General features: G+C 41.6%; 1 long non-coding RNA gene across 1 annotated transcript; it reads right to left on the bottom strand.

Annotated features, from left to right (window-relative positions):
• Positions 1–28,402: 28,402 nt before the first annotated feature.
• On the bottom strand, positions 28,403–55,975 carry LOC142826944 (uncharacterized). Its single transcript, XR_012901228.1, has 4 exons — positions 55,784–55,975; positions 41,936–41,989; positions 36,477–36,580; positions 28,403–29,647 (listed from the first exon to the last, which is right to left on the bottom strand). It is a non-coding gene; the product is annotated as an uncharacterized LOC142826944 (long non-coding RNA).
• Between the last annotated feature and the right edge of the window lie 4,973 nt (positions 55,976–60,948).

A 60,948-nucleotide genomic window follows, 5' to 3' on the forward strand; every position in this document is an offset into this window, starting at 1 on the left:
CTCTTCTCACCAGTGGCATAGCCAAAAGAAGACTGTTAGGGTTTGGGTGGGTAGGCAATGATGTGGGAGGGAGGCAGGAGGGATGGACATGTTGGCCATGGGCTCCTGAACCTAGAGATGCCCTCGCAGAGCAAGGTCCACATGCAAAGTCTTGCCTTGTTCCACCCACCTGGCCTGTACTCTAGCTTAGGAGTGGGGGTCTAAGTATGGGTTCTAGCTGTGCTCCTCCTCAGTTATAATTCTGGAATATGATCATAACACTTAATCTGCATCATGTGCATATACAATATTAATGATTAATTTGCCAATGATAGCTCATAAATAAGGCATATTTTCTACTTTTACAGAAGTGTATAGGGTGTGAATATGGGGTGCTTAGTCTCACAATTGTTCTTTTGGATGTACATAGAAGGACTTCCAGGAGTTGTGTGATAAGTTAGCTAACATGCTTCCATTCAGGACAAGATTACGATGTCATGTTGTGAAGCATCTTATTCCATGAGTAGTCCCGTTCCTTTTAGTGGGACTATTTGAGGACTAAGATACTACTCAATCTGAGCAAGGATATCAGAATCAGGCCCTTGTAGAATTAGTGGGCCAGATTCTTATTTCATACTAGTATAAAGTTGAGGTAATGATAGTGAAGTTAAGTATTACTCTGAACAGACAGCCTAAATTTAGAATCAGAGCCTAGTTTAAATCAGAGAATGAACATTTTCTTTGCTTTTCTATAAAACACTGTATTTTTAAGCAAAAAATATACACAATATGTGTACATACAAATATACAGGGATACATACATTAAAACATAGTAGTATCTGTATAAAGTTTACCAAATGTGAGCCTTTCATATTGCAAAGTAAATATAGGGAAGAACTAAGAAAGAAAGTTCAAGTAAGGTGTGGAATCTGTAGTTTCTTTATTTTTGACAATAAAGGTCACTGTTGAATACAGTGTTAATGTACCTGATCCTGTATTTCCTGCACACTCAAACCTCCCATTGATATTACCATTGCAATTGGCCCTTGAAATTAGGCCTCTTTTCCTTTAACATCAAAGCTTCAAAGGGCTTTACAGAGAAGAGGGAAAGCTTATGATCATATTTTGACATTTCTAACACTAATACTGGACAGTTTCCCTATTTGCCTAAGTATTTTTATGGTTCCATGTCCCCATAGTATCTGAGCACCTCAAAATCTCCAATATATGTATTCTTCCAATACCTCTCTCCAATACCCACCATGGTCAAGTGGAGTCACTCTGGTGCTGGGTCATTCCACTCCTCATGGCTCCCAGTACCACAATGAGTGCAGGGGACCCCTATCCCTGCTACTGCCCCATGCCAGAACCCCAGTAATCCCCTGAGTTGCATCACCCGAGGGTGGGGGTTTTGAGGGAGGAGTATAATGTGGGCAGATGGAGGTGGAGCACAGGCATGAAGAGATGAGGCAGGGGCAGGGCCTGGGAGAAGGGGGGAATGGGGCGGGGAAAGGCCAAAGGAGGTGGGGGAAAGAGGCAGGGTAGGACTGGGGCCTGGGTTGGAGGGAGGGTTTGGCCCTGAGTGGAAATACTGTTTATCTAAAAATCAGTACCTCCTAGTTCCACTGATGTGAATAAAAATATCCACCCTGGATGTCACCAAAATCTGCATTTGTATTTGCATTGTCTTTGGCCCTGATTCTGCCCTTTTAAAGGGAAGCTCGCAGGAACTGATAAGCAATATGATCATTAATATTACAGATATAGATGATGGTGACTTCTTCCTTTTCTGAGGTGTTGTGATGGCTCTGCTAAGCAGGAGACCGTAATGAATGTCAACCCCCTCTGTCTGGATAGGAAGGAGAAGGGATAGAGACTTAATGCAAAGGCCCTAGACAAGGAAGGAACTGGATAAAGACAATTTCTGGAAGCAGCAACTTATCTAGAAAGGAGCTGAAGATAAGAGACATGGAGAGAAAAATACAGAAGGAGCTTGGTTGCAGCAGAAGCTGGAGAACTGCTAAGGGAGGGTATGAAATCCAACAGGCAGACAGAATCAGGTCTGTGTGGACCTTATGGGGAGTGGCAGAGCACCAGCAAGGAGCCTGAATAGAAGGAACCTTGTGACCCAGTGAGGCTGTATCTACACTGCTGGGGGTTGGAGGGGTGGGAGATTTGGAAAATGGTACACAAATTGCAAACTGCAATTTGCATATCTTTTTCCGATTCTTTTTTCGGAAGAAGCTTTTCCAACATTTGGCCCATCTACCCTGGGCCAAATGTCAGAGAAAAACCCTTTTTCTGTACATTCCTTCTTCCTCGTAAAACAAGGTTTACAATGATGCCAAAAAAAGTGTCTGCTTTTCCAAAATTTTTATTCCTTGTCCGGGACACCTCTGGTCTTCCAGAAAAACTCTGCAGTCTAGACGTAGCCTAACTGATCTTGGCCTGGAAACCTAGGTACTATGAAAAACCCCTGTAGTTGCCTATCTGCAACTCTAGGTGCCTAAGTTCCCATTTAAATATCCCGCCCTTTGCAACTAAATACAAAAAGTATTTTGCACCTGCATCTCAGTGTTCTTGTGAATCCCACGGACACCCATCAATGGGATGAATCCAAATAGTTCTCTGAGTCAGTGGGAACAAAGGACATTTAACACCATAGAGAAGTGCTTAGCCTTTTAAAAAATAAAGCCCCATGTCATATTTTTCTAATCCTCATACTGAAGCCTGTTGACATATTACATCAGGCATATACATTCTTGTAGCTAAATGATGAATGCAGTTAAGAGAGCTAAGGCCTTAAGCCAACAAATGAAATCAAGTTAATTCTTTAATGGACATCTGTGATGATAACACCTGGATTCCTGAGCCTGCCAGAGGATGCATATGGGTGAATTTCTGCACTCACACAGAGCCCTTTTCATTTCATTGTCATTCCATGTGTTTGGATCAGCACATGTTGATCTGGATCATAGCCTGGGTCATATGCAAATGGATGTTACTGGATGGCTGGTCCAGGCATTTCTGACAGCAATTCTGGACCCAGAGCAGACCACTTGAAGGGTCCCCATGCACACAGAAGCTGGTGTCCAGCTGGTGTTGGCTGGTGTCCAGCGAGCTGCCAGCTGCACTGCTAGACATGCTCTTCTGGAAGCATGGCTAGGGCTCCCACATGCCTGCCCATGAGGGTTGCCAACTGTCTAATTGTGCAAGCCCGAAGACCCTTTCCCTTCCCCTTGTACCACCCCTACCTCTTCCCTTACCGGAGATCAACACACCCCTATCTTCCCTCCCTCCATCATTTGCTCTCCCCTGAGCTCACTCACTTTCACTGGGCAAGGGGTTGGGGTGCAGGATGCAGTTCAGAGTGCGGGCTCTAGGAAGGAGTTTGAGTGCAGGAGGGGATGCTGGCTCTGGGAATCAGTTTGAGTACTGGGTCTAGTCTGGAGCAGGGGGTTGGGGTGCAGGAGGGGGACAGGTAGTCAGCATTTACCTTGGGCAGCTCCCTTTGCCAGCAGCTCCTATGAGCAGGGGCGGGGATCCCCTTGTGTTACTGCACATAGGCCACTGCACTCCACACCCTAGCTCCTATTGGCTGCAGTTCTGATCAATGGGAGCTGTGGAGTCATAGCTCAGGGGAGGGGAAGCACATGGGCTTTAGGGATGTGTTAGCCATTTCTGGTAGTGGCAGGAGGATGGGCAGGAATATTGCCTTAATCCCGCTGTGTTGCTGGTGGCTATGGCCTAAGGCCCCTGGCCCTTTGAAATTGTCTGGGCCCTTGTGCAATTGCTCCCTCTACTCCCCCTGTTGGCAAACCTGCTGGAAGTCCCTTGTATGGCTCAGCTGCTGGGGAAAAAAAAGAAACCAAAGTTAGGGTTACCGTTTTCTCCTCTTTCTTTTGTTTCACTGTATGCTATGTCATTTAATATCCAATATATCAACTGTATTATATAGAAATGTAAGATTACTCCCTACTGCCAACATAGTTATAATAAAGTCATATTGATAAGTCAGTCATTTTCCATAAGCAATTTCTAAACAATATTCAAGTCTCTAGATAAGGCTGACTTCAGTCTTATTACGACTACCACTGAACAAGCAGTTTATTTGAGGGAAGTAATGGGAACTCTTGAGAAAGTGAAGAAATTCTAAAATCATCACACAAGCCCTAGAAGAAGGATATAGAATGCCAAATTTAGGGGAATCCAATCTGGTACTGAACAAAGGAAGCCATAGGCTATAGCCAATGCAAGAAACAGGTACCAGCTGTGTGTTTTCATCTAAGCAGCTTGTGACAGTCCATATTTAGTGATATATATGCAAAAAGTATTTAAAAAACCAGTCTGTCCACTGGAAAGATAAATTCACTACCCATTCACAGTAAGGTGTCCCCTTCTTCCATAGCCACATATTCCATAACAGGAGTGGAATTAGCCAAAATAATAACTTACAAAACGATGTTCTGACAAATTCAACAGTTTGCAATGAAAGCAAGAGCACATATATTATATAATCATGCTCATTTCTCTCTGTGAGAGAAGCAAATAATTCTTCCTTAAAAACCAGCCAGCAGGGAATAATTACAAAAATTTGAAAAAAAATTAGTCTGCCAATAACAATAAAATGCTTTGGAAAATAAAAAGTGTAATAAATGTCAAGTCTTTAGCAATGATAGTGAGAGGGGCCTGCTTTTCTTCTCAACACTAATGAGAAAGAGGGATGAATTTGCACAGAACTACTTCTGTGAATGTGTCTTGTCTTGTTTTCTGAGGATCTCCTGGGATTTACATAGGGATGAAAATTCAGGCTGTCTTCTGCAGAAAGGCAGACCACATTCCCCAAAGAAATGGGAAAGTCAATGAGTTGAAACTTGTTGTGTTATATAAGGGAGGGTGCATGTGATGCTTAGTGCATGTGAAAGGGCTAACTTTGAAAATGGATCCATGACATCAATTTGGCCCTACTATGCAGATAGGGCTGAATTGTTTTCTCGCTTATATACACTGTGCAGATATGTTAAAGATGCTGGCTTGAAATGGGGCCATAGGAGTTTTTGGTGTGTCAGAATAACTAAATATTATAATCTCATTCTCATTATAAAGTGTAAGTGTGAGACATTTCAGTAATGTTTGTATAAGCAGCCATGCAGCATTTTCTCTATCCCATGCCAATGACCTTTTAGTCTGCTCCTCCAGCCTACATTTGTCTGGCCAAATGCATATCTGAAGACACCAGCATCTGATGCTACTTTAGTACAGCCGAACATTGTTCTTTAAAGCCTCATGTTGCAGAAGACACTAAGCAATATCTCAAACAATTTAATTCCAGAAATAATTAAGCTCTTTGCTGATGTACCATTTTATTAGTTCAACTTCACAGTGCAGCAGCAAAACAAGGTATGTGAAATCTCATCCTCTCAGGTATTAGTTAGCAGTCAGTTATTTTGCTGGGGTTCCCAGAGCAAACCTATGAAAGTGGCCAGGGCTCTGCTGGTCAATAAGAGCTTCTTTTCAGAGCAACAACATGAAGAGCTTCATCACTATTCCTCAAAGGTGTGCTAATGTTTATACTGGCATAGCTATCTATGACCAAAACTGCTGTTTCAGCTATGCTATGAAAAGGGAATTCAGAGTGTGGGGTCTTTGTGTATTCTGTTTGTAGGCCTGTGTGTTAGCCATAACTAATGGAAAATCAAGATTTTCAGATTGGGCCTCTACTGTGATGTCAGAGCAATGTTAGTTACAATGAATCATTTTATTTTAAGTGTGGCCTGGTAAATTCTTGTGGAAGCTCCCCTTTCATTCAAATGCCAACATTTGCTTTCAAATAAACTCTGGAGTAGGGTAGTTCAAGGCAGAGTGACATGCTTTGCAGCATGTGTCATAGTTTTGCACATTCATGCATTCTTTCCATTCTGACAGGATCATGTTTTAGAAGAATCACACTTTCCTCTTGCCTTTCATGGGGTCATAGCACAGACACTAGCAGGACTGGACACTTTGTGGCGGTGTAAAGTTACATGGCTTCTTTTAGCAACACTGTGAAAATTATCTATGTATCTTTGAAGGTGAAATTTGAAAAAATCCTGAGTGCATAGCCTTCAGAACTAGTATGCTTGTAGCCCTGCAATTTCGTTACTCTTTAGACATTGAACACATAGCCAATCTTGTTCACGTGTTGTTTTCTTTCACTATATGGAAACCAGAAAAAGATGGGGAGACACATTGTCACTACATGTACCGCCTTTTTAGATCCGCAACCAGGAATAACACTAATAGGTTTTCAGCTCCCATCTTTCAAACTATAGACATCCGTAAAAATATAAAAAAGCTAGTGTGTGATTTTTCGTTTGTTTGAGGTAATGTTTTCATAACTCTTTTTGATTCCTTCATCAAAGTTCACTAGCATTTTGGAACCCTATCCTATAAAAAACATGTGCATGTGCTTATCTTAGACACTGGGAGTAGTGCCATTAAAGAAGAGTTAGCTGTTGATTGTTAGGGCTCATCAATGTTTACAATTATACATCATGGACTATAGTAAATTGAAATTTTAGAAAATTCTTTTTTTTTAAGTTTTCTGGCTTTATTTTATTCCCTTCTGTCCCCTTCCCCTTCCGCTGCTCTCTTTTTTCCAGTGGAAAAAAATGAATTCTATGAGCTAGTGTTATCTGGGGAAATTAAAAGTATATGTCAAATGTAGTTTAAACATGACAGTGCTATAAATGTTCCTACAACAGATAACTGAAATTAGAGAATTATTGCATATTTTATTACGCAGGATCTTGTTAAAAAAAGAAAAGATTTAAAAAATAAATTCTGACTGGATTTTAAGATTGAAGACCTCGTACCTTCAGGGTGTTTGCACATGCTTTTCTACTATCTTTAATGTCTCTGTCTGAAGATAATTCATTTATCCTTTACCTTCAGGATTATTTCTAGAGTCCAGAGTGACTCAAGTTTTTGTTATCATGAATGATTTAATTTGGAATAAGGAAGCCAAACAATATATCTGAAATCTCCATGAAGAAAGAAAACTTTACACATAATAGGAAGCACCTCATAATGCAGGTGGTTCCATTTAAATAAATTTGGGGCTAGGGAAGGGGATTTTCAAGTGATTTAGAATCACAATTCACCAGCCTATATTTTACTTCAATGGTTTTGAAAATCCTGCCACTGATGAGTAATGCACTACTCATTGTGAGTAAGGGTTGGCAAATGGCAGTATCTAGCCCTGGGGATTCATGCTGCAACATTCTGCATTTGAACAGAAAACATAGGATGTCAATTGCCCCACAGCTGCCTCTGTATCAGGTGAGGTCTCCTCTGCGTTTATAGGAACAGTAGACAGAAAACAGAATGAGATCATCTCATTCCACTTACCCTGTGGTGTACTTAGCTACATAACCCATGTGTTTCTCCATGTGTACTGCATTAACACAGTGACATAATGTAACAGTGATTGTATATTACACAGCATAATTCTGGATTAAGAATTCAGTAAGTTTTTCTTTTCAATAAAATATTTTTATTTGATTTGTCAAAAAAGCAGTGGAAACTATTTATTTGGAAATATCTTTATTAAGTAGACTCAAAGCCTCAGCAGATCACGATATTCCTTTAATTCTTTTAGTCTATTTCAGATAATATTTAATAGTTGTTATTTTGCAACAGTTTGTGAAGACATGTGCTAACCCACTGGGAGGCAATGGCTATGTCTAGACTGCAGAGTTTTTCCGGGATAGCTCTGGTATCCCAGAAAAGCTCTTCTGCATCCAAGGAATGTATCCATTTTTTCAGAATAGTTTCTGAAAAAGGAGGTGAGTTCTTTCGGCATCCCTGTATACCTCTCATTGAGAGGAATAAGGGATGTTCTGAAAGAGGAGGTTTTTCCAAAATTTGGCCCAGTGTAGACAGGCCAAATTTTGGAAAAGCCTCTTCCAAAAAAAAGTGGAAAAATACATGCAGATTGCAGTTCGCAATTTGCTTATCTTTTTCTGATAAAACTCTGAAGTCTAGATGTAGCCAATTTGAACAGTTAGCAGGTGGTTCTACTTTCAGCCAAACTGTAGCATGATGTGTTTGTCACCAATTGTATAATATCAGCCACTAAGTAGAAAATGTCTGAGTGGTTTTAGACACTCACAAGTGAGTGCATCAATTTCCTTTCTAACTAAATGTTGCCACTGCTTTCACAAAATTCTTCATCTATCCCCTGTACTAAATACAGGTATAGGGGGTTTAAGGACTAGCATGTCAAAACCATAATCCTGTTTTCATTTTGACCCAAAATGATTTCCTCCTTCTCCCCTTCCTCCCCCCCAAACTAGCAGCAAACCAAAAAGTCAATTATTCACCCAGATCCACATAGGACTGAAAGGGACTTCCTCAGTCATCGAGTCCCTAGTTCCATTCTAACATGGGCAAAATTTCTCATATAATTCTATTTCTAAACTTATCATCCATCATTATAATCCTCAACAGGCCAAGTGAACAGGGGGAGTACATTACCTATATTCCTTCTAATTATCAGGAAAGACTGCTCAGAAAAAAAGACAAACTAAAAGGTCTCTAGTGAGGTAGACAAGTAAACCTACTCTTTCCTCTACAAATCAAGAAAAATAATCGGTAACTATTAGACTCTAAAATCTTGGGTATTTGTACTATAGCAGGCACAATGGGATTCCACTCAATGCCTGTAGCTGAACAGTGCTACTGCAATACAAATAAATAATAACAAAACCTCTGATTTTGTATTTACTATGTCTTTAATCTACTATCCATTATCCAGTGGCAATTTTAAATGTATTCACTTGTAGAGAGATATGCCTAAATATTCTATGCTGCAGTATATGAAAATGAAATTAATGGGTAGCAGGTTTAAAACTAATAAAAGAAAGTTCTTCTTCACACAGCGTGTTGTCAACCTGTGGAACTCCTTGCCAGAGGAGGCGGTGAAGGCTAGGACTATAATAGAGTTTAAAGAGAAGCTGGATAAATTCATGGAGGTTAGGTCCATAAAAGGCTATTAGCCAGGGGATAAAATGGTGTCCTTGGCCTCTGTTTGTCAGAGGCTGGAGGGGGATGGCAGGAGACAAATCACTTGATCATTGTCTTCAGTCAACCCTCTCTGGGGTACCTGGTGCTGGCCACTGTCGGTAGACAGGATACTGGGCTAGATGGACCTTTGGTCTGACCCGGTACGGCCGTTCTTATGTTCTTATATATATTCAACATTAGTCCTTTGTGTTTAATGTATTTACAGTAGTATATGAAGTACTAAAGTGTCTGCAGACTAACCAGGTGAGAAGTACCTTACCAATGAAAAACTCATGATCTTTGTTTATTTTAATATTCAAAACAGGAATGAACATTGTAAAGACCACGGTTTAACCAGATGAAGCAAGTTTTAAAAAACAAATAAAAAAGTTTGTGTCCATGATGAAAATGCCATCTGCAAGCATCAGGATAAATAAGATTGTCTTATGTTGTTAATTATGTTTCATGTAATTAATAAATAAAAGGATTGCTATTCAGCTCTTATTTATTTGGTGCTAGCACACCAGTTGAAGGCAAAATTAAGACTTGTTAGACACCAGTAAAGCATGGCAAATCACTAGTGTGAATTATCCCATTCTTAATCTTTTAACCTTTTTCCCTTTGGAATGTAATAATATTAGTTCCCACAGAAAACACTATTTTGTTACCCCTTTAACTACCCTGTAAATGGGGAGGAAAGAGAGAGGGAAGGGAGTTCAACATCAATTAATAGCTAGGGAGAGAACTTTAACCTTTGAAAACCACAGTCTTACAACTAAGTGAGATTTAATTCACAGTCATTGTTATGTTTTCATGTCATGCAGCTTGAATGGCTCTGTCACAAGCTATAAAGATATTTGCTTTGGAAGACCATACCCAGGGACCACACATTAAAAAAGAATGTTATAATCAAATACCTGTGAAAACTGTAATGCAATTAAGAGAAAAGAGACTGTGGAATCACCGCTCAAAACATTAAGCCTGTGGAATGTTGGAACACTTGATTGTGACAAAATAAGCACTAGACAAGACCTTTTTTTCTTTTTTTAATAAATAAAGAGTTTAATCCCAAAAGGCACTTTTCAGAATAAGACTTTCAATTGTTATGCATTATCACTCCTCTGTTACAAGTTAAGTGATGCCAGTAACATTTTGTTCTGCCAGGTGAAGGTGCAATTGTGTAATGACAGTACTGTAAATTATCTTGCATGAAAGCTGTTATTGTAACATTGCCTATAGTTCTCTCTTTACTGTTTCATTCATTAATAAGCAAGATAATCATATTTTGATGTTGTTACCCTTTTCTTAGTCCAAGTTTAAGGCTCTGGGAATGTTCTAGTTGGGGACAGAAACTGATGATGAAATCTGGTAATTTCTTTTATGCCATTTTATTTACAGCCAAAGTACAAGGCCTTGCTTATCCCAATGCACCAGAAATCAGAAACAAAGTATAGTTTTCACTTTCAGCCCCAAGTCTCTTCAGACAACACCAGACCCAACAAAATTATCTCTCTAATTTTGCTTTCTTGCTTTTTGCCTGGTTCTCTCTCAGTATCTTTTCTCTTTTCTCCCTTCCCTCACATATACTTTTAGCCAAAACAATTCTAAGTGATAGTCCTTTCTCCCACCCAGTCTAGAATTCCTTGGCAGATTCACATAACTCTTTAGTATTAGGTAGGGGGTTGTGATTTACTTGTCCTTTGTGAGATGCTACCTGAAAGCCTATAGCACTTTTTCACCCAAAGCCCCGCACCTCAAATTTGGTTTAACATCATGCCTAACAAAGGAGCACCTACTAATCTATGTGAAACTAAAGGAAAATAAATAATTTAATACATTGCAAAAAATACAAATGTAATTATTTACATATATACTGACTCTATTTGTCAGGATAATTTCGCATTACTGGCACACAAGAATTTTATTCCCACCCAAATTTCTGTAGACTTTTCTCTCCAAGGGTATCCTGGCAATGTGCTCTTAAGGTGTATCTGTTGTTTTTGTACAACTTGATGGTTGTGACAATCCCCAACCATTCTGTTTGAGATTCTACTACACATCCATTACTGTCACAACTTTCCCAGCTTCTTCAGCCTCCACAGTTACATTCTCAGTTTGTGGGAGAGAAGGGGCAGGTAAACTGGCATTCTGTCCCCCTAGTATCTTCTGAAATGATCCTTGTGGGTATCTTTGGGTTTCATTCTGGGACCCAATCGTATTCTGTGCCCGATTTCATTTATTCAAGTCCATATTGCATAGGGTACTTCCCAAAGTTTATGCATCTTAGGGCCTCTAAACCAATGGAACCAGTCCAGGTCCTCACTTTTAAACATTTCTTCATATGACCTTACATCATACAGCCTTTTCATTTTATCAGAAACTATTCTCAAGTTTTCCTTAGTGAAGAGGTGAGCTTCTTCAATTTGGGATTGCAGCCGTCAGCTTGCCCGGATCTAGCCCCTGATGCTGTGTGTAGACTACAAAGTCGGAAAAAGATACATAATTGCGATTCACTATTGATGTATCTTTTTCCACTTTTCTTCCAAGAGAGGCTTTTGTGACATTTGGCCTGTCTGCACTAGGCCAAATGTCAAGTAAAAAAGCCTCTTTCGGAACATCCCTCCTTCCTAGTAGAACGAGATTATAGGGAGGCCGAAAAAACACATCTGCTTTTCTGAATTTTTTTTCAGAAAAGCAGACATGTTCTTTGGACACAGCAGAGCTTTTCTGGGATATCTCCAGTATCCTGGAAAAAAAACTGTAGCCTAGATGTACCCTGAGGCTCAGGGCTCAGAGCACCCATGCTGGTGCTCCAGAATCCCCACCACCCTACCACATAGCTGGAGCACACAAAATCTACTAGCCTAGCCCCCCTAGGCTCTGGTGAGTGAGGGAAATGTAGGGAGTGACTTTCTGCTTCTTAGTTGGGAGACATGTCGGAATAAGAGATCCTCCGGAAAAAGGCTTATGTTCCGGAGAAACACGTCTAGACTGGCGCTTTTCTCCGGCTTATCCCCAAGCCGGAAAAAAGCGGCAGCCATGTAAATGCAAATGCCGTGGGGGATATTTAAATCCCCTGCGGATTTGCATTTGCGATGTGTCTCATTAGCATCCCTTTTGCAGAAAGGGATGCCAATATAGACACAGCCTTACAGCTAAGCACAAGAATCATTTTTCAATGTCCGATTGCACTGCTATTTATCTAAGCAGATGTATGTCTATCACAATGAAAAGGAGGTAGGGTAAGCTGTGATACTAGTTAAGCTTCCAAGACACAGCCATAGCACTCATACAGTTAACAACGCATTTTCCTCAGAAAGGGGGTTTCACCAAATGTACACTGATATCTGGTATCAGATAAGCAAAACAGCTACTGAAAGTTATGACATTTGCCTTGTGCTAACCATTTAACTGGTGCCTAATCATGCTTGATTTGCAACTGCCATAACCGGAGAATAGTAGGCATTAGGAGCAGTAATTGAAAAACTTGAAACTGGACATTTTATTTGCAAGAAATACGGTGGTATCAAAGTTCATTTAGCTGCAGGAGATTAAGTCATTAATGAGAATTATAGTACTAGGTTCTAGGAGGCGATAATGTATATTTTCACTTGTGGCAGGTCAGGTTCTGCCAACCTTGAGAACGGTAGCAGTTACTCTTTGCAAAGGAAACTATTCCTGCTAGCATTTATTACGGTGTTTATTGTTGTGTAGTAGCGCAGCCAGCTCTTTAAGAAAAACAGCCTATTGTTCAAACTTTCCTGGTATGTGTGTGTTTGTGGTGGTGGAGGGGTGATGTCTTTTTACCTTATCTGTAACTGATGCCATGATACAGCACATTAGCGCTTAGGGTCAGCCATAATAATAAGGTGGTTTGGGTGAAAGTTCTGATTTAACAGCTCTTTTTATTCTTTGTGACTGGGAAAGGGCTGTTTTAGTATTCTTTCTTCCATAACATATTGTGTGTGTGTGTGTGTGTGTGTGTTAGTAACTGGTGGGTGGTGGCACACATCTGATTGAGCACATATGACCTCAATATTGGTGCACAAGACAAAACTCTCTCCACTCATTTAGGCTTTGTCTACGCTGCAAGTTTTTGCGGTAGAAAATATGCTTTGAGGAGAGGCATAAGAATCTTGCGCAAAACTGAAGAGGCTACACTGCTTCTTTTTGCGCAAAAAGAAATGTCAGAAAATATGGTAATGATAACGTGACTTATGCTAATGAGTTCCTCATTAGCATATTTTCTGCCTCAAAAACTCGCAGTGTAGACAAAGCCAGATGGAAAATCTTAGAGAGAACACTGTTCCCCACCTCAGCAATAAGCCATCAGAAAGAATGAGGTATGTTAAGCCCCCGTCCCTATATGCTAGTCTACAAGGGGAGTCAGCTGGATCCCCAAAGTCCTACTGAACTTTTATACCATTGAATTGTACATGTGCAGAGGTGATATAAATATTGTGGATACTTGGAAGCTCACAAATGTGTTCAAATGCTTTAGTTTTAAAATTTCTTCCTTAATCTTTGTGTAAACTCATTTGGGACCTCAAACATCTCAAATGATCCCAAGTAATTCACTGGAGTCTCTGCTACTGTCACCATCTCTGGATTTCTTATTGGATAAATCTCAGGCCATTTTGTAAAGTAGCCCAGAACAACCAGCAAATATGAATTGCCAGTCTCTATCTCAGGACACAAATGACAAAGTGCTCCATCGGTGTGCCCACAAAAAACTGCCGAAAAGGTCAGCTACTGGTTTCTCCCATCTATACAAAATATTTCATCTTTAAATGGCGAGCTTTCCTGGTGTGGTATTGTGAGGAGACACTATTTTACAGGAAGGCCATGGTTAACATTCCTGACACACTATCCTGATATCTCTCATTAGCCAGTTTTCATTTGGTCTGGGGACCACTCCTGCAACCCCCATTGTTGCAGATGATGCATAAAACACAAGGCTTATGTGAATTAGAGGAAGGGAAATATTCCTAACCTGATAGCAACCAACTTCTTGATATCCTGCCTATGGCAGTGTTGGCAATGAGCCTCCCACCAAGGAATCGGTATTAGCATGCATATGGCTGCATATAACTGTGAAATCATAACACTAAGGCTGTGTCCAGACTCCATGCCTCCGTCGACGGAGGCATGTAGATTAGCCAGCTCGGAAGAGGGAAATGAAGCCGCGATTAAAATAATCGCGGCTTCATTTAAATTTAAATGGCTGCCCCGATCTGCCGATCAGCTGTTTGTCGGCAGATCGGGAGAGTCTGGACGCGATGCCCCGACAAAGAAGCCTTTCTTCATCGACACAGGTAAACCTGGTTTCACGAGGCTTACCTGTGTCGATGAAGAAAGGCTTCTTTGTCGGGGCATCGCGTCCAGACTCTCCCGATCTGCCGACAAACAGCTGATCGGCAGATCGGGGCAGCCATTTAAATTTAAATGAAGCCGCGATTATTTTAATCGCGGCTTCATTTCCCTCTTCCGAGCTGGCTAATCTACATGCCTCCGTCGACGGAGGCATGGAGTCTGGACACAGCCTGAGGTTGCTCCTCAGGATTCCTGAGTGTAAAGTCCCATTGCAGGGAAGCATAGTTTGTCTTCACCATAAAACTTCCTCCCACACAACTAGTGATGAAAATGTTTATAGTTTTAACCACTGATAGGATTTCCATTTGGGTTGTGCAATAATTTATCTCAGGAAAACAGACTTTTGCTATAAAAAGTGACCACCCTAATGACCCTTGTGCTACCCAAACCATAAGCACTAACATTTGTGTCAAATATGAAAGCAGTTATGATTGGGCAGCACCAAGACTATTTTTCTGTTCTGAAAATGCTACATCCCACTCTGTTGATCACTGTAACGGTTTCCCTTTCTCAAGGTACATCTACACTGTGGAGCTATTTTGGGATACCAGAAGTATCCCGAAATAGCTATTCCACATCTATTGCAGCAGCCCATTATTTCAAAATAGATTTTGAAATAACGGGCAGCATATTCTGACATCCCGGTAACCCTTGTTCCTCGAGGGTTATGAGGAATTTTGGAATAGTGAGTTATTTTGTCTACACAGTGCCGAATTATGAAATAAGCTATTTTGAAATAGCTTCGAAATAAGCTAAGTAGTTTGCGTTGTGCAAGTTGAGTAGTTTATTTCGAGCTAAGGGTGCTGTGTAGATACATCCTTACACAAACTATGTTATGACTTTGCAATATTGGCAAACCCCCAAATGAACCTTCTGTATTAGGAGCAGAGCTCTATGCATTTCTATGCATCTGTGACTATCTGAGAAGTTGGCCAATTCTGCACAACTTCTATTTTCTCAGTCAGTGGAACCCTCTTTGTATGCCTTCCTCTTGATTTCCTGCTCTTGATCCCTGCTGTGTTGTATCAAGCATTAAAGCAACTAGCAAGCAGAGCAATAGGAGCAGAGGAAAAGCTAACTGAAAAATAAAAAAAAAATGTTCCGGGTCAGCCCAAATGACATTTCTGACTAAAATGTAAAATTCTAAAAACCTGTTTTGGGTTGATTAAAACATTTCATGTGAACCAGATTTGATGGTTTGGGGGGGCTGGGGAAGGGAGGGAGGTTATTTGATTTTATCTGTTTTTTTAATTTTGTTTTGTTCTATCCTTTTAAAAATAAATCAATATATGTCTAGCTAAATTCTAAATTAAACCCCTTTCTGAAATGAAGTCCAAATGTTTCATTTTGAAAATATCCAAATGAAATGCTTTGGTTTGGTTTCTTTGGATGGAACTATTTCCTACATTCACAGATAGTTTCAGTGAATCCAAAACTGCATTTTCCAGCAAAAACTATTCATCCAAAAAAAAGTCACACAGCTCTGTGTGTGTGATGATAAATGTAAAAGGATGGAGAATTGCTCCACTGCTCTCTCACTTCCACTGCTTTCATCATAGTTAGCCCCAGGATAATATGGGCAAGCATTATCATTAGCAGTAGCCGAGATTCTCAAAAATAGCAACCTAAGTTCATATTTATGTAGCTATGAGTTTATTTTTTATTTTTTCATTAAATGGGATTCTGAGCCTTTCTGACTCAAACCCAGAACCACATTTTCTAGCAGAAGCCTATATCTCACTGTGATGAACTGAACTGAAATTGAAAATATAAACGCTCCTTAACTTAAAGTAGTTTGGAAAGCAAAATGCAGGATCTGAATGTGTCCACCTCAACTGTTTTATAAACTACTTCTGCCTCTCCCTTCCCTCTCCCACACCCACTTTATTTCACATTCTCTTTTGAGAAACTTTGGTTGACTACTAGGGAAAAGCATTATAGCCCAGGTTGTAGTAATTAAAGTATTAAAGACAGGGAATAGGATTTAGACAGTGGCCTAGTGAGCGGGGCAGGGGGGCAGTTGCCCTTGGGTGTCACGTTAGGGGGACACCAATTTAGTCCCCCTCTGCTCCCCCTGTCATCCCTCAGCTCATTTGCTCCTCCTCTGCTCGCCACTGCCAGCTGGAGCCTCCCCTTCCCCAATCCGACCCTCCTCCATCTCCACTGGTGGGTTAGTGTGTGCAGGGGGGCCCGACTCCAAAATGTAAGGGGCAGGGGAACATGCGGTACAAACTCCCCCCCTCCTCCCAGGATTGGGACTAAAAGTCAGGGAGTGTAGCTGTTGTCACTCATTGATAGTGTAAGTATTTTGTCAACAAAAGAGCTGACAGACATTTGCTTTGTTGGCAGGAGAGAGCTCCTGCCGAAAAAGTGCTGTTCACATTGGCATTTTTCATGGCAAAACTTTTCCTTCAGGAGGTGGGAGGTTAGCATTTGTCAATATAGTCATTCATTTGTCAATATAGACATAACCTTTGAATTTGAAATGAACTTTACTTTAAGTTGTGCCTGTTTCAGTCAACTGACCATGGTTTGCATCAATGTCTTATCCTCACCCAAGCTATTTTGTTGTATCTAGATATACATAGTTAGTCTCTCTCTAACCTGTTTAGACACATTTGTAAACCCCACTGGATCCTTATCTACATTTTGAGACCCCTGGCTCTTTCACACATTTAGGTCCATGTAGGTTGATAATTACACAGTAAACTAGTGAGAATCTGTTCAAATGGGCATCAATCAATTGTACCTGAAGCTTGCATATGGGGACTGCAATACTATTCAGCCCTTGGAGAACAGTTTGTTTTACAAAAAAAGCAAAATATTTTGGGGGTTTTTCAGCTTCAAGACCTGCCCATCTGTTTGAACTGATTTTCTCACAAAAGTTTCCAAGATGAGAAGACTTTCCATAGCTGAAATATTTATTCACCTTTGTAAAGCACTTCAAATTTCCAAGATGAAAGACAATAGGTAAGTACAAGTTACTATTGTTACTAGGTTCAGCTTAGTAGTTTCAATTTTCACTATGATTCAGATATTATTTTCCTAAATATTGGGTGATTCTATTTTCCTACTAGCTCTACTAAGAAGAAATTTTTAAAAGGCTAAAGCAACATTTTAAAGGCCAAAATTAGCATTAACTGAAACTAATTAAGATTAGTTATGCTTTATCGCTTTAAATTAACATTATATAAAATAAAACATTAGCTAAGATGCATTTTGGTCCTTTGTTATACATCTTGGAATTTCCTGCTCACAAGTATCCCATCTGTTTGGGTGTGCCTACACACCACCCTTACCTCAAAATAAGCTACAAAATTTGTGCAAATTGCATAGCTTATTTCGAAATTTGGTGCTGTCTACACAGTACCCAATTTTGAAATAAAGCACTATTCTGAAATGTCCCTTAACCCTCATGCAATGAGGTTTACCGGGACATCGGAATAGCGAGCCTGTTATATTTTGATATAATGGACTTGCTCTTAAGACAGAGTAGCTGTTTTGGCATACTGGAGATATCCTGAAATAGCTCCACAATGTAGATGTAACCTCAGATACATACCAATTCTATTGAAGTTAGCAGGAGTTACATGAGTTCAATTGATCAAATTACTGAACCTTTCCAGAGCTAGAGAAATATGTCCTTCAATTTGGATGAAGTTTGGATCCAAGTGCTAAATCTATATCAGTCAGAACTTTGTGACAGTCCCCATAAAGACACAGGGTGGATGAGGTTATATCATACGTTGGCCCAACTACTGTTGATGAAAGACAAGCCTTTGATTTCAAAAGCTCAAAGACTTGTCTCTCTCGCTGATAGCAGGTTGTCCAAGACAAGTTTTACGTAACCTACATTATTTCTGCTATATCTTGGGTCCAACACAGCTATAATTATGCAAATAATATATTCCATGCACTTTATTTAAAAGGGATTAAGGTTTAAACCCTAGTCCAAACCTTAAAAAATAAGTAATTGCTGATTGATGGGATACCCTCTACCCATATCTAACGCTCGTACATTTTGTTTCCGGTAACAGATTTCACCAGTTCAGCTCACCATGTAACACAAAAATCTTAATTACAATCTAAGCAAATATTCAGCACAAGAAAAATAAGTTTGTGAATCCCTCCCTCCTATTTGTCAATCCCTCCCCCTATTTCACCAGCCCTAGCTGACATTACACACCATGCAGAGAGTATCCCATGTAATTAACCCCATTTTAGCTGAGTCAAAAACAGAAAGAGAGAGAGAGAGAGAGATTGAGACTCAAATGTTAACACTGTCACCTCCATGGTTGCAAAGTCATCATGGAAAACCTTGGATTTTGACATAGATCCCAGGCCCCTAATATAGCAGACCTAAGTCTCATCCAATTTCCCTTCAATATAAAGAAGGTTCTAAATACATGTGCTTGGCTATCCTGTCTAAAACCACTGCTTTAACTTCTAGAAAACTACAAACCTTTCCAAGACCTAGGGAAAGAACCCAGGAATTTAGATTCCCCCAAGATTCTATAGCTGTCTAGAAAACTGTCTAGTAGCAGTTCCCCATAGGCTAGTGTGGTTGCTCAAATGATAAAGAGCTGTCTGGAGAACCTGAAATTCTTAGGGTCAAATCCTCCTGCCAACATATGTGGGATATTTTTATGGTTACATGTGATGACATTTCTATTGTTCTTCTATTGTGTTTTGAAATAAACATGAGAAAATATTTTAAGGCTGGTTTTATTAGAAACCATTATAATCTGATAATTATTAGTCTCTCAAGTACCAGCACACAGGTCCCACATTGCAGTCATTTGTCACTTAGTCTTGAATCCTTGTAGCACTCAGTATTGGGTATGAAGTTTCAGAGCCTAAAGCTTTAGGGGAACAGTTGTCGTGTTCTTAGAAGGGAATATGTGGCTTCAGTTCCTTTGGAAATTATGGGAGATTACAGGTATATTTACTCAGAGCATCCTCACTTTTACATGACAAGACTAGAGTAAAATGGCAGGTAGCTTAACAAAGTGTAGACTATTGTACCCAGGAAATGGTAATGAACATCTTCACTGAAAATATAAAAAACTTCAATCATATGCGGTAGCATCAGTCTCTGGCAGGAGGTGCTTGGGGGACAGCAGCAAGAAGCAAGAGAGGGGTTTTGGGAGAGGGAGCAGAACAGGGTTGGAAGAGGCAAAATAAAGGCAGGAACTTGGGGAGGGATGAAGTGGAGGCAGGAAAAGGCAGAGGAGGGTGGAGGAGGGGACCTCCACTTGAGACCCTGCCTTCTAGCAGGAGGGGTAGAGACAGGGCCTCGAATGGAGTAGGAGTGCAGCACCCACAGTTTCAGATTTCCCTCAGCCCCAACAATTTTACCTAGGTCTTTTTGTGGGTACAGGCATAAATGTTTTGTTGCTATACAGCCTCAGTAAGCAAATAAACTGCAAAAAATTTACCCATGATGTAACTCCGCGGATTTCAGAGGTGTAACCCAATAAGTATATTTTGCAGGCTTGGGGCTAAACCAGACAAATAATTCCTGCCAGGCATGAAACTACACCCTTAAGGAGTTTCTCATAACCCTCTGCAGGACAATGGCTCTAGTGTTTGTTCTATCAGTGGAATGATACTTAAGCATTGCTTCAGTTCCTGACCCTTACACATGTAGCCCTTCTGCCGGTTAGGCCTGGCAGGAACCAGGGCTGGGTTCAATATCTTGGGGTCAATCTCACAAAGAACCGGCTCGAGCCCCCACCCAGTGATCTGGGAAATTCACGCACCCCTGGGTGCCTCTCAGAGGCAATGCTTCCCCACTCGCAAGCACTGAGTCTGAGTGTAGGGAAAGAACATTTAATGAAACAGAGGAAGAATTCATACGTCATTAGCTTGGAGAAAACACCACAAACAGAGTTCATAACCCAAACATGAGCCCCCACCCCGGCCAAGATTCGCCCGAAGTCCACCGACTCCCCAAAAGTCTCTGTGCCACCCAGAGTCCCAAAGTTCACCCACAGGGTTTCACCTCCCAACCTGGGTAGAAATGGGGGTGGGGAGATAGATAGGGGGCACCTTATACGAAACTCTGCTACGCTTCACCAGCTGTCTCGTCCCACACCTCTGGACGCTCCGCTGGGCACCTGTCGCCGCTTCTCGCCTGCTGCCGCTCCACGCCACGCCACTGGTCGCCGCTCCTCGCCTGCCGCCGCTCCATGCCACGCCGCTAATGGCCGCTCCTCGCCTGCCGCCGCTCCATGCCACGCCGCTAATGGCCGCTCCTCGCCTGCCGCCGCTCCACGCCACGCCGCTAATGGCCGCCCCTCGCCTGCCGCCGCTCCATGCCACGCCGCTAATGGCCGCTCCTCGCCTGCCACTGCTCCACGCCACGCCGCTAATGGCCGCTCCTCACCTGCCGCCGCTCCACGTCACGGATGGCTGCTCTTCGCCTGCTGCCGCACCACGCCACACCGCTAGTCGCCGCTCCTCGCCTGCTGCCACTCTACTGGCTGCAGTAGGTCTGGCTCTCAGCCAAACCAGTGATTTCAGCTTAGTGATTTCAACTCTCAGCCAAACCAGTGATTTCAGCTCTCAAATGAATCCAGCTTTCACTGGACTAGCAAACAAAAAGACTCCTCAGGGAGTCTGCTTTAGGTCTGTCCTTATAACAAAGGGGGAAAGGTGCAGGCTGGGCCAGTCTTATAGCTCACACCTGGTAGGTGTGAAGCAGGCTGACTCAAGTCCTTTAACCCTTTCCCCCAGCTCTGTTCACTCAACTCTGGAAGGGGGGAGGCTTGTTCTTCCGAGACCTCTTACCATGATGGTGGTGTCTCTCCTGCAAGCACTGGTGGCATGTTTGACAGTTCCCACATTTAGGGGTAGCATGATTAGTGACCCCCACAACAGTCCCAAATTATATACAATTCTCCACATTCCATTCCAACACTGACCCTCCATCAGCCCTGGCTGAATGGGATTTACATAGCCACACCTTGGATTCTCTCCTGAGCAGTGTTTACATGTCAACAGTTAACAGTTAATTACCTTGTAGAGCTAAACAACTGTAGTGGGCACACCCACCCCTCCTTTCAGCTGGCTGACAGCAAGCAGCAGTTCAGCCCCTGCTTACATCCTCCCCCCAGTCAAAAATTTGCCGTCCCGGCAAAATATGTTCCTGATTATACCAGCAACGTGAGTTCTCTTCAAAGGGTCTAAGGAACCCCACTATGGCCTCTACCAGCCTGTGTGCCAGGTGTATCACATCCTCACTAACCACTCCTGGTGCATTGTAAGTTAGCCTGTTCACTGGTTTTACAACCCTATCACGCCTATCGAGCACAGGCACAGCAGGAACTGTGGGGACTTCTTCTGGGGGTAGGGCTGACAAGGGGTTATGTGTAGGTACCCTCTCTTCAGATACATGCCGTTGCACCTCTTGTTGAGATGCTGGGATGTCCAGGGCACTGGGGACACCTTCCCCTGGAACATACTCTCTGTCCACTGACACAGGTGTGTCATCACAAGCCTGTTCCTCTCCCAGAAGTTCTGAAGATGTAGATGGGACAAACTCATCCTCCGAGGTTTGTCTAGGTGAGGACACCGAACCTCCTTCCACAGGCCTAAATGCCTCAGCCATAGGATTCAGAGCCAAAGAAGTGGAGCTCTCTCCATGTCTCATTGATGGAGTCCGGAATCTGGTCTGCATCCCAGTATACTCAATGGGATCATCTTCCTCTTCAGATTCACTCTCAAAGGTGCTGGGTAGAGGGAGATTAGCTTCACAGGACTCACCACACATGATGGGTGGTTGACTTGGCCGGACACTTCTTTTTCGCTGAGGCCCCATGTCATGGTCCATTTCGTAAGGAGCGCCTACCAATTCTCCCACAGGCAGCAGAAGGTTCCGATGTACTGTTTTTACTTGCCCTGGCCCAGTTTCTGGTTTAATCTTGTAGACCGGTAGATCTCTAAGTTTTTCCACCACCCGGTAAGGCATTGCCTTCCATCTGTCGGCAATCTTGTGTTTGCCAGCAATACCCATATTTCGTAGCAGAACTCTGTCCCCAGGTTGGAGCTCTTGTGGGCGCACTCGCGCATCATATCGGTGTTTATTACGGTCTGCATTTTTCCGGGCAGCTGCAGTAGCCAAGCGATAGGCATTCTGCAGTTTTTCTCGTAATCGGGAGACATATTGCAAGTGTGTCTCATAACTCTCGCCATCTCCTGATACTCCAAAGCATATGTCTATAGGCAGCATCGGCTCTCGTCCAAACATCATGAAGAATGGGGTGACCCCTATAGCATCATTTCTTGTAGCATTGTAGGCATGCACCAAAAATGCGACATGCTGGCTCCAGGATGCTTTCTGGTCTGGGCGTAAAGTCCCCAGCATATTTAGTAGAGTCCGATTGAACCGCTCAGGCTGAGGGTCACCTTGGGGGTGGTAAGGTGTTGTTCTGGACTTCTTAACTCCGGACAATTGTAGCACCTCCTTCAAGAGGTGACTCTCAAAGTCCCTCCCCTGGTCAGAATGTATCCGAGTTGGGAGACCATACACTGAAAAATATCTTTCCCACAAAACTCGTGCCACAGTAGTGGCTCGCTGGTCACGTGTGGGATATGCCTGTGCATATCGGGTATAATGGTCAGTCACTACTAAAATGTTCCCCATATTTTTCCTGTCCACTTCTAAAGACAAGAAATCAATACACACCAGCTCCAAAGGCCTGCTGGTGGTGATATTCTCCAGATAAGCAGCTCTGATAGGCAGAGTTTTCCTATGAACACATCGGGCGCAGGTCTCACATTTTTTTCGGACATCTTCAGCCATTCGGGGCCAGTAAAACCTACTACGGATAAGTTCCAGGGTTTTCTCCATTCCCAAATGCCCAAAATCATCATGCAGGGCTCTCATGGCCAAGGCTCTGTACTCTTTTGGTAGCACTAGTTGCGTTCGTCGATTTTGCAAAGGATCTACGGTGATCCGGTGCAGCACCCCCTGTATTAGTTCCAGTTTGCACCACTCCCGCAACAGTAGCTTACCCTCAGGGGTGGATGTGGCAACTGCACTAGGGCTTTTCCCTTCTCTTTTTGCAAGTAGTGTGTTACGGATGTCGACATCTTGCAGCTGTGCTCTCTGCCAGTCAGAAGCATTGAGCCTGGGCAAGGGGGACTGGTCCAACATAATGTAGTTCACGGAGACAGAGGGTACACTCTCAGGGGGTAGGCCCAGTGCTTCTGCAACACACCCATGAGGACTCTCATGTGCCTTGGATTTCTGATAACTACCGTTGCAGATAGCTCTCACTCCGTCTACAGGAATCTCACCAATTTCTGTTGGCTGTGGACGCCGAGACAACGCATCTGCATCTACATTGTTTCTCCCTGATCGGTACTGTATGCTGAACTCATAGCTGGCCAGGGCGGCCACCCATCGTTGTCCAGTAGCATCCAGCTTAGCACTTGTCAGTACATAAGTCAGTGGGTTGTTGTCTGTCCATACCTGGAAATTAGCACCGTACAAATAGTCCCGAAATTTCTCAGTGATGGCCCACTTCAAGGCCAGGAACTCCAACTTGTGGATGGGGTAACGACTTTCACTGTCAGACAGCCCTCGGCTGGCAAAGGCCACAGGTTTACGGTTGCCGTTCACATCTTGGTACAAGACTGCTCCCAAACCATCCAAACTGGCGTCTGTATGTAGGAGGAATGGCTTGTTTGGGTCAGCAAAAACTAAGACTGGAGCATGAGTTAGACAGCTAATGATCTCTCGGAAAGCCCTTTCACATCCCTCCTCCCATCGTGGTCCAAAAGGCTCTAGAGGGCCATATTGTCTTGGATCGGGAGGTCGTGGGGGTCTCCCCTTATTCTTGGTCTTAGCTTTCCTCTTGATGGCCGGGTATCCCCTGGTAAGATCATTCAGAGGCTTTACAATGGTGGCATAATTCTTCACGAACCTCCGATAGTAGCCACTAAACCCAAGGAAAGTCTTAAGCTCTCTGTAGTTTCTGGGGCGCGGCCAGGTAGTGAGTGCTTCTACTTTATCCGGATCGGTACTCACACCTTCTTGGGACACAATATGACCAACATACTTCACTGATGTTCGGCAGAATTGACACTTATCAATGGAAAGTTTCAGCCCATGGGCCTCCAACCTGTCAAGTACTTTAAGAAGTCTCTCTTCATGCTCTTCCAAGGTCCTTCCAAATACAATCAGATCATCCAAATAGACCAAGACTTGCAGTAAGTTCATATCCCCTACAACTTTCTCCATGAGGCGCTGGAATGTGGCGGGGGCCCCAGAGATCCCTTGAGGCATGCGTTCAAACTGATAAAACCCCAATGGGCAGATGAAGGCGGTCTTCTCCTTGTCCTCTGCTCCCAAGGGGATCTGGTAGTATCCACTTCGAAGATCCAATACTGAGAACCACTGGCTTCCCAATAAACAATCTAATGCATCTTCTACTCGGGGCATTGTGTACTGGTCAACCACAGTACGGCGGTTCAGGGTGCGGTAGTCAATACACATCCGAATTTTCCCATTCTTTTTCCGGACTACCACAATGGGTGAAGCATAGGGGCTGTGGGACTCGGAAATGATGCCAGTTGCAGCCAGTTCCTGAAGGTGATGTCGCACATCATCCATCTCTGAAAGTGCAATTTTTCTAGATCTCTCCCTGAAAGGTCGGGGATCATGTAGTCTGATGTTATGCTCAACCCCTTTGGCACACCCCACATCCCACTCATGCAGTGAGAATACGTTGGGTCTTTGAGAGAGCTTCTTCCTCAGGCGATCCTTCCACTCTTCGTCCAAGGGTGAATCTCCAAAGTCAAACCTTGATGGATCTATAGTCTGAACGTGCGGTTCACACTGGGGACTCACAATCGATTCAGTCTCAAAAAGATCTGCTATCTTTTGCCCTTGATTCACAATAATATCACGACTTGTTTCATTCGCAATCAGTACTGTGACTGTGTCCTGGGATGCTGCTGGTAAAGTTATAACTCCACAGGGGACCAGGACCCCATCAGGAAGCTCTCCCTCAGTTGGTTGTTCTACCATGGCGAACACTCGTTTATTGCCTTTCAGCCAGGTGCTCATGACGAGCACTTCCTGCTCTGTCCTTGCAGGCACTACTAAAGGGTTTGCACCTGCATACCTTAGAGTACCCATTGGTAGCTCAGACATCTCCTGTTTAGCATCTTCAATCTTCCTATAGGCTTCAGCACAAAGGGTATGGATCATCAGGGTATCCAGATATTGGTCCCCAGCCCGTCGTCTGCAGTATTCTGCGAGCACCTTGAAGAGACTGGAGTTGGTCCCTATCAGTACTGACACATCAGGGACCCCTTTAGGGTCAGGGCATATCAAGGCTACTGTGTCCACCTCTTCTCTTACCCCTGCCACCTCCTCAGGGAATTCCAAATGCACTATGACATACCCTTTGTAGGGATATTCGTTCATGCTGAGACCACACAGGCCAAGGCCAGTCAATGGCTGGATAGGCAGGTGCCTGAGCACCTGTTGGTAGAATGACTGGAATATAATTGTCACCTGAGATCCGGTATCAAGCACTGCTTTGCACTCCACCCCTTCAATCCTTACAGTGACCTCTGCTCGAGGCCCTATCAGTCCTGAAGGGATCCTAGCTGAGTGGTCTTTTCTGGGGAATCCGTCAAATCCTGGGGGCCTGGGTGGTCCCTGTTCCCCGACCGTCTCATGACTGATTCTCAGCTTTCCATAAACTAAACTGGGGTTTTCCTCATTTGGGCAATGTGCAGCCCTGTGCCCATCTTGACCACACCGGTAGCAGAAGAATGATCCTCTCCTCTTTTGGCTGGGTGGGATGGCAGCTCCAGGCGCTGACTTATCCATCAACACAGCCTGAGGTTCCTCATCCCTGCAAATCCGCGCTTGGTCAATGGCTCTCTGCAACTCAGCAATCCGTTCTGTCAGGACCTGAACTTGCTGGGCAATGTCTCCTCTGGTGTTCACCATGAGCACACCGGCTGTTTGTCGGGGTGCAGCGCTGGTTGGCTTAGGCCTCTGGGCCTCCCAAAACCCACTGGTAGCCTGCCTTTCTTCCTCCTCTCTGACCTCCTTTATCAGTTGAGAGTACGCAGGGGGGTGTTCCAGTCGTTCTCTTAGCCGGAGGTGTAGTAGAATCGGGCTGTAATATGGAGTTCCTCTTACAATTTGAGCCAATCTGGTCTGGTCCATCTGCTCAGCAGTCACGGCTCCCCTAATGACAGCTCTCTGCAGCAACTTCTCCAACCTCTGTACATAGGCTGAGAGCTTCTCTCCTCGGTGCTGCTTAGCATTGAGAAAGTTACAAAAACTGTCTTCAGGACCCTCCATGCTCCCAAAGGTGTGAGTGAGGGCCTCTAGGCAGTCCTTTACACTGACCTCAGGGTTAGTGAGCTTCAAGGTGCGAATCACATCTAAAGCTGGGCCCCGGAGACTGTCTACTAAACATCTTCGTTTTTCTCTGTCTGGCACAGCCCAATGCTCTAGCATTTCAGTGGTGTGTTCCAGCCAGGGTTCAAACTCCTCTTCCCCAGGGAATAATCTTAACTTACAATAGGAGCTTGCCATAGCATGGGATAGCACACATTTCTCCAAGATTTGCCCCAGGGCTTTTGCCCAATCATCTGCTGAGGTTGCTGCCTCTGAGCTAGAGGCTTCTGGGCCAGGGCCCAACAAACCTGACAGACAAGCCATGATACAAACAGTAATGCCCTCAAATACAAATCACAATTATTTCCCACAACAGCAACTCACTCAACATGTGCTTGCGAGGGGTACTGACCCAGTAAATCCCGGACGAGCCCCCAACCCCGGCCAAGATTCGCCCGAAGTCCACCGACTCCCCAAAAGTCTCTGTGCCACCCAGAGTCCCAAAGTTCACCCACAGGGTTTCACCTCCCAACCTGGGTAGAAATGGGGGTGGGGAGATAGATAGGGGGCACCTTATACGAAACTCTGCTACGCTTCACCAGCTGTCTCGTCCCACACCTCTGGACGCTCCGCTGGGCACCTGTCGCCGCTTCTCGCCTGCTGCCGCTCCACGCCACGCCACTGGTCGCCGCTCCTCGCCTGCCGCCGCTCCATGCCACGCCGCTAATGGCCGCTCCTCGCCTGCCGCCGCTCCATGCCACGCCGCTAATGGCCGCTCCTCGCCTGCCGCCGCTCCACGCCACGCCGCTAATGGCCGCCCCTCGCCTGCCGCCGCTCCATGCCACGCCGCTAATGGCCGCTCCTCGCCTGCCACTGCTCCACGCCACGCCGCTAATGGCCGCTCCTCACCTGCCGCCGCTCCACGTCACGGATGGCTGCTCTTCGCCTGCTGCCGCACCACGCCACACCGCTAGTCGCCGCTCCTCGCCTGCTGCCACTCTACTGGCTGCAGTAGGTCTGGCTCTCAGCCAAACCAGTGATTTCAGCTTAGTGATTTCAACTCTCAGCCAAACCAGTGATTTCAGCTCTCAAATGAATCCAGCTTTCACGGGACTAGCAAACAAAAAGACTCCTCAGGGAGTCTGCTTTAGGTCTGTCCTTATAACAAAGGGGGAAAGGTGCAGGCTGGGCCAGTCTTATAGCTCACACCTGGTAGGTGTGAAGCAGGCTGACTCAAGTCCTTTAACCCTTTCCCCCAGCTCTGTTCACTCAACTCTGGAAGGGGGGAGGCTTGTTCTTCCGAGACCTCTTACCATGATGGTGGTGTCTCTCCTGCAAGCACTGGTGGCATGTTTGACAGTTCCCACATTTAGGGGTAGCATGATTAGTGACCCCCACAACAGTCCCAAATTATATACAATTCTCCACATTCCATTCCAACACTGACCCTCCATCAGCCCTGGCTGAATGGGATTTACATAGCCACACCTTGGATTCTCTCCTGAGCAGTGTTTACATGTCAACAGTTAACAGTTAATTACCTTGTAGAGCTAAACAACTGTAGTGGGCACACCCACCCCTCCTTTCAGCTGGCTGACAGCAAGCAGCAGTTCAGCCCCTGCTTACACACATAATAATACTTTTTTCCTATTTAGTTTTAAACCCTAGAACTGAATGTGCATTTTAGCAGCGTTATACCAAAGTGACTTTTGTTCTTAACAATAGTTTCAAAAGAGAACAATTTAAAGATTATCTACATCTTCCTACTTATCTTATATGAACATGCTCATATCTTTGTAAACTATTTGAAAAATAAAGTAGGCCTTCGTCTTATTTCCTGTACATATCAAATTATTTGATCTTGTTGCAACACCAAAGGTTTCAATTGGAATTTGCGTGTTTGTTAGCATCACAAAAAGCTACTTGGCAGTTTTCCTTAAGAAAGGAACAACATTTCTGTCCTAGTCTTTACATAGAGTAGTAAGATATGAATATGAAAAACCAGGAAGGAATAGAAATCTAAGTAAAGTATGCAATTCTCATTTGCTTTCCAACAATAGCAAGTTTTGGCACAACTCTTCAAACAAGGCATGGATATAGCTAAATGCATCAAGTTACACTTCATTGTGAATTCTCCTATAGTTGACATGTATACAAATTAGATTTTAAATATATCTTACATTAGTATTACAGACACCAACATTATAAGATAGAGAGTCTGGGTCCTTCAGTTGCAGCCAGGTGAGAATCCAATTGCAGGATCAGAGCTAATATGAAGACTATTTAATCCATTGATGTACAATTTGTTACAATTCTGCTATACTAAAACAGAAATTTAAATTGTGGTATTTTTGTTAAAATAATTAAAGGAGAAGTCAAAACTCAGTTTGTCTCCTTTTTAAGCTCTTAGGATACATCTACACTACAGAGAAGATTGAAGCTGCCACTATCGATCTTCCAGAGTTCAAATTAGCAGGTCTAGTGAGGACACGCTAATTATAACTGAGAGAGGTGCTCCAATCGATGCTGGTAGACCTACTTCCACCAGGAGTAAGAGTATGCAAAGGAAGCGTGCACTTCCTTCAACTTCTTGCAGTATGGACAGCACCAAAATTCAAGTAAGGTACTTCAACTTCAGCTACACATTTAAAGTAGATGAAGTTGCACATCTTAATTCAACCTTATCCATAGTGTAGACATACCCTCAGTCTTTAACTTTGTTCTCATAACACTTGAACTTCTGGGGTTAAGTTAAAGTACTCTATATTTTACTTCAACAACACTCAGGTTCTTGTTCTTTTTGCCAAATTCTGCTTTTTGTCAATGCAGTTTACAGTCACTGATCATAATTCCTCTTCTGGCTTTAAAGTTATGAACCTATGAAAAAAATTTCAGCAGAGTGAGGATAAAATATCATGACTTGAAAATCATAGCATGCATAACAGTATGTTAAACTGCTGTTGAATTATGTACCTTCGTTTATTCAGTAAAAGTATTACAAGCAACTTCTGTTATTCATGACATATGATTAGAATATTTGGGTCACATCACCAGTGCTGAAATATTGTATTGTTAAAAGACTTTAAATATAGTATAAAATACATAATTGTAATTTTACAAAAAATGTTAGACATATATTAAGGATTTCTCATGTGGAGTCAAATAATTGTTATTGAATACATGGGAGTTTTAATTAGTAAATCATGTATTTGAAAACATATTTAGTTGTGAGTTAACTATGGTATGGCTATATTGCAGTGCTATTTTGGGATAACGGAGGTATCCTGAAATAGCTATTGCCTGTCTTTGGAACACACCTGTTATTTCAAAATACAACGGGCTTGCTATTCTGATGTCCCTGTAAACCTCATTCCCCAAGAAATAAGGTACATTTCAGAACAGCAATTTATTTAGAAATAAGTGCTTTGTAGACAGCACCAAATTTCAAAATAAGCTATTTTGAAATAACATTGAAATAAGATACTCAATTTGTGTAGCTCAAATTGTGTATCTTATTTCGACCTCTGGGGCAGTGTAGACTCACCTTATGAGAAAAAAAATTCTCTCTCTGTCTGCTGGAACTTGCTGATTTTTCAATGTCATAGTATTAGCATATTCTGATATTTAACAGCTAAAGCAGACCAACACTGCTGATATCTGTCACTCTACTCGGCAAAACATTTTGGATAAAATTGAATTAAACATATGTAAGATCTCTAATTTCTAATTCAACCCTTTATGAAGTAATCTCAAGGAAGTATATAAATCCTCTTAGTCAATCTACAAGTTTCTTGTTTGAACATGATTTTTCAGTCTGGCACAAGAATTCCAAGTGGTTTTTCAGATGCCAGATTTTGGGTGCAATATGATAGATACTTTGCAGAATGCTCACTTTACTGCCAAATAACTCAAAAGAGAAAATGTTTTTTAAGTTGCTCCCTATTAATGGGGTGAATGAGTTAATTGTTGTGTCTACCTTCTTTTCAGTAACCTATAGGGAAATTATGGCCTCTGAGGATACATTTTAGATTGCTCTTATACTAATATGTGCTGGATTTCTGCTCAGAATTGTAAGAGATTAATTTTAAAAGAATTAAGTAAGAACAACCTGTAATTAGTTTAGATATTTGTAGGTCATGGTTTTTCATGGAAGATGAAATAAAGTACTGTACTCACATTTGTGGATCTATTTAAATGATTATCAAATCAAATTTGTTAGCACTTAGTGTTGCATTATCAATAATTGTCAATCACCATGTAGGAGTGGATAATGACACAACTAATTCAGACAGTATTAAAAAGACGTTTGTGGGATTTCAAACACTGAAGTCTCCAAGGCAGAAAAAATATACATGTATACTTGAACATCCTACTGTCCAGACCCCAATTCTACAAATACACACATGCTTCCCTTGAAGCACACAAACACTTGCATTCACTTCACTAGGCTACACCAACATGTGAAGTGGTGCAGCTATGCCGCTGGAGCATTTCTGGGGAACACATTCTAAGCTTACGGGAGAGAGCTTTCCCATAGAGCTTACATATTCCACCTCCCATGAGAGGCAGCAGCTATATTGGCAAAAAAAGCTTTCCCACTGAGATAGCACTATCTACATTGGTGCTTAGGTTGATATAACTTACATCACTCAGGAGTATGGACATAAGTATCTTCTAGTGTAGACTATTTTACATGTTTTAAGTTAAGTGTATAGTAAGTATTTACTGAACTGGGAACAGAATGAACAAGATTCTCTCATTTAAAATGTTATCTACTATATTTTAGAGCATTACCATAATTTAGCGAATATACCCCGCACCCAAATATAACCTGCACCCGAATATACCCTGCGGTTTTTTGTATTTCAGTAAAAAAAATCGTGTATACCCCGCACATTAGCATAACCCGCAGGGTATACAAGACTTTTCTGTGCCAGGGGTATATTTGCTAATTTATGATGCGGGGGGAGGGAGGTGCGGAATTACCTAGCCACTCACGCCCCCCGTTCCTGCACTGCAGTGGGAACCACCAGCCTCTGGTGAGTTAAAAAAACCCCTGATGATGAGTAAAAAAAAAAAAAACCCTTTATACCCTGCACCTGAATATACCCCACGGGGGATGGGGGTTGTAAAAATAAATATAACTCACAGGTTATATTCGCTAAATTATGGTAGTCTGTTTGTCTGATCAAGAACTCCTCCTAAATGGTAAGAGTTAGGACCGCCAAACTTGGTAGAGTTTCCTCTTATCGTAACATAAGGCAATTTAAGGTTTTGATTGTGCCAGGAAAACATAACGTGCCTAAAATGGTATTACTTCTCATAAAACCAAACAGAAAAGGGACAGAATTACCCAGGCAAATACAGTCCTTAAAACTGACATAACTGAGCAAATGTTGAAAGAGACTGAACTAAGATGAGCCAGTAAAATAGAATGAACCTGGATAGGATTGATTCTCAATAAACTTTACAGAAAAGAGATAAAATGGAGAAATTTGAAGTGGGTACTCCGTTTTGGCATTGCTATATCAAAGCGTATGATTTGAAAATTAGAAATCAATGTTTCTGGAAAACAGATTGGCTGTGTCTACATTAGCATCCCTTTTCCAGAAAGGGATGTCAATGAGACACTTCAGAATTGCAAATCCGCAGGGGATTTAAATATTCCCTGCAGCATTTGCATTTACATGGCTGCCACTTTTTTCCGGCTCGGGGTTTTTGCTGGAGAAAAGCGCCAGTCTAGACGCGATTTTCCGGAAAATAAGCCCTTTTCCAACACTTGATGGAATTCCCATTTTTTAAAAATTACTAAAATATAAAATGAACAAATCTTTTTTTAACCAGAAATAAAATTTAACTTCATAAAATAACACTGTATTTTTTTAAAAAGACAATCATTTAAATATAGCATGTACATTTTCCTTTTGAAAGTAGGAATAAGAGATCCTCCGGAAAAGGGCTTATTTTCCAGAAAATCGCGTCTAGACTGGCGCTTTTCTCTGGCAAAAACCCCGAGCTGGAAAAAAGTGGCAGCCATGTAAATGCAAATGCTGCAGGGAATATTTAAATCCCCTGCGGATTTGCAATTCCGAAGTGTCTCATTAGCATCCCTTTTCTGGAAAGGGATGCCAATGTAGACACAGCCAGAGTGTATACCAGGGTTGGCCAATAAAAAACAGCATCCTGCCAGAGTTAGTTGCAGGTGGGCTGCCACCGCTATGTTTACCTGTACCTCTCCAGGTATTAGACAATCACAATTCTCGTTGGCCATAGATCACTGTTCACAGCCAATGTGAATGGCAGAAAGCAGCACTGACTGCGATGTCACTTCCCGCTGCTCACATTGGGCATGAATAGTGGTTTGTGGTCAACAAGAGCTCCAATTGTCTGATACCCGAAGAAGCGCAGGTAAACATGGTAGGGGCCCACCAGTGACTAACCCTGTGGACCTGCCCACAGGCCAGAATTTGCTCACCTCTGGTTTACACTGATGAAGAAAAAAAATACACTTGATGGAATTCCCATTTTTTAAAAATTACTAAAATATAAAATGAACAAATTTTTTTTAACCAGAAATAAAATTTAACTTAATAAAATAACACTTTATTTTTTAAAAAAGACAATCATTTAAATATAGCATGTACATTTTCCTTTTATTCCCCCTGTGGCGGTCCCCTCCCGCCTGAGTCCCCAACACCGCTACGATGCAGTTTATAGCTGGCCCTATAAGCAAGGCCTAGGCCCTCTGGCCTGAGTCCACAGCGCAGTCACAATGCAGTTCAGGGGTTATAGCGGGGCACACCCCCGGGTAGGGGGACCCAGGCCCACCCTACTCCACCGGGTCCCAGCCCAGGGCCCTGTGAGCGACCGGGTAACGGGTCACTCCCTCGGCGAGGCAGTCCGGCCGAAACGCACCGAGGTTCTCTGAGTGGGAGAGGCAGCTCCCGCTCCTGCCCTGGGCCACTTCCTTCCCAGTCCCCGGGGGTACCTTCCCCTGTACCTGAGCAGCTGGCTGCGAGCTCCATGCCGGCGTCCCCTCGGTCGGTAGTCCTGGGGTTGCCCCAACTCACCTCCGCGTCCTTCTCTACCTCTCCTGGCGTCCCCAACAACAGCTGAGAGGGAGCTCCCTGCCCCGGTCCTTCTCCTCCGGCTGTCTCTCCAGACTGAGTCTTTCCCCAGGCTTTTATAGCCCTGTTGCAGCCCGGGCATGCTTGGTAGAGCTGTGGGGGAGGGGCCTCTGCAGCCAGGTAACCCTGGCTGGGCCCTGTGGGTTCAGTGCGGGGCTGCCTTGCCCCATCACACCCCCCACCTCCCAAAAAACCCACAAACCGTAATTGAGTTAAGGACTTGAGAAACACCAGGTAAATCTGCTAGTATGTTATAATCGTTATTTGACAGTGTCTATCAATTGTGTGCTGCATTGAGGGAAGCATCATGCATGTGAAGGACAAGTTTTTTTAGTAAAAGAACATAACAGTTGTTCATGCTAAATGAATTATCATAAATAAGTGCTGCTATCTTATCCTTGTAAGAGGAGCATGTTTAGAAAAAAAGTGATGTAGGATTGTGGTCTGGAGAAGACAGTTAACTGCAGATTGCAAGAATTCCTAAAATGATCAAACACTAAATTAAGGCTTTGCAAATGAAAATTGGATGCATTCAGTTCTAAGTTGCTAGATGTGGAAATGAAGAGTTTAGCTGATCTGAAGACTGTTCATAAACTCAAAAGAGCCTTTCAAATGCCTAGAAAATGGAGAGCCTCAGTGTTAATTTAATCAGAATCTTCAGATTATATATACGTAGCACCCTACCAAATCCATGATTGATTTTGGTTAAGTTCATCATCATAGAATTTTAAAAATAATAATTTTCACAGTTTCAGAGATTTAAATCTGAATTTTCTGGGTGTTGTATCCATAGAGGTCCCAACTCAAAAGGAATCACGAGCAGTCGCAAGGCTTACTTCTGTGCTGTTGGTGATGGTGATGCTACCTTCAGATCTAAGCAGCCAGCCAGTATTCACCGCTCTCCAGCTGCCCAACTCTGAAGGCAGCACAAAAGTAAAAGGAGCAATACTGCAACCCCACCATCTACAATCGCCTTAAAATCTCCCGCAACCATTCCACAACCTCCTTTTGGGTCTGGCACTCCAGTTTCAGAAATGCTAGTCTTCCCCGTGAAATCTGTGTTGTATAGGGGTAAAAGCACACAAAAGACCAGTTTTCATGTGACATTTTTTATGGCCATGAATTTGGTAAGACTTCTCTGTATATGTTACGTTATGTGAAATGGTCTTGCAGGCCCAAAGAGTCAGGAATTGATTCTCTGTAATTCTGAGGGGAACAGGAACAGACCATGTTCACTTTGAACAGACCATGTTAACATGACTGCTGATCTCAGTTATTGACATGTTGTTGTGTTGCTGTGGTTACAATGAGATCCCAAACAACATACAAATTATTAAGAAAAAAGTTAGTTAGCTGTCTGTAAACACTATTGTTTATTTTGGATCCAGCAAGACGTATATAATACATATACATGCCCCAACAAAGTCAATGACATAACTCTAGTCGAGCCACAATTCCACACCTGGTATTTTGTATCACAAAAAAGGTCAATGCATTTTAGTATGTTGAATTTCCCAAATTAACTTAATTATTTTAAAACATATTTTTGTCATGGAAACTGCATGTTAAAATATTTTGATGCTCTTGCAGAATAAAGGGTAGTTCATTTTTTTATATCATTTTTAGAGAGGGAAGGCACTTTGCATCAATTTTTGCTGCCAGCCTTTTAAACCAGAAAACACATAATTAAATTCCTGGCTTAGCTGAATTCAAGTTCTGTCATTGACTTCAGCAAAGTCAGGATTTACCCATGCTTTACAGTTTCTTTCCATCTATGGATGTTTGTAAAATTGTCAGCAGTTATTTAATGAATAAGGTCCAGATGTTGAGAACAAACTGCATATTGTGTCAGTTTTGTGATTACTTTCCTCCGGAGTTGGTCCTTTTAACTTGCCACCCAGGAAATTTGAGTAGCTTCACTCAAGTTTCTGTATCTGATTCAGACATGATACATAGTCTGAAGTTAATCATGTTTCACGTGCTTTGGATTCAATTTCTGTTTCACTACCAAGGGAGCTTTTTCTATAATGGCTCCATTACTCCAAGGAATAGTTAATCTTTCTTTGGAATCTGATATTAGTCTATCTAATCTTTATGTAGAGCTTTCTTTGTGGTCAGAGGCAGGCAGAGAGGTCTGCTACCCTGCCCTCTCCTTCAGTTTCTTCAAGATGGAACTTCAAGACCTTTCCCCTATCCCCTTCTAATACCTTCTTATTGTGTTTACCCTCCTCAAATTAAGGAAAGCTATACATTTCACTGAAGATTATGGAGGACATTCTCTTTGTGCTGTTACTCTCTATATACTGCTATAGGAACTGGGGAGAGTTTATCTGGAAGGCATAGTATAGGATCTTAACAGGCCTACTGTGAGCAAGCCAATTAATGGAGCATGCTGGAGTCAGGGTAAGGCCAGGTATGGGAATGGGTGAGGTTACAGGTGATTATGAGCTTTTCTACAGAGCAGCCCATAGCTAACTTTCAGGAGCCTGCTATTAATTAGAAGAACTGAGGGAGCTGTTTTTTTGGAAATGCCTAGAATCTTGAGGGACAAAAGTAGGCTAAAATTACCTTTGCCTCACCTCTCTCTTGAGTGTACCTTCTCATGCTGCTCCTCCAGGAGGTGCTGAACAAAGTCTTAGTCTATGCATTAGCTAGGTTTCAGATTTCTGACATCAGTCATACACTGTTAAAAAAAACCATGATTAGAATATTATTTTTAAAGTAGGAACGTTTATTTTCTCACCACCACCACCACACAAACACTTCCCTAACTCATAAGCAGTTAAGAGATTGCACTCAGGCTTTAAAGAAATATTCACTTCAGCCAGAGACCAAAAATGGAAAATTTCAACCCAACAGCTGGATAAATTGGAAAGTTACAAGCATAACAAAATGAGGGGTCAAAATGGAAACTGTTTGATAACCATCATGGTAGTGACCACTATAGCAATATTCAGCTCTTCAAATTGTCTTAATTGTAACTGTGTACCAGTGTACAGACTGCCAGTGAAACTTTTCCAGCCCTAGATTTCCAAATATTATAAAATTACATTTTGTCCAACATATTACAATTAATCTGCTTCATCTTTGCAGGCAATATTGTTTGTTCCTCAGTAAATTCACAGTACTTGGCTGGGAAGTAATTAAATAATAGAGTGGGAATTAAAACACATTCCAGAAGGCCTAATTTTTGTTTAAATTAAAGAAAAACAAAGAATATTACTCAAAAGGAACAATGTGAGGTTAGATCATTATACAGATTTCACTTCACATAGAAAAGGAGAAGACAGACATACAAAAAGTGGGAAGACACAATCTTGAGTATTAACATGTTTAATGGAAGAGAAAGGGAGGAGGGGAAGATGGGAGAATGGGAAGTCACAATATTCAAGATAGGAAATCAAAGCAAAAACTAGAGCCTTGGAAATGAAGATAGAGACATGCAGCTCAAGATATTGGGTCCATACCCATCAAAGGAGTTGAAAGCCTGCTTGAATTAATTGGAAGCAGGAGATGAGGACCAAATAAGGAAACAAACAGAATTTGTTGAGAGCTGGAAATGTCTGGAGAAACAAAGAATCTCTCAAAAGAGAGATTAATTGGAGGTGAGGATAATAGTATTATGAAAAGCAATGGAGAATATGGGAAAAGGAAAGGATATATGTTGAAAGTTCAGGATTTTGGTGTTGGAAATGCTGAGTCTGTGCGAGGAATGGATTTCCAAAAGGGTATTCTCAGAAGTCTTTAAGGATGTGTAACAGAGTAACTCCTGAAAGACCAATACCAGACTTAGGTATCAACAAATAGTCTAGTAGCGTCTAAAAGATTAACAAAACATGTAGGCTTTGTCTACACTACACATGTTTGGGGCAGAAAATATGCTAACGAGGGACTCAGTAGCATAAGTCGCGATGTCATTAGCATATTTGCCTCCCAGAGAGGCATAAGGATCTTTCGCAAACGGGTTTTTTGCCAAAATGGAAGTGGCTACAATGCTACTTTTTGCGTAAAAACCCCTTGTGCAAAAAGAAACGGCAGAAAATATGCTAATGGCATCACAACTTATGCTAATGAGTCTCTCATTAACATATTTTCTGCCGCAAAAATGTGTAGTGTAGACAAAGCCCTAGATGGTATCATGAGCTTTCGTGGGCACAACCCACTTCTTCAAATGACAGGAGTATAGATATGGAAGTTATCAGTGTAGAGGCAAGAGAAAAATCTTCACGTGATGCCTCTCCTGTCACCCATTTACAGAGATGGTTGGTAAGTTCATCCAGTGAGTGTGTGTAGACAAAGAAGAAGTTCATTGCATTTTGCAGTCCGGGTAGAATGTTTGCAAGGCATGTAAATATACAAATGCCCCACATTCCAGCCAGCCATATGCACTCTCTCTCTCTCTGGGACTTTATTTACTAATGTGTTATTTCAGCTTTACAGCAGCATAACCCATTTATATTTAAATTTTCAATTTATATTCCAGTGTAAAACTGGAAAAACTATATTGATTAGAGGCCTGACTCATCAAGCTCCTCTAGACAAAGACTTGTTTTTTCTTGTGTTTGTACAGCACTAAATATGTATAAAAAAACACAACTCTGACATTTAAGCTTATTGTCAATCCATTTTAAATTGAAGAAACAGACATGTCTGAGTGCTTGCTTCAACCTGGGAACATATCTTCTTCCTGTACTATTAGGTACCATGTTACCAAAAGTTTTGGTCTAGCTTGTTTTAATCTTTGTTAGCATTACTGACCATTACAACATCCCTTTTAAAAGCAAAGCAGGAGAAATTTTTATTAGTGTTACTCTAATGCACATGGCATATTGTTTCATGGTTTTGCATTATACCTTTTATCCTCTGCCAAAATATGATGACAATTGGAAAGTGTAGTTTAAAAAAAAAACAGATTTTCTATGCCCTTCCCTTCCCCCAAGCTGCAGTTCTCTCAATCCTGCCCTGAATTATATTTTTAATGATGGTTAATACATACAAAATATACTTCTCTCCTGAAACGCAAGTGCAGGCCTCCCATTGAAATCAATGAGAGTTATATGCATGTATCAGAGGATGCAAATTGGATCAATATGTTTAATAAAAATAAATTTTCCCTTCTGCCCTGTCTCACAACAAATTTTCATTTGTAACCATAGTATCATTCATGATTAATAGTGCACATGTGTTAAAAATGAAACCCCCTTTTTCTCTCATGTCCCCACACTTATTTTAATAAATGTGTTTATAATTAACATTTTTTCCTCCTGCCAGTAGCAGATTCTCACCCCAATTCCTCTTTACTAAGCCATAATGAATAAATTTGCAATTAAGATCATCTCCTCCAGCTGTAGGAATCCCTTGCCATACAGTTTTCATCTCCAGTTCCTTGTAATATTTTGGAGGCAGATACAACCCATCCCAAATGCTCCTCTCAAGATGACTGCCACACCTTCATGCTTATTTTCACTGGCTCTCTCAAAGCAGGAGCAAACCAGAATTCTTATGGCGTAAGCAGTGCATCTGCCACAGCCAGCTAGTGCTTTCAGATTAACATTGTGTGAAAGAGCAAGGCTCGCATGAGGAGAGAGGGAAAATTGGCAAAGTGGGAAAGCCCATATTGTTCATTGCCAACCCTATGCATTTACCACATTTGAAAATCCCTAATGAAAAACATGCTTCAGCTCTAGCTCAGAGAACTCCTGAATATAACTTATAAATGTAGAACACTGTTTTCTCCGATTAATTCACTCCCCTCCATTCCATTATTAGTTGGCATGAAACAACTGAGCTAATGACATTCTTTCCTCCAATCGTACTAATAGGATAACTACCGTAAGATCACATTCTTTAAATATGAAAAGCAAGTAGAAGTAGAGATGGATGATTAAAGAGAATCTTATTTAGTGTAATAAAAATACACAAGTTGCAGCTATGCTTGAACGCAGGGATAGAAACAAAGTAAAGGTTTTGTTTCAGGGAGGGTGTGATGTAAACAACTAGACACAAAGAAGGGGCATAATCAAATAACTTTGAAAGCCACGTATTTACACCGCAGTAGTGCAGATACAGTGCCACAGATGGACTGAAGGAGTTTTTGCATTGAACTAGATAATCCACCTCTCTGACACATGGAAGTTCAGTTGATGGAGGAATATCTAAGTTTACATCAACCTAATTATGTTGCACAGGGCACATAATTTTTGACAGCTCTGAGTGATGTAGGTAGTTTTAGTCCCTGATTCTACAAATCATGTGCTTGATTAGCAGTATGTACTGAAAGTTGTTCCACTGAATTTCATGGATCCATTCAGAGTGTGCAACAGTAAGCATAGGAATAGCAAAATTGGGACCCTAGGTAGGTTGTAGTTCAAACATTGCACAATTAAAGGGCCTAAGGGCCAACATTTTTACCATGACACAAGAGCAAATGGGATTTTACTATTCAGGAAATGTGTCTGTCTCTCTCTCTGAACATTCAGAGCAACCAGTTATTTAATAGAGGTTGAAATAAGAGCAAATGTTTCTATTAACCTTTATGGAAAAGTCATACAGAATATAATTTCAATCAAACCTACAGAATAAAGGATGGAGAGGGATAGGGGGCAATCTCATTGCACAATCCCATTATGGCAATGTCCTCTAGGATTTAATGTCCATTGTTTCTTTCTATAGGATTCTTAAACCAACCTATAGATTCTATAGTAGCAATGCATAACTCTGTAACATGGTTTAAAAACTCTACAGAAATATTACTGTATAAAATTCTGTGCTTTGGCCATATGCTTCCTTCTCTCTGGCATTCCTTTGCAATGCCCACTGCCTTGCAGGGTGCAGAAGTAGTGGTAGAGACTCTGTCCCAGAGGATTCCCCCTGCTTTCCTGTTATATCAGTTTGAGTGCTACAAAGAGATATATCAGGACTGAGAATCTGGCCCAATGTGTGAAGTGTAGCATGTTTGGAAAAGGAAGAAAGTTTACCTGCTGTAAGTCTTTTCAGATGGCTGCTAGATACTCTTTCAGTTCTGAATAGCCTACTATGCAGCTATCAGATTTTTCGTCTAGTGAATGAATTTTAAAAAGTGAATAGTGTAAATTCAGTGCTGCAAATACATGAATTTCTAAGGAAATTAAAGAAAGGGAAATTACTTAGTGCAAATAAAATTTGATGGGAAATGCACTGCACAATGTGTAATTTGTTCACATTTTCTATTTGAGAGATAAGTCACTTCTATTTACTTACATTTAATGAAATGAAACACTCATGTAGCACAAGCCTAACACAGCTTTTAAAATGACAAGAAAAAGTAACAGTAATGTTTAGTATGAATAGAACTTACATTGTTCACTAAGCATAACAAATCACCTTTATTATATGATCTTCACAGCCTGTCCACAAGGTAAGCATTTTCCTATATTAAAACTTTACATTGGGTTTCAAAAACCAGAAAGCCCATAAATATATTACTGCATTCCTTAAAGACACCAGCAGCCTTTTAAGAATTAGAACTGATTATGATCAAGTTCAAGACAGGTGACATTTCCCATGACCTCCATTGAAATCTTTGGACATCCCTTCCCTTACACAGACTGCATCACTTACACGCGCTTGCCCTGGACTGACATTTGCGAGCCAAACTAGGCTTAAAGTTTACACTGCTGCATCTAATATTTTCTCTTCTGGGTCAGTGGTTAATGCAGCTGTTTTGTATTTTACACCCTGACACTGTGCCACCTCCCCAAGTGCTAAGGTGTTGTGAGAAATGCAGACCCATGTAACTGAAATACACGAACAAGACTTTTAGAAAATCCAAGTCATCTTTGTGAGATATCTTGCTGAGACTCAGTTCTATTGACTCTCTGTTTAGGGCTTAAATGTCAAATGTTTAACTTGAGCAAAGAATAACAAATGCAGCAAACTGAGTTATTGACAAGCAGGCCTTTGCATTACATGAAATTATAAATGTACACTTTGGGGATATTTTTAGCTTCAGAATGTGTATGTAATTTTAAAAGAGCTTAGGGAGTATTCATTCACTCACTGTTTCCACTTTGGCTTTAAGGACTCCTTCACGATCACCAGAAAGGGACACCTGCTAGAAATAAAAAAGGGGGAAAAAATAACAACTGGCCATTTTTTTGCAAAGCTGTTGCTTGCAACTGCTGGAATGTAATGTATGTGCTAATTTAATTCCTACAATACATGCCTCTTATATTCAGCAGAAAGTTCTGCAAGGCTATTCATTTACTGCTACTGCTAATTTCAGTAACCGTGGGTGGAATCTTTCTGTAAAGCCACTTTTTAGTATAACAGCTTGGGGACTACAGTAGGCAGGTCCCAATAATATTTGGAAAATTAGTTTCCCCAGGAATCGCTCCCCTAAACAATTTGCTTTTTCATTCTTACTGTTGGGTAATTTATTAGCTGTAGTGATGCCATTCCCAGGTCTAAGTAAGTGGAATACCTTCTCCTACCAGTAACCCTTTACCTAAGAAGGAAAAAATGGTAAAAGGAAAACTTGCAATGGTGCAAATTGTAAGTCTGTTAGGATCAAATCTGTCTTTATGCTCACTTGAATATTTTTCTTTCACCACTTCATGATTGATGTTGCTTTGGTTAAATCCATCGCTGTCATTGTGGACACAGGTACGTAATGCCATTGATGGATGAGCAATCTATTCCAGTGCGATATACCCTAACTTTCTCTACTGCATACTGGACAGCTGACCAGTTACTGGAAAATAAATGGTGGATAGTTGATGGCAAAACTATTTGTTCAGGACCATATTCAGCAAAGCTCACAAGCATGTACTTAATTTCAAGCATCCAAGTACACATATGCTTAAAGTTAGGCTTGGATTTAAATCCTTTGAGAAACAAGGACCTTCGGAAGAAAGATTCATGTTGGAAAAGGAAGGATTTTACTGAAATATTTAAACAAGAAAAATAAGGAAAATAAAAAAGTACTTCACACAAAGCATATGGGCAAGCAGGAGCTCTGGGTTTGCTTGCTTAATAATCCTTTGAAACTCAGGAGTGGCAATGAGTATAGCCTAAATGGAAGATAGTGGTGAGATATTATCGGATTAAAGTCAATGAGAGCACTTATGTCAGCAAAGTTAAACAAGTGCTTAAGAATGTTGCCTGGTTTAGCCCTGAATCAAATAGAGGTTTGGGGAGAAATATGAAGGAAGAGTAAAAGATTATTACCTATTACATTTATGTAAGGCTAGGTGTGTCACTAGTAAAGAAATGGTTTCTGGCCCAAGGAACATCAAGTGTATCCTTGACATGTCAGACCAAGCTGGGATCACATAAAAAAAAGGAGGAAGGAATGGAAGGCGATAGAAGGGTGAACGTGATAATAATTAGATCACAGCTATGCTGAAATATATGTACACATTGTAATGGGTATATTGATTTGTGGTGTTCTTTGTATGCATGTCTTATCTTTCTTCCCCTCATTTCCAATCAAGAAATGTTGGAGAGCTATAAATGAGATAAGAGAGATGGCTGTGTGACCATCATGGAATAATTATAGTGTTCCTGATCCAGAATGTATTGCACCAGAGAACTTAAGAAACAGGTGCAGAGTTACCATACTGATCAACGAGTTCTCAAAAATGAGATGTCAAAATAAAAAAAATTGGCAGCATCTTCAGTGTCTGGTAAAGACAAAAAGCACCAAGAGACCAAGTTTGGCTCAAAAACTCTCGGCCACTGGAATTGTTCCAAATGAGGCAGAAACTACCAGATTTTTCCTAGTGGAGAACCAAAAGGACTTCTCCTGAGGAACTTGATTCACCTTCAGTATTTCCCAACATTACAAAGAGAAGATTTCAGACCTGTAGATATGCTGTCAGGAAGACAGTTCCACCATAGGGAATTCTGCATGGAACCTCAACAAAATTGAGAATATGGACTGGAAGACTGATAAGACCTTAGAAACATGCTCTGTAGAATACTGCTCAGGATTATATATATTACATTTGATAAGGGCATATAATAGTGTAAACAGTTTTAAGGGACTTAAAGTTTATTTTGAAATGTTGTTTTATATATTTGTTAACAGCGTAGGTTTTATTTTATTATAAAAGGAGGGGGATATGGAGTTTCTGTTCCTTCACATTTATAAGAGATCCAGAGTATGTTGCAAGAGAGGGTTTAGTAAATAAGGGAACTTTTTATTAAAGGAGTTATCTATTTGTTACATAAAACATGGTTCAATGTGTTTGGCATCACACTACAAACAGGGTTGAATATGGTATTCCCAAAATAAGGGGCTGCGTAAAAGAAAGCGTGAGAGGACAAGATGAAAGGAATATTGAAGCTCATGTCACTTTTTGAGCAAAAGAGAGAAAGGAGAGAAAAGAGAAAAGAGAAAAGAGACCAGCTCAGGGACATATGCAGGAGTTATTTAGTGCAGGGCCTTGAAAGTGAGGACAAGAATGATTAACATGGGACCTACTCCAAAGCCCACTGACGTCAATGGGAGTCTATCCCTTGATTTCAATGAACCTTGGTTCAGGGCTTTGATGTGCATTGTTCATTAGGCTGAAGTGGAGAAATTAGTACTATGAAGGGTTGTACATGACTGAAGAAGAAAACAGCTTCTTCACAAAGTTATTTTGGATTTGGAAAAGTATTGTTTATTAATCGCAACTTAAATGAATATTTTAGAAGTTAAGAAAATGTGGTTCAGCTGGTTTTGAATTCTGTTTGTTTGTGGGGGTTTTTTTATACACACACGTCTCCCAGAATATATTTAAAAACGCAAAACTGTAGCAGCAACAGGTTGTGAATGGGAATACTCCTCGATCCCCAGTTTGATTCAGATTATCATAAAGGAGAAGTTTAGTTCTCTGTCACTTTCATCTACAAAGAAACAATCTCTCCTCTCAGGAATATTCATGTAGCAATGCAGCAGGGAAAAAAAAGCTATGTGATCTCTGATAAAAACAGAAGGTCAAGTAACTGTGGTGTCATTGACATCTATGCAAAAAAACCTTCCAATGACTTCATGGGGCAAGGAGGTGAGTTTCTAGAGGGCACCTACGGCCCCATCTAATCTGAGATTCCTTTTGTTTAAAAAAAAAATGCTAAAATCCTTTTAAATAGGCATTGTGCACTGAGGCACTACAATTCTAGCATTAATCAGAACTGTGCAAATGAAAGGAAGAGGGAGTAATGATCTGATTCTCAATTGCACTGAGGTGTAAAGGAGCCTTTCCAACAATATAAAGAATCCAACGACTGTGTTAGATTAGAGAAGCCTTCATTAAGGCCCTTTACACTACCAGAGCAGTTTCCCCTATATTAGTTTTGTGTTCACCTAACAGGACTTTCTCTGAAACCTCAAAAAGGCTACTGCTGCTACTGCTGGCTACTGCAGACTTCATATTTATCCATGTCCTGAGAGTGCTCCCCTGGAATATGTTTTTCACACCTTACTTCTCAGCAGCCTAACCCCATTGCAAAGCTGAACAGCTGACACTAAGTAAGATAATGCCAGCAGAAATAGAAAATATACCAAGCAATAAACTCATATGTGGTTTTTAATCCAACTCCGAAAGTAGATCATTGCTGGGAAGCATTAAACTCCTATTTTTTCAAAGCTAGATTATTGCAGATCATTTTTATTTTCCACCAATGCTCCAGCACTGTAGGTTCTCTGAATAATTCACTTAATATTTTAAAAAGATGTGTGGCACAGCAGTAGCATACAATGGGACATGAATTATAGTTATCGTTTCAGATGAGGCATATTGAAAGAACTAGTACTGACGCAATTGGCAGTCTTTGGAGTTTGCCTCCTTATTATTACCATCTGTGTCAACTTGCAGTATCCATTACAAAGGGGGGAGGGGAGGAAGCAGGAATGCTTTCTTTTGTGTGTATATGTGTGTGTGTTTATATATGTACATGACCTTGCTTAGAGGACCTTCAGAAAACTGTAGCTGAGAGTAGAAGTGATACTTACTCTCCACTGATCATAGTGGAAAGTTTCAATGGCTAGATAGCTATTCCATTTAAGAGATTATACATAAAATACAGCAGTAAAATCTTGCTTTTCTATATGCTCTTCCTCTGTCTCATCTCCCCACTGTCATGATAAAAATGACATTTTACCTTCTTGAATCTGATATATAGTATGACAATGATCTTTAATAACCTTGGGAGTTTTTTTCACTGGTAAAATACTCCTTTAACTTTTTTATACTAGAACTAGATTGCCAATTGAAAATGAGTGAAGAACAATTCCTTTGCCGAATGTATGAAACACTTGGCATGCAAGCCTATTTGGAAGCAACCTGAATTATTTCAGGGAATTTAGGCGGATTGCAACCAACTGCAAGTTTGAGATCCAAAAAAAATACTGCTGATGTTGGATTTTTAGATTCCCTTAATGTATTTATAGGAATATGACATCATTTCTGAAGATCTAGTGTAAAGTTTGTAAAACTACAGCCCATATGCATTTCAACCAAGGATTCAGCAGAGAACAGTATCTTCAATAAGAGGGTGGGATGGGACATTGGTCCACCATATTTACTGATCATGCAGAACTTCAGTGTTAGATTCAAGTAACTCAAGAATGGTCACCTCTGTTCTGATACATACAAGAAAATAGCAGTTGCCAAAGGCTAGACAGAGCATACATCATAACTATTGCTTATTGCGCAAAAAATTCTTGTTTTACTGTTACCTTGTTCTCAATTTTTTCCCTCTCCTCTCCTCATTCTCCACCAATTATTTTCCATTATACCTTAGATTTCTTTCATCCATAGAAAAGGTTTCTCTGGATTAAAGGTGGAAAAAACTTGTACTATCACTACTCATACTCTGTAGCTCTGTGTTCACACCGTTGGTCGGAAACACCACATTCCAGTTTCATCAGCTCATATGATCTCTCCACTAAGTTGTGTTTAACCTTAGCCATAGGGTAATTCTTGTTCATTCATTTTCAGCTGCTTTTCCGGAAAAACTTGCCAGCTGTCTACACTGGCCGCTTGAATTTCCGGAAAAGCACTGATGAGCTAATGTAAAATCATCAGTGCTTTTCCGGAAAAACTATGCTGCTCCCGTTTGGGCAAAAGTCTTTTTCTGGAAACTGTTCCGGAAAAGGGACAGTGTAGACAGCACAGTAGTGTTTTCTGCAAAAAAGCCCCGATCACGAAAATGACGATCGGGGCTTTTTTGCAGAAAAGCGCATCTAGACTGGCCATGGACGCTTTTCTGGGAAAAGTGCTTTTCTGGAAAAGCATCCTGCCAATCTAGACGCGCTTTTCCAAAAGTGCTTTTAACGGAAAACTTTTCCGTTAAAAGCATTTCCGGAAAATCATGCCAGTGTAGACGTAGCCACAGGGTATGACTACGCAGCATTTTGGAGCAAGGCACTTATTCCATGTCAACAGACATGGGTTACTGGGTCTCATGCTAGCACTCTAAAAATAGTAGGGTAGACAGCCCTTTGAAGTTGTAGCTCAGGCTGGAGCTTGGGATCTGAAACCTATCTCCATCCCTACACTTCCAACTCCTACCCAATACTGTTTACACAGCTATTTTCCAGAGTGGTAACATAAGCCCAAAGTCTGCCAACTGCAGTTGGGAGTCTCAGTTCAAAAAGTTGTGGGACTCTCAGTTCAAAAACTCTGTGCACTTTTAATATCATGTGGCCTAAGCAAATAACCATCTAGAAATGTTTAGCATTATTTTACATCTCCGTAAAATACAGACATTAAAACTATTGAAAAACTGTCTCTGTGCAAACAAGATGATTGACACCAGGGCCTATGACGAGGCCTCCTAGGTGATGCTATAGTACAAATTAATAATTATAGCAGCACAATGACAGAACAAAAATGATGTATCTTCACAATATGTTAAATGATGACAATATGTGATTTGACTCTGTGGATGTGAATAACTTCATTCACCTGAGGAATCAGATTGACTTCAGAACATAAATGGTGTAAAGTTCTGATATGGATGACCTAGATACTTACATGAGCACTATTTTCACTTAAATGACACTAGTTTAAATGAAGTTGGGATTCACAGGTGCCAACTCTGAGGCTAGAGAACCCATGGAGGAAAAACAGTGGGTGATCAGCACCTACGGTCCACCTACTGATCATTTCCTCTCCATTCCACTCAGCTCCTCTGACCCACCATCGATCAGTTGTGTGACAGCGGGTGGAAAGCACTGCAGGGCAGGGGGAAGAGGTAGAGCAAGAACTGGGTGCACTTGAAGGAGAAGTCACACAAGGGGTGGGAAAAGACAGGGTGAGGGTGGAGACTTGAGGGAAGGGGTAGAATGAGAGTAGTGACTGGATGGAGCATCTCCAGAGAAACTGGAAGTCAGTGACCGTACTTGAATTAATGTGTTTGTTATCCAGCATTTAGGGTATGTCTAGACTGTGTTGCTATTTTGGGATACCAGAATTGCCTGCTATTTTTCGACTTAGACTCACAATAAGTTACGCAATTTGTGCAGTGCAAATTGCGTAGCTTATTCAAACAGAAGGGTGCTGTCTAGACACACCTTTAGTTAACCTACAATCTATAGGTCTCAGCTTCTACCAAAATTGTTAATTTAGGATTGTTAGACACAGCACTATGTCTTATATACATAAATGCAGAAGTGTTTTAATGTACAACGGTCTATATTATTCCCCAAGGAACTTTGCTCACCATTTTATTTGGCTAGCATGTCTATTCTACCACTGCCTTATATCAGGTATTACAATCGAACTTCTACAACAGCTAATATTGGCTGCTGGCAGGTGGATCCTTTTTCTGGAGGCAGTACTTTTCTTTATCATGCCTGAGTTCTGAGCAGCTATTTTAATTGATCTCTGGCTCTTCAACAGGCATAATAGCGGGCTCGGATTGTGAAGAATTTGATATACCTTCAGATATCATTTATTTTTTTAGGAGCCTCCCACAAAATTGCATTCAATTTTGAACTGGATGTTGACAGGGGAAAGTGTGTGTGGTGGTGCGGGGGAGGAGGAGGAGGAGGATTTTTTTTAGAAGTTGTAGCAATAAAATAACAAGAAATTGGGGCAGACATTTAATGTCAAATACAGAGAGGCTTGTTGCTATTGTACCCCTACTGAAACTTTTCAGTTAAGTCAGTATGTGCTGGTAGCCTAGGATTCTCTGATTAATAAAGAAGGAATTCCTATAAAAGAAAAATATTTTCCTTCTTTTATTGTTATTTTGAATTGCCCTTGGGGTAATGTGTCTTATACCATGTGTGTTATAGGATGCTGAGTAATGATGGGCCATTATCTTATTATAGGAAAAAAGAATTTGGAAATAGAGGTTGAACCTCTCTAAACTAGGATTCTCTGGTTCAGCAACAATTTTAGTCTGTTAAGACCATAGAGGTTCCAGGACCAGAGATTCCCAATGGAGGGTGGAGCTGGGAGCCCAGCACAACCCACTGGGAAGCCCAGTGGAACTGTCAGGGCAGTGAGGCCAGTGGCAGGATCTGGGCAGTGGCCAAGCCAGGTCGAGGGTGGGGGAAGTGGCAGGGGAGAGCAGAAATGACCTGCCCTGGTCTAGCAAAATTCTTCATCCAGGACTGGTCGGTTCCCAAGGATGTCAGTCCAGGGAGGTATAACCTACATATTATGTTTTGGAATAAAGAATAGTCAAAATGTCCTTGAGGCTTTGTCCTTGGCTTAAAGTGTGACAATATTAACAGAGCAGCTATTATTCCATTAACTTTAAACAACAGTAGCACACTCCCCCCCCCCCCCTCCACTCCCCCGTACCTCTGAATAGATGGGGTGATTTCTGGTCAGAAAAAAAAATGGAAAAAATTCTGAAAACCAGCCTGACAGAAGCAGATGGAATTTTGTCCTATCTCTGATAAAATTATTATCACTAATGTCAGGGCACTTCAGGACTATTGAACAGATGAATATTATTTTTCTGGAATATTTGATAAGGCATTAACAAGGAAAAATTAGAAGCACCTTTGAGTTCAGTGCTTGCCCCGAGTGCTTATGCAGACTTTGGAGCACAGATTTGGCAAGTGCTTTTCCATGAGTGATGTTACAGGAAATTCTGACCTAAGCTCTTGGCAGGAGGCTCCCGAGATATCCAAGATAAAAGCTAGAAGAGTGGTGGCAGCCTTTGTTATTGACATTCTCCATAAGCCCAGTGGAATAATGGGTTGCCAGACAGAGTTAAGACTGATCCTTGAATAGCATGGGTCAGATTCATTTATCTTTATAATTAAATTTTCCTATTAATCAAGTCAACCAAAAGACAGTTATAACTATGTTTGAATTGAGAGAAACCGGAAAATTGAGCCTTGAAAGACCCTTACATATGGGCTACATTGTAAGAAGCAACCTACAAGTTTGCTTGCCTGAAAATCTGTCATGCAAAAAATAACCTAATAGGTGCACCTAAACCAAACATAATTCCAGATGATAGAATTAAGTTGACATAAATTATTAGAGCCATACTTTGCCCAGTATCACAGCTTTTATATAAAAATCTGTAAGTCCATGTCTCCTGAAGTGTTCTCATTTGATCCCATTTGATCTGCTTACACAAAAGATTTCACTGCTGATTTCAGTGGATATAGAATGAAATTATTTATATCACAGACTGGGAAAAATTTACTGAGCAAGGAAAGAGACTGTGAAAGCGAACCATAATACGATTCCTCTTTTTCATTATTTGCAAATCAGGCAGTTAGCGTAAGGGCAACCCTACTTGAATCTTCAAATAACTGAGGCTGAGTTGTAGACAAGACATGGAAAAATCACAGAAAAGTAACAAATGACCTTTATTAATAGCAGTAATTTGGAAAAGCTAGAGTAGACTTATTTGTTTAAGAAAAAAAATTATGGAACGATAAACATTCAAGTATTATATTATGTCTGCTAATTGTTATGCTAACCAGACAGTTTGATGCAAGTATATTACATTCTTTGACTGGTAAAACATAAAATTCAGGAGACTAAAAATTTTAACATTACTGCTCTAAAAATTGAGGTAAATTATGTTACCCTTTGACGTTTTACAGGCATTGAATTGTTAGTGCAGTACTGATTGCATATTCAAAATGTATGCAAAATTGTGGATTGTACTAAGTAAGCTAATTAAACATCAAAATTGCAGTGGAAGCCTAACATTGTGGGATCCACAATGTCTTGAATAAAGTAGGGACCTTCACATGAGATACAAAAGAAAGACACCTTCTCTTGTGCGACTATACCTGTAGTCCATGACCCACCACTATACCTGTAGTCCATGACCCACCTCAGACTTTCTACTTAAAGCACATTTGCTTCAATGTCCCATGTGCTTCAATGGCACTGCTCTCATGCTTAAAATTAAGCAATAGGTCAAATGCTTTCCTGGACTCGACTAATATAAGCCAGTGTTCTTGTTCATGCTTTGATGTACTCAGGGCTTTATGACCAGAACTCATTGCTGCTGATCACGATGGTTACGTCTAAACTGCAAGCTTCTTTCAAAAGAAGGTTTTTCGACAGAGCTCTTTTGAAAAAGCTTCTTTCAAAAAAGAGCATCCACACCTCAAAACCAGGTCGAAAAAGCGATCTGCTTTTTTGAAAGAGAGCATCCAGACTGCATGGATGCTCTCTTAAAAGAAAGCCCTGATTGCTATTCACAGAATGGCCACCAGGGCACCTGTTGTTTTTTAGATTGCCTCTTCTTTCGAAAAATGACTCCGTTCTGTGTCCACACATGCCTTTTTTTGAAAGAGCTCTTTCGAAAAAGGCGTCCTTCCTCATAATTTAAGGTTTACCAATGTTGAAAAAAAATCTGCGTTCTTTCAATTTAATTTTGAAAGACCGCAATTGCAGTGTGGACACAGGTGAAGTTTTTTTTTTTTAAATGTAGTCTAGACATACCCTCAGTCTCATGAGTTCTATGATTTGACCAAATGAAAAGCAGCCTAAAAGGAAAGCACAACTGTTATTACAAGAAGTAGGACAACAGTTTCTATATTAGAGCATCCACATGAAAACTCTGCAGAATCTTCATCTCTGCAGTTTGGCTCTATACCATTAAACGAGGTTGGACATTACTTTTTTCTCTTATTTGCTGGAAGGCCTGTGGATCATTCAATGGTTCACATGAGGTGGCTGAAGAATGAGTTCAATCATCTGGGTCAAAACTTTAGCTCAGAGATAATCAGCATACAGGTCCTTCCTTAATCTCTCAGTTGGTTTTTTTTCTATTTCCAGTCTGTCCTCTGCCCCTTTGTCTAGTTGCTGAAGCACTCTCTCTGAACCTCTGATCACCAGTAAAAAAACTCAGACTGCTTTTTCTGGAAACTTATAATTCTCTTCCATACAGGACCTCTCAACTTATTAGGATCATTATAAAACTATGTTAACTGTATCACAGTCTGCACTGGATTCCAAAAGTATCCTCAAAAAGAACAATTATCTGTCTGTACACCTCAAAATGTCATTTTTCCACATTTAAATAATTAGTTAATTGTTCCAGTATTGCCCCCTCCTTTATAGAGAGGACAATTTTTTCTTCTCTTAAACAGGAGTTAATATTTGTTTTTTGTAAGTCCGTACCACTCTCATTGCTTAAATACTAATGAACCCGATGCTTAAAAGGTAAGCACTCAAATTGCCTATAAGTATCTAAAGACAATATTTGGTGCTGTCTCATAAGTAACTGCCCATCTGAGCATCCAAGACCAGATTTGAACATTGGAAAACTGGGCCCTGAACAATATACAAGAAATTCCTTGCTGCCTGAAATCAAAAGCATTGAAAGCATATAGATAGCACCAGGGAAAGAAAAAAAGTTTTGTTAACAAAAATTCATAACCATTTTATTTATTCATTCCTGTTTTGAAAGAAAAATAAAAATGTCAGATGAGGTTTGAGAAGCAGGCTGACTTACATGAACTTACTACTGAAAATTTAGACTAATTCTGCTATGTGCTAGGCTAAAAGTCATCCCTATGAAGAGCGTCTTTAATAAGACTTGAATAATAACTAGGCCTCTATACTAGAGTGAATTACACCCTAGAAATTTTTGAAAGATTGACCATTTCTCACATTTTTGGCAGGGCTTTTCCACTCCATTGGCGGAGTGTGTGTGTGTGTGGGGGGGGGAGATAGTAAAGAAACAGTACAGAGTGGATACAGTTAGAAAACAAAACACATCTGTGACAGGGTGCGCCCGCCCCGCACTCGGGGTATCCGAGACGAGAGCAGGAGGATGCGCGGGTGGGGGTGTAATCTGCGCACCGCGGGGACTTTGGGACGGGCAGCCAGTCAGGGGCTCGGCGCAGCTAGCGGCGGGGAACAAGAGGCACCTCCGGGAAATGCCCCGGGAGGTGGGGCTAGAGAGGTGCCAGCGGATGACGTCACGGGGAAAGGAGAGCGACCGGGTGGCGCAGAAGGGATGACGTCACGGAGCAGGGCCAGCGGGGAATTTAAAACTGCGTCCGGCACCAGAGAGGGAAGAGGGAGTGGAGAACGGGGAGTCACGGAGTGTGGGGAAGGTGAGGTGAGCCAAGAGCACGGGGAAGGGACTGGCTCGGAGGAAGGACAGAGAAGGATGCGGCCCAGGGCAGGGTCGTGGAGCCCGTGAGCGGGTGTGCTTTGGGGCACTTCCCCCATCCGCTAGGGAGGGACCGTAAGTCCCTGCCTTTAGGGCCCTGGGCCGGGGTTCGGAGAGAGGGTGGGCCTGAACCCTCCCTTCTCCGTCGGCCAGAAAGGCATTGTTGTGCGCTCAGCACTCAAAGAAGGACTGGCGAGCGGCCGGGTTTTTGGCCGCGGATTGTGGTGAGGGGAAGCTGGCTTGTTAGGGGTGACCAATAAAAGCGGGCAACAGCTGCCCTTAATGGGTAGCCCGGCGCGACTCTTTTACAACATCTGGGAAGCATCCTGTTTACTAGTAGAGACACTGGATTTATGGAATAACTGGAAGTAGTGAATTACTTCCTACAAACTTCATTGGGAAAACAAACCATCACTGTGTTTTGTTTTATGAAAGGAAGGTCCCAGCAAAAATGTCCGGAAAATGCTGCACAACTTTGGGCGAGTTAAACTTTGGACAGAAAAGTATCATATTAACTGAGTCTTGACTCTAGAACGAATGTCATGAGTGTCATAATTTTATTTATCATTTGTTCCCGGTACTTTTGCAAGTTTCAGTATTTAATTTAAATCCTTTTACTTCCCTCCACCCCAAACACACACACATACGTACATATGCAAGTGCTGTGTTTTAAACAGAATGATAATCTGAGATGAAACTGATAAGCTGGAGTGTACCGCTGGTTTTGGAACAGCACACCTGTTAATAGCTTGAGTGTCTAGTGAAACAGCATGTGTATTAGACTATTGCTAGAGCCTGTGAGGGCTAAGGAGGCAAGGGAAATGCTAGAACAGCCAATGCCTGGGTGATTCAGAAAGGTGACCCATTGCAGGCATAGACAAGCCTGTCTCACTTACAAGTGGTACCCTCACAACCATGAGATGCCTCATACACCCTCCTATCTGCTGGTCAGTGAAGACTCGTTCCTGGTTGATGTAGCTTTCCATTTTGTTAACGCAGCTTCCTTGTGCCCATTTTTTCTCTGCAGGGCAAGGAAGGAATATCATTCCCTACTCCTTTTTAAGAGGTTCTTTTGCTTTTCTCCATTGAGTGGAATTTTGCTAAGGCTGTAATAAAACCCCCACATTACATTAGCTGGATGGGACATATGAGTGGTAAATAGGAACCACCAAAAGTGTAGGAGTGGAAATGTGAGGCTATCCTGTAATTTGCTGGGAGGCAGGTGAGCAACCCTCCTAAATATGCACTCAAAGTGAACATCTAATGGTGGGCGAAGTAGACTCACAAATGCCATAGACTACTACATGCATGAGTATTACAATTCTAGGGCATTTGTTTATATTGATAGCTCTTCCATCACATATAGCTCTTCCATTATATAAAAATCAAATAATCTATAATAGCCACCACACTTAATACATCTAGACTGTGGTGCTATTTCAGGATACCGGAAATATCCTGTAATAGCAACACTGTGTCTTTAAATGCACCCGCTATTTCCTGAAATTGCTGGTGTGCTATTCCAGCATTCCTGTAATCCTCATTCCACAAGAATTTAGGGATTTGTCAGAATAGTGCTTTATTTTGACCTAGACTCAAAATAAGCTATGATTGTTTCCCTCATAAGGAAGGAGTCATGCTCTGAGATATTATGCCTTACCTATGGCATCAGGGGTAGCAATACTAATACACTGCCATTAGAAAATGTGGGAAAGCCATAATGTAATTCTTGAAATAGACAAGTAATTTTCTCTTGCAAGTGGAGAAAATGCATTAATTGATTTAAAGATACTTATTGTGAAAGATAGAAAGATGAAATTGCCTCCCATTTTAGAGACATGAAGGAAAATTAACCAGGTTTATTATAAAATAGTGAAAACAGTTTTTTAAAATTAAGACTATAATTTTGAGAGACCCAGGTTAAGACATTGTTGGATTATAGCATATATTGTTCTAATCTGGCAAGTCTGTGAAGGGGAATTGGAAGCTGCATGACTGCTTATATAATTTCTTTTTTTTGCTGTGTGAAGTCTAAAAGGATTGCCCGATGTAATTAAAAATAAAGAAATACTCTAGCAACACCCATAACAAGCGAAGATCACAAACTAACATGCCCCAGGTGATCCTTAATAAATTGAATGGCTTTTTCTGTTTTGCAGGAAGAAGATACATTTGACATTCATTTTTTCATCCTTGTCTATCTTTTAATCAATATTTATTTTCTTAACTCTGAAGGCAATTTTCCCAGCTAACTCTCCACCCATACATACTCAAACACACAGATTGCATATGCTCCACGTACCTGGTTTGCTTTCCAACATGCGCTCCAATTTTGGAAGGAAAGTCATTTCCATGTAAGGTTACACCACAAAAATAATACAATTCATCTCAGTTATGTAGAATATGCTCTAATCTGAGTTATGCTTTCATAAAGGTACATGAATCAAAAGTATCCCCAGAGCTCTTGAGCCAGCAAATGAAAGATTCCATTCGCTCTCAAATAACACTGAGACATGTTTTGTTACATAACTACAAATTACAAACACACGATGATTAATATTTAAATATTCACAACACCTGGATTTTCTTGGGCAATTCTCTCTTAGGTGTCACAGAAAAAGCAACAAGTAGCTGGACGAGCTAACCCATGTGGTATTTGAAAATTGTAGGTCAAGCCAAATAATATGAGTTCTTGTGGTCAGACCAATTCATTTCAGTCTCTGTTCATTAGAGAAACTTGACTTCACTACCTGACATCTACTTGCGGATATCTAGATGTCAGCTCAAGCTCAGCATGGCTACAGCAGAGCTCTTAATCTTCCCTCCACATAAATCCTCCCCCTGCATGCCTCCTTCTTCAAGCACTGTGGACAATATCACCATCCTGCCTGTCACACAGTACTTTAATATGGGTGTAATGTTCAGCTCGGACCTCTCTCTCACATTCAGGCTATGTGTAAATCTCGCCAATTCTTTTTGCATAGCATCTCTAAGGCCATATCTACAGTAGGCAATTATTTTGAATTTTCTAAGTTTGACTTCTGGGCACCCAATTTTACAAATTCGGAGTTCCGTGTCCTCACTATGGGGAAGAATCAAACGTCGTCTGAGGCAGGCTCTGTTAATACGGCCGCGCTACCTCAGACTCAGAGGCCCAGGAAGCAGTCTGGGAAGCTGCAGGAGGCCTCCCAGAAGCACTGGAGCATCCACACTACTGTTATTTCAGACTTACAAATTGAGAAATAGTGTTATTCCTCAGGAAAAGTGGGACTACAGAGTTTGAATTCCACATCCCCTTACTCCAGAATAACGGGCTTGATAGTGTGGACACATCACTTACAAAATCGACCTCGGGCAGCTTATTTCAGACAAAGATCCTAGTGTAGACCAGGCCTGAGATGTGACCTTTCTTATCCATTCACACAGCTTACACCCATCATCTCACTTCTCAATTACTGTAGTCATATTCTCTTTGGCCTTGACCAGCAGAATCTCACCTGATGAAATCCACTCAGAATGATGCTTAAAAGATCATTTTTTCAGCCCATCACTTTGACCATATCAACCCTCCCTTCACATCCTTTCATGGGCTCACTCTTCTCTGTTGCACACATGTGCTTCTTGTACTCACTTCCAAGCCCACTAATAGAAGGACAGACTTCTGGCAAGAACTACTCTTCATGGCTAGGTTCAGGGGTAGCAGTTCTCTCTTCTCTAGCACCCTATTGGCAACAGTTTCTCCATTCCTGCAATGGGCCACCGCTTCTCACAGCTCAGCCATCCAGACAGTCCAAGTTTTAGTTTGGTATCCTATTTGGAGTACCGCACACCCAAAGCCACAGTATAATACCCCAAATTTGAGTTTCTCCAGCTCTTCTTCCAGAAGGTTACTAAGATCCATGTCAGAATTTTCACTTTCCATGTCAGAAATTCTCAGTCAGAATTTTCAACTTAGAACATTTTTTTAAAATCTTAATTTCAGTACTACCAGTCCCATTCAATTCTCAGTATTTTATTTAACCCTTAGTTGGGCTCACTGCAGAGTAAACACCTTGCTGCCGGCTGTCTATGACCTTTTTGGCTTCAGCTCCATAGGAAGGCCTCCTTCAGGCCCACTATAGTAAGAATCACCATCTCCTGCAGCCTTCACCTTCTAACTGGTTTCCCGTGCCCTGAGAGGCCTTCTCTGACACCTCCAGATTCCTTAGATTTCCTTTCCAGGTACCACATCCTCCTTCCTCAGCACTTCTTGCTGGGGCTCAGCCCAATGCCCACAAAGTTCTTTCTTGATCTTATTTCCTTCCTGGAATCTTTGTTCCTCAGGGGCAACTGTAGGAGCCTATACCTTCCTTAGCTGCTTTCCCGAACCCCACACCTGAGACTATATACATTTTATGCTTTACCTTCAGTTTTCCCTTGGCTCAAGGCAACTTGCCTCTAGCCTCATACTTCACTGGCACTGGTCTCTCAGGTTTCCTCTGGGCTAAGGAACCTCTAGCTTCAGGCAGCCATCAGCCTTTAGCCTAAGATCAGAAACTCCCAGACAACACTCAGCTGGAGCTCCAGCCTGATCTCCTTGTCATTGCCCTCTGCTCCTTCCTCTGGGATGACCCAGCTCTTTCCCAGATGCATTTGCTTAGCAGTTTATGTCTAACACTATTCCTTGTGCCACACTGTGGCCTAATTGGGCTCAGGTTCTACACTTTACCACAGCCTTTCCTGCCCATCCCTACCCTATCTATCACTTCTCATTCCCTATCAAATGCTCAGCTTTTCTCTACAATCATCCCACAATGCCACCCTCCACTGCCCATTTGTTAAATTTTCAAACAAGCACTTCCATACTTACTGCCATCCTATGCCTCACAGTTGAGGAAAACATCTAGAAACACCCAGAAATCAGACTCTCTTCCTCCTAAATTCTTCTGTGCTGTGATGCCTACACAAAACAAAACAAAAACAAAACAGGGGCCACTGGTTTGCTAAGATTACAGTGTATCATGATGACCAATGTTATTTAACTGTTTCCTGGTACTCGCCATCTGTCTGTCTGTGTATTCACCTATTCTCTCTTGTCTTATAGTTAAAGCTGTAAGCTGTTTGTAGCAAGGACTATCCATTTGTTTTGTGTTTGTAGTGGCTAACACCAGAGGGCCTTGGTCCACCACTAGGACAATACAAATAATCATAATAATGGATTTTTCCCCGCTGGCAGAAACAGCACCAACTTCACTGGCTGTCACCTGGATGTGAACACCTCATAACAAAGTATTTGTAACTAAGACCACAAAGTCAGGTCACATGGGCTTTTAATTAGTCAGCAAATAGAAAGATTCTGATGTAAAAAACAAATTCATTTTTGGGTGTAGGAGCACTGCAAGCTGTATATGTGTTATAACTTAGGTGGACAAAACAGGAGTACACATCTCGATGTTCAACCAATGTGTGGTTATCAATCAAGTGTCTTTAATGGCCTTTAGAGTAAAACTTCCCTTTATGCTCCTTCCAAAAAATATTCAGGACTGGGCTGGGCAAATCACTGACTAACAATACTCATGTATATGGACTGAGTGTGGATTAAGCTTTACAGACAAGGCAGAACTTTTGAACTTGAAAAAATGGTTCATAGAGCATGGGTGGATTAGAGTAAGCAAGAAAAATAAAAAAAAAGATTACTTCACTTTGTTTCAGTCCTGAAAGAGTTACTGGAATTTACTGCCACTTCACTGTGAAAAAAAAAAAAGTTTATGTTGCCAGGGAAATAAAAGGTGGAGTAGACACGGCATTTGTGTGTCATTCAAGTATTATATCTCAGGAAGTATTATCTCAGCTGCCTTAGGACATCCCACTTCCAATTGCCACTTCCTCTGCATCCTCCCATCCTCTCCCTGCTGTTTTATGTGGAATTTGCCAGCTCCTGTAACTTTCTTATTTAATGCTCCCCAAAGGCACCGGTTAGGATGGGTATTTGAAGCAATCAGTGCTCTATTATTTATAATGAAAATGCAAGTTGGAGAAATATGACCCAGATCCTGGCTCCCACTATAGAGTCTGCTCTATGCCCATCAGCTAATACAAACCAACCTCAAAGCTGTATTAGCTTGATGCCTAAGGATTCTCCTAGTACATGGGCTGGCATTAATTTTAGACAGGGGGTCACTTCACTAATTTTTGAAGTGTCTATGGGCTGCCCCAGGAGAGGTGGGGCCTCTGGTGGAAGAGGCAGGTCTGGGACACTTCCGAGCTCCCTCTCCCACAGACCCCGATTGGCCTGGGGGTGGGAGAGCACTGAAGTATTTGCCCCCATCTTCCTCCCACCTAGAGAGAACTGTCAGCTGTTCTGAACAGCTGGCAGTTCCCGCTAGGCACCCACCCTCTTACAGGGCAGGAGGAGACTTCACAAGCGGCCCCCAATCCCAGCACCATCAGTTTCTCACTCACTACCCCCACCTTGCAAGGGACATGTGGCGCTTAGAGTGAAAGTTCTGCATACCCCTTATGGGGCAGAAGGAGACCTCACACACTTCCTGTCCCCAGACTCTGATTGGCCTGTGGGTAGGGGAGCAGCAGAGTATCCATGGGCCGGATCCACCTGCTTCATAGGCTGGATCTGGCCTGCGGAGGCCCCTTTACCCACCCCAGCTCTAGTGTAAGGGAATTCCTGATTGGTGTGAGGCCAACCCCACCCATACACAATCCCCTTCCAACAACAACATTGGCACTTGTCGTAAAGTATCTGTGCTAGGGTCTGGCTGTAGAAAGACTTCTTAGCATAGGCTGAAAGGGAAGGTTGGGTTAAGATACACAACTCCAGCTACATTCATTACATAGCTGAGGTCAATGTATCTTAAATCACTGTCCAGACAGTGGGAAGTTGATGGGAGCAAACACTCCCGTTGGCTTCCCTTATTCTTTGAATCCCAGAAGATAGATGGCAACAGTGTTGATCTTCCGAGTAGTGTAGACATGGCCCTAGAGTGATACTGCATCTGGAGATTTGTAACTATTGAAGTCAGCTCTGAGAGGCACTGCTATTATAGCTGGATACAAATTAGAGGAGACTATACTGAAGAGTTCAAGGGGTAAAACTGGCCCAACTTCAAGCTCAGGATCATAAAGGAAGTTTTGCGCTTCCACCGCAGATCCTGTGCTGAAATTTTATTGTAACAATTTTAGGGTTTGTTTTATTCTGCTAGCCATTTATTTTAAAAAATTAAAACAAGATTTGATTTTATTAATTCCACCAGCATTCTTTGCTCTGATTTTGACATTGCTTTACAAACAGCACATGTGGCAATCACTACAGAGAATGCATTCACTTTTCATTTTGTCTGCCTCTTTCCAGGGAAGCCCTCTGGGATAAAGACATACTTTTAAAAAAATGGACAGGACTCATTATGGACTGCATTGAAATATGGTAGCTAATGCCTCTTAGAGTTCCTTTGAAGTTTTGGCTACTACAAATGT

This window comes from Pelodiscus sinensis, chromosome 1 (genome assembly GCF_049634645.1).
Source record: "Pelodiscus sinensis isolate JC-2024 chromosome 1, ASM4963464v1, whole genome shotgun sequence".
Taxonomy (NCBI): Eukaryota; Metazoa; Chordata; order Testudines; family Trionychidae; genus Pelodiscus; species Pelodiscus sinensis.